The sequence below is a fragment of the Aquarana catesbeiana genome, linkage group LG03, assembly GCF_042186555.1.
Source record: "Aquarana catesbeiana isolate 2022-GZ linkage group LG03, ASM4218655v1, whole genome shotgun sequence".
Taxonomy (NCBI): Eukaryota; Metazoa; Chordata; class Amphibia; order Anura; family Ranidae; genus Aquarana; species Aquarana catesbeiana.
In genome coordinates, this window is record NC_133326.1 from 698,921,434 (window position 1) to 698,993,522 (window position 72,089).

Genomic DNA, 72,089 nt, shown 5'->3' on the forward strand with positions numbered 1-72,089 from the left:
CTATCTAGACGATCCAGCGAAAAAGAGAAAAATACACAAAAGCTCCTATGGTGTTCGAATCTCTGTGTTCGAGCTCGTCGCCCCAGAGTCATGTAATCTCAGCACTATACGCTTCCATGTTTTGGGAGCCATACTCCTCTATGCATTCGGATCATGCATTCTGTGAATCAGAATTGGACATGGCAATAGAGGACACTAGCAGGGATCGCATTTACTTGTTTATCCACAAAGGATTCTTAATGTAAAGGAAAATGGGTATAAGCTTAAAACTAGATGGTATAAGACTCCAGAGCTGCTTCATAGGATCTTTCCGATGGTGCCGGACCATTACTGGCATTGTGAAAAGGAAATAGGCACTTTTCTCCACATTTGGTGGTCATGCCCACTGATCCAGCCATATTGGCGTAATGTACATGAGGTGACGACGGCCATTTCTGCTCTCTCATTGGAGTTCTCACCAGCACAATACCTCCATCATTTTTCCAAAATCCCCCCAAAAAATTATAAATCGTTAGCTATGCATTTGATAAACACTGCTAGGCTTTTTATACCGGTGCATTGGAGGTCCACATTGCCTCCTTCACTCAAAGAATGGACACTAAGTATTGACCGCATAGCGACGAAGGAGGAGCTGATATACACTTCGCAAGATAGAATCTCTAGCTTTTTAGCTACCTGGGAGGCGTGGATCACTTATAGATACTCCCAGATGTATCAAAAATTGTTGCGACACAACATATGATCTATTTTCAAGATGCATTGTTCTCTTTGATGGTCCATCCGGTGAACACGGGGGACCCTGTTGATGTATTCTGCTAACAGTAGATGGATGGAGTAGCTGATGGGATCCCACCCCTCTCCGTCTGCCCCCCTTTTGTGTGCCTTCCCTCTCCCCCACCTCCCCTTCTTCTCTTTTTCTTTCTTATTCATTCTTCTCCCTCCTTACCTGAGCCCTACTACATGGTAGCTGTGGAGCTGGGGGCTGATTGGAGTAGTCAGCTCTGACCTCCTGGCTGCCATTGAATGACTGAACAATTATGAAATGAAGAGCCCTTAAGAACAAGCTTTTTCAGGTGGTTCTGATAGATTGCTAGACTGGTAGAAGGACAGTTTGGACTTGGTCACAAAATTAATAGGGAGGCCACTACACCCTTCAACTTTAGACATTGATTATTATCAAATGTGGTCCTACACATTGCTTAGTTTTCCTTTTTCTTTCTGTGTTTGTAATCTGTAGATTAATGTCTGAGGTGCTACAAATGGAACCTGTATCCTAATTTGCTACGTTTCTTGAAAATCTATAATAAAATCTTTATATTTAAAAAAAAAGAAAGTAATTTTATGAAAGAGCATTAAAAGCTTGGAACACACTTTTAGCAGAAGCAGTGAGTTAACCAGTTGCCGACCGCCGCACGCCGATGTACGTCGGCACAATGGCACGGGCAGGTATAAGGGCTTACCTGTACGTCCCTGCCTGCCCGCGGGCGGGGGGGTCCGATCCTCCCCCCCCCGGTGCCTGCGGCGGTCAGATTAGCGTCAGGAGCGATCCAAGCTGAGGGGGAGGCCACTGATTCATGGCCACCCCCTCACGATCACTCCTGGCGAATGACAATCTTCCTGTGCTGCTGTAATGTAAACAGCGGGAGAGGAAGGGATGTCATCGCTCCTCGTAAAGGCTTTTTGTTCCGACTTCCGAGGACAGAAGACATCAAGTAAGTCTGCACAACACTACACATACAGTAGAACACTCTAGGCACACTTTTCACCAACCAATCACCCCCTGATCACCCCCCTGTCACAGTGACACCAATAGCAGTTTTTTTTTTGATTATTGCATTGGTGTCATTTGTGACAGTTATAAGTGGTAGGGCAGTTAGTGTTAGGCCCCTTTAGGTCTAGGGTACCCCCCTAACCCCCTAATAAAGTTTTAACCCCTTGATCACCCCCCGTCGCCAGTGTCACTAAGCGATTGTTTATCTGATCGCTGTATTAGTGTCACAGGTGAAGCTAGTTAGGCAGGTAAGTATTTAGGTTTGCTGTCAGGTTTTTATAGCGTCAGGTACCCCCATATACTACCTAGTAAAGGTTTTAACCCCCTGATTGCTCCCTAGTTAACCCTTTCACCAGTGATCACCGTATAACTGTTACAGGTGACGCTGGTTAGTTAGTTTTTTATAGTGTCAGGGCACCCGCCGTTTATTACCTAATAATGGTTTAACCCCCTGATCACCCGGCGGGTGATATAAGTTAGGTTTTAGGATCAGATAGGGTTTGCGTCACCCCAGGCAGCATCAGGTTAGTGCCAGTACCGCTAACACCCACGCATGCAGCATACACCTCCCTTAGTGGTATAGTATCTGAACGGATCAATATCTGATCTGATCAGATCTATACTAGCGTCCCCAGCAGTTTAGGGTTCCCAAAAACGCAGTGTTAGCGGCATCAGCCCAGATACCTGCTAGCACCTGCGTTTTGCCCCTCCGCCCAGCCCAGCCCAACCAAGTGCAGTATCGATCGATCACTGTCACTTACAAAACACTAAACACATAACTGATCCCTGCGATCACTAAGAGTTTTTTTGGTAGCGTTTTGATACAGTCGCTAACAGTCAGGAGCTTTTTTACCTGTGAGTCTCACTACTGTACCTCTAAATTTAGAGCCCAAAATGGCAAATCGAAGGTACAGTAGTGAAGAGGCCTACACGTTTCTGAGCATGACAGATAGTGAAGAGGAAGTCACTCATCTGTCAGATTCAGGCTCAGAATACGATCCTGTAGACAACAGCGGCTCCATGACAGATAGCTCTGACGACGGAGTTGTGGTCCCTGCCAAGGTCAGGCGTACCAGACCCCAATCTTCTTCTGCTGTTGAGGTGCAAGAACCGCAGGGCTCTCATATGGAGCAGAGAAGTACTAGCGCCGCTCTTCCTTCTGGTGAACTGGCAAGCACCAGGGGCCTAGTACACCCTGGTCGTATATCCAGCACTGCAGTATCACATGGTGACGTGGCGAGTCCCGTAAGTGCAGTTCAAGCTGGTGAGGTGGCAAGCACAAGTAGTGTCCCGCTGCCACCAAGAAGATGAACACAGGCCCGTCATGCCCATAGTTCCCTTCGTGCTGCATGCGCCAATCCTAATTGGGAACCCACCACTTCTGCAGCACCCGTACTTTCCCCATTCACTGGCCAACCGGGCATTAGGGTGGAAACAGTGGATTTTACGTCACTTGATTTTTATTCGCTGTTTTTCACCAAAGATCTCTATAGATCTATTGTGCACCAAAGCAATTTATATGCTGGTCAACACATCACTATTCTCCAGTCCTCCCTTGCCAGAGTTTGGAAACCAATTACAGTTTCCGAATTTAAGATCTTTCTAGGCCTATCCCTCCTCATGGGTATAACCAAAAAGAGTGAGTTGCGGTCATATTGGTCCACTGACCCAATTTACCATTCGCCCTTGTTCTCTACTTCCATGGCCAGGGCACAATATTAGCAGATTTTGCAGTTCATGCACTTCGACAACAATGAACTCTGTCGTCCTCATGGAGACCCTGGATACGATCGGCTCTACAAAATTTGGCCCCTCGTAAACCACTTCAACCAACGTTTTGCAGACTTGTTTACTCCCCATCAAGTTGTCCGTGTTGATGAGTCCCTGATTAAGTTTTCTGGCCGCTTGTCATTCAAACAGTACCTTCCCAGCAAGCGTGCCAGATACGGGGTCAAGATGTATAAGCTCTGTGACAGGGCCACAGGCTATACATGTAGTTTTATTGTTTACGAGGGAAGAGCTAGTCACGTAGAGCCGACAAACTGCCCTGACAACATAGGAAGCGCTGGCAAGATTGTGTGAGACTTGGTGTCACCCTTATTCGGAAAGGGGTACCACTTGTACGTGGACAATTATTACACGAGCGTGCCACTTTTTAGTCACTTGTTCGATCATCAGATTGGAGCATGTGGCACCGTGTGATCTAATTGCTGGGGCTTTCCCCAGAGGCTTGTAGATTCCTGTCTTAGACTGGGGGAGAGAGCCTGCTTGAAGTGTAATAACTTGCTCGCTATGAAGTGGAGGGACAATAAGAATGTTTTCGTTCTTACCTCCCTTCATGCAGACACAACTGTCCAAATTACTACGGCGACTGGTGTTGTGGAGAAACCCCTCTGTGTCCGTGAATATAACCAAAATATGGGAGGGATGGACCTCAACGACCAGTTGTTGGCGCCGTACCTAGTTGCCCGTAAGGCCAGATGCTGGTATAAAAAAGTGTCTGTTTATTTATTTCAATTGGCTTTGCCAAATGCTCATGTGCTATACAGAGCTTCAGGACGGACTGGATCCTTCCTTAAATTCCAGGAAGAGATCATCAGAGCCCTTCTGTTTCCAGACGGTGCTCCACCTCACCTTTCCCAACCAAATGCAGTATGCCGGCTGCATGAGAGGCATTTTCCTTATGTCCTCCTGAGTACTCCTACCCAACAAGCCTCCCAAAGAAAATGTTGTGTCTGCAGAAAGCGCGGATATAGGCGTGACACCCAGTATTATTGTCCCTCCTGTCCTGGCAATCCTGGTCTTTGCATTGGTGAATGTTTTGAGCGCTACCATTCACTAGTTGAGTTTTAGCGTAGGGTACAGCATTGCACAGACTAGGCACACTTTCACAGGGTCTCCCAAGATGCCATCGCATTTTGAGAGACCCGAACCTGGAACCAGTTACAAAAGTTACAGTAACAAAAAAAAGTGTAAAAAAAAAAAGGAAAAAAAAATACACAAAAAAATATAAAATAAAAAAAACAAAAATAGTTGTCGTTTTTTTGTTCTCTCTCTCTATTATCTCTCCATTGTTCTGCTCTTTGTTACTGTATTCTTTTCTGCAGTGTTTTATTGTTATTGTGTTTGCTTTTCAGGTACGGTATGTAATTTTTTTATACTTTACTGTTTACTGTGTTTTATTGTTAACCATTTTTTTTTTCAGGTACGCCACTCAGCTTCAGCGCGGATTTATTTATCTTGACAGCAACAGTGTTTGCTCCAACGATACATAAAGCCTTGACTCCAGCGCTGTCGGAAGTGATTTTACCACCACAGTTAAAAAAAAGAGCATACTGTATATGCCGAAGCATGGGGGCAGCAGGGGCGGAGGAGCGATTTACTCCTACCTTTTGCAGGTGGATGCCCCTATGCTTCAGCATATATATATTTTAGGCACAGGTTGCGTTAAAAAATGTTTTATTTTTTTACTATGTTTTTTTTGTATTTGCTTTGCAGGTATGGTATGTCTTACTGTTATACTGTAATGTTACTTTGTTTTACTGTTAACCATCATTTGCTTAGCAGGTACGCCATTCAGTTGCAGCGCGGATTTATTTATCTTGACAGCAACAGCGTTTGCTCCCACGATACATAAAGCGGCGACCCCAGCGCTGTAGGGGGTGATTTCACCACCACAGTTAAAAAATATATGCCGAAGCATTGGGGCAGCAGGGGCGGAGGAGCGATTTGCTCCTAACTTTTGGTGCATGTATGCCCATCATTAGAAGTGGGTGGATGAAGGGAGGTATTCTAATGGTGGGCATACCCACCGATCAATCTCTTTTTTCATTCAGCCCCCAATCATTTCTATGGCCTAAGAAAGCAGAAGCTACGAGCATTTCATGACTTAGATTTCGGATGTAAACCCAGATGTAAGCTCCGGAGCGACACGCTGACGTCACCTCGTGTTGCTGTTGACGGTTCCAGAAGTACGGGTTGGTCTGTGTGCTACCGGCCGGCGCACCAGACATCAAGGCGTTTCATCTGCTTGCTTATTGTAAGTGCAATACTGTTTTTAATACTTAATAAACTTGAAGGTTTTACACTATGGAGCGCTTTTATCTTTCCATGCCATGCACATCCACTCATGAGTTTGATATGAAATGAGGAGTTTTGGAGTGTTATGAGGGTCGTTGGGCGTTTCTAGAGATTGTACTATCACCCCCAACACATCGAGGATAATTGATTTACCTGATATGCTCTGGAGGGCTTTTTTATATACAGGCTTCCCTTGATCCTCTGTAATGGGGGATCATGGTCTTCCGGTAAGCAGTAACCCCTTATTACTTATTACTATATTCTGGTGGTGGATTTCTGCACTAGTCCTTCATTCAACTGTGAAGATTGCACCATTTATGGATGGACACCAATTATTATTTTAGTTCACGGGTGTAATTGCTGTGTGGCCCCTTTGGACACTACCTTATCTGGCCCATTAATTTTGATATGTCATAATTGTTTGGATAATTTTACACACCTTTAATACTCAAACTTTTTAGGTGTTTGTTAATTTACAATTTATATATTTTTGTTGCTCACTATATGGTCTTACAGATTTGGTTATATGACCTCTTTTGTTATCTGATTGGTGCATGATAGCACTTTCACTTTATGTATTTTTCATATGTCTAGCGCAATTCTATGTTTTCCAATTTGATTACTGTATTTATGTTGTGCAGGAGAATTGCTGCTGGTATTGCTTACATGGTATTTCACTGTAACTATTGGGATTGGGTATATGTGTTTTACAATTTTTAACCTTAGCGCAGTTTGTTTTTTTTCTTTAATTGTCATTGGTAGACTGACTGGCCCTAATTGCTAACCACCTAACTGTAAATATACGTCATTACTTTGACATTAAATACCAGGGGTTATTGCTTCAGCTAGCTGCCATAACCAAAGTATCTTTATTTACAGTAGGCGGACAGCTTTCTGATAAAAGTGGTCCCAGCAGGGCATTCACTGCTGGTACACTTTTATAGGTGGTAGGAGAGGTGCCCCCCTCCCACTGCTTTCTGGTGTCTTCCAAGTTTACCGAAGCTGTCGGTAAACCAGTTCCAGTTCCCGCAGGAAGTCAAGTAAGGGCAAGATGGCAACCACTCATCTCTATGCCCTTGGAGGACTGGAGCGACGTCTGATGTCACTTCCAACTATGGAAGAATGGACAAACATTCCCATAGACACACTCCTAAACCTTGTGGACAGCCTTCCCAGAAGAGTTGAAGCTGTTATAGCTGGAAAGGGTGGGCCAACTCAATATTGAACCCTGCGGACTAACACTGGGGTTCCAATAAAGTTCATGCGCATGTAAAGGCAGATGTCCCAATACGTTTGGTAATATATCAGATATCCTAGAATCTTCCAGATATCCTAGGAGGCCCCTGGTCTATACAAAAAGGTTAAAAAAATCATAGATGGACAACTTGGTTTTTTTTTTGGCACTTGTCTTCTATATCTCTATGTTGCGGGTTCTTTTTGCAAACTTTAAAGTACAGCAGTACACTTTAATGATAATTTTAAAATAAAACACAACCTACAGAATGAATTCCTTACTGACTCATTAAATGAATCCTTAAGAAACCAGTTAGGAGCAAGCTTGTTTCAAAATGAAAATCATTAATGATATGCTCTGGGATGGATGAGAATTGCTACAGCAATATATTATAAAAAGTGTTTCAGATTTCCATGAACTAAACTCTAACATCAGACGGGTGTGAATTCAGGAGAGTTGAGGAAATGGCACAACAAAAGGTAACCAGACATACTTTATTTCTTGTTCTGTGAAACAAAATGAAGACAATTTCCATCCCAATACACCATTTTTTTTTAGCTGTCACACTATTTTCTAAAATTTTCTTGATAGGAAGGTGCAGTGTATTTTTAGTGAGCACATATTGTATTTTGTTTTATATCTGCAGTATTTGCCTGAAAGTATTTTTTAAATGACCCCTTGTGGTGTCAGCTTGTGGTTGTTGTATGAAAGAGATGATGATGACCCATATCTGGTGGGAATGTCCTCCTATTAAAAAATTTGGGGCAAGGATTGTTAGCTTGAGCACAAATTAACGGGGACCCAATTTGATAATACGCCCAAAGTAGTATTAATCACTATCATTCCGGACCCCATTAAATCAGCTAAAAAAGATATCTTCAAACATTTTCTTTCGTCAGGAAGAACTGTAATTCCTCAACATTTTAAGTCTACTGTGATACCATCAATGGCGGAATGGGAATCAGATGCCATTTGTGATCTTGAATGTCTGTTGTTACAAGAAAATGATAAAACAGAACAGTTTTTAAACACATGGATCCCATGGCTCTCTTTTTGCCGCTCTCCAGAGCTCAGGACCTGGGTTACTGAATAATAAAAATAATAGTATGGCTCCATAATGGATGCATTTGTCCCCCCTTTTTTTCTACTTGTCCTTTTTTGTATAAGTGTTTTGTTTATTCCTCTTTTCTTTTTTTTTTTCTATTTATAGAGTTTATTTTGATAAATATAATTTTTGCCTAGAATTCTAGAATATTTCATTTTTTTTTCATTTTTTTGGGACGACCTGGTTCTAATCAAAATCTTGAGGGTAAATGAGATTAGGTGTAAGGAATGTAATTTTTAAATTTAGTTTAAATTATAATTTTAATGAAAACAGCATAGTAAGTGAATATCAGGTATTCTATACATTTATTATACTCACAATTCCTTTGTTCCTGAACAATATATAATGTACCGTATATACTCGAGTATAAGGCATTCTGAGTATAAGTCGAGGCCCTAATTTACCACAAAAAAATGGGAAAAACTTATTGACCCGAGTATAAGACGAGGGTGAGAAATGCACAGCTACTGTAAGTGGAAAAGAGGGTCAACAATGCCCATTTGCAGCCTTACTGTGCCCATTTGCAGCCATAGGTCCCCTGAACTTCAAACTCGGTAGTTAAGTGTTCCTAGATGCCCCCTAGCTGCAGCCAAAATTTGGGGTCTCTGAACCCAAATGGTCCCGAAATGACATTGCTGCAGATGGACACAGTTGACCGAATTTGGGGCCCCGTATCTCGGGGCCACTTAGTGCTAGGAACTCCAAATTTGGTGTGCAAACTCAGTGGAACTAGCACCATAAAATAGCTGAGGTTTCTAGCACCAAGTGTCCCCGAGATACGGGGCCCCAAAAATCGGTTCAGAAAATGTCAAGCACTTTTCTGCAGCAGAGAATGACATTTTCCGAACCGAATTTGGGGTCCCGTATCTCAGGGCCACTTAGTGCTAGGAACCCCTTTGGATATGTTGTGGTACCTTTCCCACTGGGGTTGCACACCAAATTTGGGGTTCCTAGCACAAAGTGGCCCTGAGATACGGGGCCCCAAAGTCGGTTCGGAAAATGAATTTTTTTGCTGCAGAAAAGGGCTTGACTCGAGTATAAGTCGAGGGGGGCACTTTCAGCACAAAAAAAGTGCTGAAAAACTCGACTTATACTCGAGTATATACGGTATCTATTTGTTTTTGAATATTTCTGAATTGCTTTCTTTTTTCTTTTTTTTATAGTATTTAAAAATGTAATAAAATAAAATGTAATACAAACCTAGAGATTTGCATATCAAGGTTTGAAAAGACCCATCTCCCCCAGCCTATGGCATAATGACCCTGGGGGCCAACCTCTCGACCCTCCGGATGGATGTCATATGATGTACTCTCGGTACTCCCGGATTACACCTCGCATGCACCCGTGGGGCCAAGCTGCGGGGCGATCTGTCACCGGCAGTGTCCAGGGAACACAGTTTATGACTAATCACTATACCGTCCCTCTGCTAGTACCATGTCATTGCTGTACTCAATCACAGCAGGTCCTATGACAGTTCTAAAAACAATGGATGGCTTCCTTTTAAGCCATTCATTGTGTACAATTGTGTTGCTAGCTGTGATTGATTACAATGATCACATGGTACAGACTGGGCCAATCACAGCCCATCTGTACCATGTGATCAGCTTTTGGCCAAAACCAGCTCATCACAACAAAACACACTGAATGAATCAATTTCATTCAGAAAAATGCTTGCATTTAGGAATGAAATGCATTGATATAAGCAAACATAATGTGTAAAAAAAATGCTGATCACCTTCCCAGAGTAGTATACAGTTTACATTATATTGCTCTGGTCAAAGTATGTAAAAAAAAATTGAAAAAAAAAAAGAAAACTATATAATTGTACTGTCACCAGACAGTGTCCCTTGTCATCACCACACCAGTTGTATGATGCAGCTGTACTGCACTGGTGACAGCATGTAAAAAATAAAACAACAATTAATTCCTTAATTTTCCAAAAAAATTATGACAAAAAATTATGACTTCAATAAATTTGCCATGTCTCTTACTAAATACCTTGGACTGTCTACTTTCCAAAAAGGAGTCATTTAGGGGGAAATTTGTACTGTCCTAAAATTTTTGGACCTCAAGAAATGAAATAGGCTGTCAGTACATCAGGAATGATCAATTTTTTTATATTAATATATATGTAACTGGAGTGTAACTTAAAAAACTGACAGTGCTCAATTATTTTTGTTGACAAAAAGTTGAAAAAAGATACATAAAAAAAAAGAACTTAGGTGACCGAACATAATAAAAGAACATGAAATGACATAAAAATAAACTACCCCCAATGACACCTTCTAACTTAAAAACAAAAAAAAATTCAAATACATTTTTTCTAAGCAATGCAATGAGTGAAATTTGGGGCAAATTTATAAAGTATAAATGAATGCCTCATGAGCCCCCTCCCTAGGGAAAGAGAGCCTTGACTGATGGGGGCATGGCCAGGTGCCGGACAAGGGAAACGAATGGTTGAAACATGGGGGATGGGATGGGCCTGAGCTGAGGGAACGTGTGCCCCAGGGAATTCTGGGTCTTTTGGAAGAGTCAGATGGAAGAGCTGCCCACCCTCCCGCCCCTTTTTTTCTCTGTTATGGTATGTCACAGCTTTCTGAGGTTTCTTGACCTTGCCAGCATTTAAAGTTGCAGTAATGGGCTATGCCCTTGATGAAAAATTGGAAGTAGGCTGTCTGTCCAGCACTTATGGTAAGGACAGGCCCCACTTCCACCTTTTGTAAATGAGCGCTCACAGTACGACTGGCACTGGTTAAATTTGTTCACGTTATTTGTTGGAATTTATTAAAGCTGTGGCCTTGCCCTTTCCAACCTAATGGGGGATGTGATCCTATTGTGTTATGTTAATTGGGACCTAGGCCCATTGCACCTCAGCAGTCACGTGGCATTTACCAAGCATTCACTGCATGGGAATGAAGCAACGGAATATAAAACAAATACAGCGGGAAGATACATCTGCAGTGAATGCTTGGTGAATGTCACATTCACTGCTTTATTAATATACCCAGAATTGTTTTGTTGTGAAATCCTAACTATGCTAAAATCACTCCACATCTCTCTAGCTGGAAATACGATTGTAAATATTGGGAAACAGTAATGCAACCATTTTTTTTCTGAAGGAAAATTGCTGCACTGCTGGAAATATACAGGAAGAAAACCATTACAGAGATAAATAAGATGGCTATCGTTGTTCTCCTTTTCTTTTGAACCAATCCTGGCTGTCATGAGGATCCAATGCATTCAATATGTCCAGACGTGGAACAAGTATACTGACCAAAGATGTTTCCTTAATTTTACTGACTGAGAAGGTAATGAAGCTAGAGTCAGTCAGATGATTATTCTATTATATTCTAATGAGATTAACTATGGCAGCCTACGTATTTCTCTTGGCATAGGTTTCCTGAAAAAAAAAAAATATTCATATTATCCAACATTTAAGTACATTTTTTATCTGTAAAGTAAGAGCTCAATGGCTATGGAAAACAACACACAGGTGACTGTGTTTGTGTTTTCTGGACTAACCGATAATGATAAACTAATCCCGTTCCTCTTCACTTTTTTCTTGATGGTGTACCTCGTGACCATACTTGGAAACATTGGCTTAATTATTCTTGTCCTTGTTGCTTCCAATCTCCACACTCCAATGTATTACTTTTTGAGTTTCCTCTCAGCTGTTGACCTCTTCTACTCTACATCTATCACTCCTAAAATGTTGTCTGACCTTACATCTCTTAGGAAGACCATCTCCTTAAATGGTTGTGCCACCCAATTTTTCTTTTTTGCTGGCCTAGCAGGAACTGAGGTTCTCCTACTCTCCAGTATGTCGTATGACCGCTACGCTGCTATCTGCCACCCTCTTCACTATGTTTCCATCATGACCAAAAGCAAATATTTGTCTATTGTCAGTCTCTCATTCTTCATGGGCTTCTTTCAGTCAGCTGTACAGACCAGCTGCTTGTTCAGTCTCCAGTTCTGTGGCTCCAATCTTATAGACCACTTCTACTGTGACGTCCCTCCCATACTTCGGTTGTCTTGCTCCAAAACAATTCTTTGCAACATATTAACTATTCTCTCCGTTGGTTGTTATTGTTTTTATTCACTTTCAACAATCCTGGTCTCTTATATTTTTATCTTTACCACCATATTTCATATAAAATCTTCTGAGGGACGACAGAAAGCTTTCAGCACCTGCTCTTCCCATCTCATGTGTGCCAGCGTCTTCTATGTGTCAGTTTGTATTACTTATTTGCGCTCACCTTCCAGTGCCCTGAACAAAAAAGACAAAGTGGCCTCTGTCTTTTATTCGGTAATGACCCCGATGTTGAACCCTCTTATCTACAGCTTGAGGAACCAAGAGGTGAAAAGGGCCATCATGCAAGCAATACATAATATTTTACATGTATTTAGAATTTTATAAATGTTTGGGGTTACATTTTTGTTTTTTTATTTTATCTGGCATGAGAAAAGGTTGGAACCCATGCCTGATTTTCATTGCTGCCTGTGTCCCATGGGGAGAATATCCCTATGTGTCCAGGAAACCAATGTCACTATGACAGAAATTGATAGGGAATCCAAAATGTTATGGTTGTCACTGAAACTGATTTTTAGGGGAAGTCTTCCAGTAGGGACACCTGTTTAAATGACAATTGACCATCTAAGAGGTGATTTTCCCTCACTTTCTCCTGTCTCTGGGACCAGAATTAAAGAAATCTTCCCAACGAGACCGGTAAAATTTAAAACTAAAAAGTAAAAAATAAAATAAGCTTTAGATAGACTTTAAAATTAGTATTTTCTTTCTTTCTTATGTAATAACAAATTTCAGTGACAATTACAAGCTGCAAAGATAGATTAAGGTTTACCATTGTTTTATTTTGCTCTTTTTTTTTTTTTTTTTACAGTAGTTTGTTACATTTTGAAAGAAATCTCCCAACAAGACTACTAAAAAATTATAACTAAACAATAAAATGTAATTAAATAAAATAAGCTTTAGATAAACTTTAAGATTGTTATTCTTTCTTTCATATTATATAACACAACTCAGTGACAATTAAAAGCTGCAACGAGGGAATGAGGATAAGATTGCAATTATTTTATTTTGCTCTTTTTTGTTTTTTAGTTTGTTAAATTTTGGAAGAGAGATGTTGAACTATAGCTATGCAATCCTTTAATCCCTTCTCCTGCACCAGCCAATTTATTCTTCTCTCCCTAATGTAGACCTAACCTCTTGTTTCCATACACACTTTATCTGCTTCACAATCTAATTCCGAATGTCAAGAATGCGGTGACGTACAACACGTACGACGAGCCAAGAAAAAGGAAGTTCAATAGCCAGTGTGGCTCTTCTGCTTGATTCCGAGCATGCGTGGAATTTTGTGCATCAGAATTGTGTACACACGATCGGAATTTCTGACAACGGATTTTGTTGTCGAAAAATTTGAGATCCAGATCTCCAATTTTGTTTGTTGGAAATTCCGAAATTCTGAAAACAAATGTCCGATGGAGCATAGACACGGTCGGAATTTCCGACAACACGCTCACATCGAACATTTCCCGTCGGAAAATCTGATTGTGTGTACGGCCCATTATTGTGCCAAAAGAAGCTAGCAACAAGAGCCTAGAGACAAAATGTACTATATATCACTAGAGATGAGTGAACTTCTGAAAAGTTTGGTCATTTAGAGTTCTGCTGAATTTTTTTACAAATTCAATGAACTTTGAAATTTGAAACTTCCAAACCCAATGTCCCATTAAAGGCAATGGTACCCCAACACAAGCTCAAAAGAGTGTGAAAAAAGGTATAAAATTGTGCAGTATGGTTTGGAAAAGTCAGGGTTGTCTGGCCTGATAGGTTGATGGGGCCAAAAAAAACAACCTGGGATACTTCTTTTAAATATTGTACCAGGTATATTAGGATAGAAGGGTGGGACCTTGTGGCACTGGCAGTCAAGTTAAATGTACAGTAAGGGACCATCATCCTTTGGAGTATCCATTGGTCCCTTTCTCCCAGTAGCCTTTTTCAAATCTGAACTGACAAAAATAATAATGAAAGTTGAGCTAGGATCTAGCTTTTTAAATCTATGAAATGTATTATGAATTGAGCTTTGTCAAAACTTAGGATCACTTAGGATCACTTCTTGTATCTATAAGGAGTGGCCACCCACTGGAATAATATTTGTGGAACAAGAATTGATATGGTCTTACCTAAATAAATACTTTAGAAAATACCCTGTCAGCTTAAAAAATACAGAAGGGGTCAAAAGCTAAACAGCTAACAAAGTTTTTTTCTGACCAACACAAAAAGGTAGTCCTAGAAAGGACTGTTGACCCTACACACTGTGAACAAAGGGGGTTACACACTAATATGTAGCCCACCACACTGCACACACAATTAACAGTAACCTAGCACAAAAAAAGGACTACGTATAACATTGTAGGGTACTTAATATAGCGCAGTATAGATCAACTATCCATAGTTAATAAAACTCTGTCAGCAGTTATAGCACAACACACTGAGAAATGCCTTTTATAGTGATGAGGCTGGCACATACTACAGCCCCCGTTATTACCTATTCTAAGTCAACTGACCTAAGTTCAGAGGCGAAGAAGAACATTACTGGTCATTTTCTGCTATGGTAGTGAAAGGCCATGTGCCATTTTTCTTTTTTGGCTTTGCTTTGAACCTATGTTTGACTGAACCCGAAGCTCATCTCTACCCACCAACTTATCAGATTCCACAGGCTACAAGTGATCAGATTCCTCTACAACCTGCCACTAACAGAACAAAACCTTCTGTCCATGACAGTGGATGTCAGCCTCTAGGCTGCTTCTCTTATACTGCACTTTTGAGAGTTAATTATAGATTTAGGGAAGTGAAGAAGACTAAAAAGAGTGTTCCACAAAAAGGGGAAAATAAGGATTTGTCTTGTTGGCAGAGGTATGGTGGAATTGGAGAAAATGGAAGAAGAAGTGGAAGTGATGGAGGAGGAGAAGCAGGAGATGAAGGAGGAGGTAAAGGAGTAGATGGTGGAGGAAGAGGAAGAAGATGTTAAGATGGATTAGAAGACTGCACATTAGCTATGCATACAACCTACTATGTCTGCATGCAGCGCTCCTACCTTTCCTATAACACCTTTCTATGACCGTAAGATTTTACACTAAATTTTTTGATGGTACCTATGGCCATAGGTTTTCTCCATGCAGGTATGTCTTCAGTGTCCTGATTATAATGGGAAAAAAAATCATATATACAGTATATATAGCAGAGACATTTCAGAAGTGCCTGTCCTCTGCAGTGTGCATCCCAACAACCTCATCAAAAAACATTTTCATTTTTTTTTGCATTAACATCCACATTTTCAGGACATCTTCAAGGTCCAAGCAGTACTTTGAAGAAGCTGAAACTTGAAGAAGAGGGTACACGCCAAAAGCTTGTCCTGAAAATTTGGATGTTAGTCCAAATAAAAAAAATGATTACAAGTACCCAATTATTTTTGCTGCAAGCGCACTAATAGGACTACAATCACTTCAAGCAAACTACCACATCAATATAAAAAAAATAACAGAAAAAAAAAAATACACATTATAATAGTCTGGTACTCTATAGAGATGCAGGTTAAGCTTGGTCTTGCATGAACCAGGTGTGAGATTAATTGGCAGGTGTGTGTTGGACCACCAAAAACAAACCTCTGTCAGGTCTAAGCTCTTCCCTCACTAGGTGATTTATTCTGCAGGAAGTAGCAGTGTCAGCAGCGGACCATCCATACGGGGTGCTGGGGTGCCGCCCCCCTAATCCATGCGTCCAGCCCCCTAATCTACATGCGGAGAGCCCGATGCATGGATTCCAATGGGATTTTTCTTTTTTTGAAGCACATGTTTGAGCCTGAGGCTCTAAGTGACTTCAAAAAAGGGTGTGCCACCCACTTGTGTGACCAATAGTTCAGGAGACAGGCTGAGAGCTATTGAGTCAACACGGCTTCCATCAGGACAGAATATTCAACGTTCCCCTTACAATGCAGTAAATATTTGGCTTGACCTGAATCACAGACGCATCTACACACTGAAACGGAGCAGACAAGAAAACACAGTGGGGCAGTTTGTGTTACATGGTCTGAAGGCGTGGAGGACATGAATTACACATTTGAAGGTGAAGATACCCTTATAATATGTATATGCGTCCTGCTATAAAATAAATGAAGAGGAGTGGTGGAAATAATCCAGCATATATCCATACACAAAGTTCTTTTTTCTTCTGGGCAATTTACTGAGTATGTGGATGCTGGGTCCTAGTGAGTGATCTTCACCATCCGAACACTGTTCCTATTGTGATCATCAGCAAGCTTAGAGGCCTTGGCTAGGCTATAGCCACCTGCCTTTTAAGCTTGCCGTCCGGTAAGCTCAATCTACAGCTACGGTGATTGGGCACTTTACTTGTGTGTGCACACTGCGGTGTTATTATGACCCTTCATGTTTTCAATGGACATTTTTTTTCTTCATGTCAATCGTTATGGACTTAATTTTTAGCGCAGCTTTCCCTATTCTATTAATCTATTTTACTGCTTTTCTTGTCTTCATTAACACATTTCATACAAATTACGTAGCACCACAAAATAATACTTATTTCTGTAGTCGCTCAAAATGGCGGAACTGGGAGGTGGGTGGAACCAAGGGGGAGTGCTCGGAGGTGGATAGGGGTGGAGGCAACAGGTGTCTCAGAATGGGGAGTACCTGCACCTATTCTTTGAGAAAAAAAATACCTGATTGTAACAATTTTTGTCACTTTCTATTTGCATACTGACCTGATCCTAGCCAATTTCTTCCAAACACACACCTGGAATCTAAAAGCTTTTGAAATATTCTGGGAATAATTAGGCATACAGAGATAGGAGGAGGTCCAAAAATGTGTGATTAGGGTTTAAATTATTTTTGTGCACTCTGAATTGACATTTTACTAAACTATGCAGTGTGGAACTGTCAAAAATGTTCATACACTATACTAGAATAAATTTTCCTATAGCGTTTACATCTATTGTGGCTGAACTTCCACAGTTCAATTCAGGCCTATTCATTTCAGGCTTGATGAAAAATCAGGTATCAGGTATCACATCCTGGGATACTGAATTTAAAGGGGTTTTAAAGGATCAATTTTTTTCTTTTATAAAAATAACAAACCTGTTATACTTACCTGCTCTGTGCAAGGGTTTTCCACAGAACAGCCCCAATCCTCCTCTTCTGGTGTGCTCCACCGGTGCTCCTGGCTCCTCCCCTTCTTGGGTGCCCCCACAGAGAGTCACTTTCCATGGGGGGCTCCCAAGTCCCGCTTCTGCATTCATTGACACAGACAGCGGGACTCGGCCCTGCTCCCCGCTCCCGTGTCAATGAATTTGATTGACAGCAGCGGGAGCCAATGGCTCCTGCTGCTATCAATCTACCCAATGAGGACAGAGACAGCGACTGGAGCCGCTGGGTTTTTGCACATCGCTGGAACGGATTGGCTCAGGTAAGAAAAAGGGAGGGCTCTGGGGGGGTGGCAGCAAAGACGGTTTTTCACCTTAATGCATAGAATGCATTAAGGTGAAAAACCACGAGACTTTACATTCCCTTTAAACCTTTGGTTCTCAACCTGGGGGTCGGGACCCCCTCGGGGGTCGAATGATTATTTGCCAGGGGTCACTGAATCCTGGGCTGTTCCTGAAGCCCGCAACGCTCTCCCAGCCTTTTTTGCAGCCGCCCAGCAGGGCTGTCCCTGGAGCCTTTGGCTGCCCAGCTGGGTTGTACCTGGAGCCCGCGGCCGCCCACTCAGCCTCTTCGCAGTCACCCATTCAGTTCACGGCATGGCTGGGGAGGCAGAGACTAGAGGTCAGCTGACTGGTGAGGAATGTGAAGTGGGAGGGACTGGAGGAGACCCTATCTCCTAATTTCAGCATAGGTGTCACTGCTACAAGACACGGAGACACAGTGAAACCAGGGACACAGTGAGTAACACTACCTGTGATTATAGTTCACATTAAAAGTCCCAACTACAGTTCTCAGATCAGCAGATGACCTTGACCAAGAGCACCTAAGTTGGCGGATCAGAACACCCCCTAGCACTGCCACTCATCCCATTCCCCCCACCAAGGAGTAAGAGAAGGAATAAAAATAAAGAATACATGGAAGGGAGAGGAAAAGAGAGGGAGGAACAAAGAAAAAGGGAGAGAAAGAATAAGAGAAAGAACAAGAAAGACAGCTAGAGAGAGGGATGGTAAAAAAAAAAACCAAGAAATTAGGATAGAGAGGGATAAAAGGGAAAGAAAAAGAGAAACAGTGAAACAGTGGTACCTCCTAAAATGTACCATAAGGGGTTTTAATACTGTACGAGTGTAAAGGACTCAGGGAGCGCTAAATGTCCGTGGATTAGGGGCGCAAAATACTTGCCTTGCCTTGGGTGCCGACAACCCACACTACGAAAATAATTTTACTGTTAGGGGTCCCCACAACTTGGGAAATTTTATCAAGGGGTCATGGCACTAGCAAGGTTGAGAACCACTGTTTTAAACCAAGCTACATTGAAAAGGTAAAAGTTCAATTACACATGCAAAATATGAGATGGGGGGATATGGCGCTGCTGGTGCTGTCTGTGAAAATTGTACTGTCCCATAACATAACACAGCCAAAAGGCATTTAATAAGCATTTAACTTAATAGACTGCTGTGTTTTCCCACTGTTGACGTTGCATCAAAAGGACCCTCCCCTTCCTGTGTGGGATTGAAGCACTTGCCATCTGACCAATATACATAAACTGCTGGATGGCTCGCTGCTAAGGGTGGGAGGGAGTATTAAAACATCCTATCACTCATGCCGCATTTGTGTGCCCTCTAGTCCATGCAGCTCACAGAGCGGGGTACAGTGCCAATCACAGCTATCACACATGTACACAAAGGCTGTATATTGCAGGCAGGTTCCTGTTTCCTCTTAACATGGTGAAAGAAGCCCAAGCGGTGCTGGAGGCAGCAGAGATGGAGAGTGTCTGCGGGGAGCTGGCATGGAACACACCACTAGCCAGAGACTGGGACCTGATCGGAGGAGCAGAGGGGACCAGCAGGATTATGTGTTGGGCATGGGGGGCGTGGAGTAATATGGACCACCCCTTTGTCAAAGCCTCCTTGTTTTTAGCTGGAAATTTGACATTTGCACTTATTGATGTCATCATATGTGGCTGATAATAATTGGGGGGTTTTAGGGTATATACTGTATTTTGCATTGCTTCACTTGTTTGCTGTCCTGAGGAAGATGGAATGGGGCGTTGAAATAAAATCTTCACTCTGCTTTTACCTCCCAAGACCTATGAGCAATAGGGGGGGCAGAGGGGGCCCTGACCCCCCCAACATTATGCTGTGCCCCACCATGTGCCCCCCAATAAAATTTTTTTTGTTTTACAAAAAGGCAATGTCTAAGAGGGAGAGCGTCCCCAGTCAGCTCCTGCGGGTGATTCCTCCCCCCTCCCTCTGCTCGCTGACACTGCATAATGCGAGCGCTCACACAACCACGGCCGCCCGATCTGCTCCTTCCCCTGCATCCTCATTGGCAGGGAGTAGAGCTAGTTGCAGGAAGGACTCCACCAGGACTCTCAGTTACTGAAAAAAAAGACTGATTTCTCCCGTCCTTAGGACAGGAGAACCAGCCTGTAAATTCCAAGAGATGCCAGACCAGCGCTGTCAATAGCAGGGGCAGGACAGCAAGAGGAGGCTGGGGAACCCTACAGTGGCAGAACACCAGGGCCCAGTGGCAAGACAACCTTTGCAACCCTGATAGTTCTCCCACTGCTTTGGACCCTTATATTTTCTTGGTATGCTGGTGACATATATCTCTTGTTTTCTGCCACCCTGGGGGGGCTCCAATACAGTAGGAAGAGAGCTCACTGCAGAACATGTGAAAGGGCCGTTGTGGGATCGTAGTAAAGGGCCCCAGGATATATATATATATATATATATATATATATAATTGCATTTTATAGTTGCTCCCCTACTTTTGTCCCTGTCCCCCCATGTGCCCCCCCTAAATATGAAAGCTGGAGACGCCACTGCCCGTGAGTGCCGCTCTCTCTTTTGGATTATATGTACTATAGTCTTTGCTGTGCACCTGTGCCCATTTTTTTTATCTCTGATGTGTGCAGTGGCAACCACTGGATTATATAGTGACAATGTTAATTTATATCTCTTGTGACAGTGCAGTTAACTGGCATGGGGTATGTCGCCCAGGACTTTCAACCAGGCAGGTTCAGGGGCTCCAGGATGATTGTTTAATGTGGAGGAATCTGTTTTGTCAGTTTCCTCTGTGGTTTGTAAAATCCAGTTGGGGACTTGGAGCCTGGCGATTTCGCAGCGATCTGGGTGGGAGGAGATCTCCAATCCTGGGACCAGGTTTTGGGAACAGCCAGGAGATTGATTGTGCAGGTAGATCCTGGGCTAATAGTAGATTCGGAACCAAGGTTCTGGGCTCCACCTTCCCGAGGAATCCAGGTGTGCAAGGGAGAAGCATGCATGTCTGCACAGTGCAGTCTGACAGAGCAGACAGAAGGCCCAAGCCTGTGGGTTAGAGCAGCAAGGAAGCAGTGAAAGAGAGTGCCAGCAGAGGTACAGAGTGTGTAACAAACAGGGACACTGGTACAGGGTCAAGAGGACAGAGGCCCAAAGCCTGAGCAGAAGTGCTGACCAGAGAGCCAGGGGGCTCGGTATTTTTCATTTGCATTGTATAAAGCTGAAACCCCTGCATGGGAATCCTTGATGGACTGTGTGTTTTTGTTTAATAAAAGTAGGCCAACAAGCCCTTAAATGGCAGAACTGGCATAGACTTTTCTCACGCTTCTCTACACTTAAGCTAAATAACCCCCAAACATCACACTCTCTATCTAGCACCTGAACAATGGTTACAGTATAAGCACTGTGTCAGGAGGTCTTGATTTTTCACAGCACCGGGTTCTACAGCTTCTATATTTCCATGACAACTTCTGGCTGTCATTTTGACAGCAGGGAATTGACTGCAAGTTTGGGGGAAATAGTATCACAGAGCCATCATTTTCTGAAGGAGTGTAGCATGCTCAGTGTCCACAACTGCCTAAACATGCTTGGGGTAAAGCTACAGTTAACTGATAAAACATTACAAACTGTCAAGGAAGTGCTGGCCATAGTGCACCTGAATCTTCTAGGCAGATACGCATGTGCAGACATGCATCTGCAGGTGCCCATCTTGCCGGGCATAGGCTAACGCATGTGCACATGCACGGAAACTTTAGCACACAGGCGAACGAACACGCGCTAATATGCGCACGCATGTTGGCCATTAATATTAGGGCAGCAGCTGCACTAGTGCATTGCTGTCTGATCTGCAGCTTTACCCCGTATACCTGTTCCTGTGATCTCCTGTGCTTGATTGCAGTGTTTAACCTGGCTTATCCTGACCACGCTTGCCCTCCTCCTATCCTGACCTTGGCTTGCCTTAAGAATTTGCTATATCTTTCATCTGCCTGATAACCTTTTGCCAACCTCTTCCTGAGCCTTGACCATTCTCTGCCTGCTGTTTATGCTGATACCTGATCCTCTGTTGCTAACCTGGCTTGTCTGACTCTGCATCCACTTATCCTTCTGTCCTGCTCTGCATAGTTCCTGGTGACACTGGTCCTACATCTGCTTTGTGCCTGCATTTGCTGTTCCTGTTGCCATCTGCTGCTTCAGCCATCCATCCCAGCTCTGGTGACACACCTACCACACACTTCTGCAACCAATGGAAGATCCTGCAAGCACTCTTACCTCACCATGCTCTTGTGGCCACTGTCGCAACTCCAGTGGCCCTTGAGCCGTTCTGTACAAGAGGTCTCCCTCTACACGTCAGGCTCTGCTACGAGGTACGTGACACAAACTAAAGATTAGCATCAAGTACCAGATACCATATATATACTGTATCTGCCACAGCAGATGTAAATCTGTGCATTTCACAGAAGGTTCAATATCTTGACAGTTATATATGGATAACACATGTACAAATTTTGACATGTAAAGATTGGTTCACTTTTCACATGTAAATCAGTAAAGAACTCTAAATATCAGCTACTTCTTTGTGCATTGTATCTCTCAAATTTATATTTACAAGGGTACATATGTCATTTTGAAGTTATAGAACATTTTTCCACTTATTGTTCCTGTGCAATGGTATGCTGGGTCTCCAACTAGAGTGTCCTTGGTTAGAAGTCAAAGTGTTGAGAGGGCATCCCTTGCCCTCGTGGCTCTAAACCAAACATTCCTGGGTATGGATATAGGCTATGCAAGGTACAAATTGGCATGGGTGCCGAAGGTCCAGGGTGCTGATGTCTGCTGCTGGGGGTAGTCCTCAGGGCCGATCTTTAGCCAGCAGATGGGAATCTTTGAAGAGTTATGGAGAGGCACTGCAGCTGGCAGACTGTTAATACCTACTGTAGGATGATGCAGGATAGGACCAGTAGCATAGGTCTGGAAGGTAGCGGTGTCAAAATCAAAGGCCAGGCCAAGCCAAGGTCATACACAGGTGAGCAATAGGATGTGGATAAGAGAGACATTGTCTGGAACTGCGGTCATACACAGGAGAGTACTATAGTAGTGCCAGAAGTGCAAGGAGTAATCTGAGAACACCAGCTAGAGTCAGGGACCTCCCCCCCACCCACACACACACAATTTCAGGTGTACTGACCCCTCTCCAGGAGAAGGAGGCCCTTTAACAGGAGGAATACAAAAGGGTGATTAGAAGGAACCCCATCCTGCCCATCGAGGAATACAGACAAATACAGGGAAACCCCCATCAAGGAGTACAGGAACCCCCTTTCATTTAAAGAAACCCCTGACCAGGAGGACTGCAGGGTGAGGATGAGATGGGTCCCCCATCCGGGAATACAGGAATCCCCCCTCTCCAGTTAAAGGATACCCCTGGATAAAAGGACTGCAGGGGGGGTGATCAGAAGGGAACCCCCTCCTAGGAATATAGCAACTCCCATCCCTCCCCCCTCTAGATAAGGAAGACCTACAGCTAGGAGGACTGCGGGGGAGTGATCAAATGGGCCCTACATCAAGGAATACAGAAATTCCCCTCCCTCCCCACTTCAGATAAAGAATACCCCCAGCTTGGAGGACTGCAGGGGGTGATAAGAGGAGACCCCCATCCAGATATACAGGAATTTTCCTCCCTCCCTCCTCCAGTTAAAGACGACCCCCAGCTAGGAGGACTGCAGGGGGGGGCTGATAAGATGGGACCCCCATCCAAGAACATAGGAACTCCCCTTCCTTCCCCTCCAGTTACAAAAGACCTCCAGCTGGGCGGACAGCAGAGGGATGATAACAGGGGACCTTGCCCACCCCCATCTAGTAGAAAGAGACCACTGACCAGGAAGACTACATGCAGCTGCCCCCTCCTCCCGCAGGAGAAGGTGAATGGTGTGTAGAGAGCGAACACATAGCCGCCCCAGTCACAGTGTGGGGGAGGGGGGTGACTAACAGTAGCGGAGGAGGAAGAAGAAACTCCATACAGTACAGATGGCTGTGATGGAGCTCTGGGTGGGTCTGTCAATACTTCCACTGCTTGCTTTCCCTTCCCTCACTGTACCAGGACAGCAGATCCGATCCTGGGCTCTGCAAAAGGGGGAGGCTGGAGGATACAGAGTGGAGTCGGGGATGTTGCTAAGCATGTGCAGTGAGTCAAAGCGCCCCCTCTACTAATATTAAAAGCACTGGAAGCCAACAGGAGGGGAGAGGGGGAGAGGAGGACTGGCGCTGCGGGGCTGCCACTGATGTGTCAGAGTTTCAGGTGGATTGAAACCTGGACAGATGTTTCATAACCTGGACTGTCCAGGTGAATCCCAGATAGGTGGAAACCCTAGTCCTGACACAGGAAATCCTTAACTTATCAAATCTTTATAGGGGGGCAAAAAATGGCCTCAGTTTTTATTTGTACTTTGGCAGGACCTAGTTAATGAGTCTCGGCTAGTAACTTATGGAGGGAGGATCAGAGGATTTCCACAGAATTGCTTTACTTTTCTTCACATAAAAAGTCAGCATTACAGATGGAAGAATCCTCAATGCTAGAGGTCCACGTAGTGGACTCCTCCCTTGTGGAACAAAAACGAGCAGTCACCGCATGGAGCCAGAACATCACGTACAGCCTTGCTGCCCACTTCAAGTCGGGGGAAACCAAACTGGAAAAAAATCAAAAAGAAGTAGGCCTGGTGCATTACCAAAATACCCTTTACTGATAAAACATGAAACATAAAACTGCTATCCTCATATTGATTAGTGGTTCCAAATTATAAATAACTGCTGCAGTAGGGAACAGACACAAAAGATACACTCCACATCTTTCCAAATAACTGTTCTGCTTTATTATGACGCAATTGAAGGTTTTCATACACATGCTTACATAGGTATCACATTAATATTACGTACGTTTATGGTAACAAGGGGCGTAACATAGGCAGGCTAATTCTAATCAGGACTCGAAAGAATGCAAACATGTAATGAAAACATTAGTGCTGTGTGCACAGTGAGGGCAGTGTGCAATACATACAAAATAGAATACAATTATATACAGAACTTACAAATTTCCTTTACACAATGTACTCACAAAAACACCTCAGCCTGGGCTCGGATGAAGAGGGCACAGCCTTTGAAACGCGTTAGCGTCCTATTCCGGATGGATGGGATTATTTTACATGTGTTTCACTCCTTATTTTTGTGAGTACATTGAAATCTTATTTTATCAATTAAAGGTATTTTGGTGATGCACCAGGCCAGTGCGCTTTCTTTTTGCTTTTGCTATAGCTGGTCTATACTTGATGGACAGTTTGGTCTTTTTCTGTCACTTCTTCTTGTCGTCTTCTGTGTTTCTATGAAAAGGTCAGGGTAGGGGGGTTCTTTTAGCTAATCTTTAAAGTACACTTTAATGATAAATTCATAATTAAACCCAAAATGAAGGCTGTATTCCTTAATGGCGTATTAAATTATTTCTCAAGAAACCAATTAGTAATGGACTTGTTTCTTGTTTTCTTGTTGCAAATAATTAATGATATGCTCTGGGATGGATGGGAATTGCTCCCAAGCTAAACCGATATATTATAAAAAGGATTTCAGATTCCACAGAAGCCCTAACATCAGACAAGTGTGCATTTAGGAAATTACATATCAAATGGTAACCAGACAAAATCTATTTATTGTTCAGTTTTGAAACAAAACTAAGACAATTTCCATCACGATACACTTTTTTTTTTAGCTGCTGCACTATTTACTGAATTTTTTTTATTAAAGGGGAAGTGCAGTGTAATCTTAGGGAGCACATTTTTTCTGTTGTATCTGCAGTATTTATCTTAACGCTATTTTTTTATATGGCACTCTTTTTACAAGCTTGTGCTTTTTTGTATCAAATGTAGATATGTGTAATTTTGTGTATGCCATCCAGTTCTGGTCACCTGTCCTCAGTAAAGATGTGCTGGAACTGGAGAGAGTCCAAAGAAGGTCAGCAAAGCTAATAAGGGGGCTGGACTACCAGAGTCGTCAGGAACGACTGCAATCATTAAACGTATTCTCCCTGGAGAAGAGACACTAAAGAGGAGGTATGATTGCAATATCACTATATTGCCAATAGTATTGGGACGCCTGCCTTTACACGCACATGAACTTTAATGGCATTCCAGTCTTAGTCCGCAGGGTTCAATATTGAGTTTGGCCCACCCTTTGCAGCTATAAAAGCTTTAACTCTTCTGTGAAGGCTGTCCACAAGGTTTAAGTGTGTGTCTATGGGATAGTTTGACCATTCTTCCAGAAGCACATTTTTGAGGTCAGGCACTGATGTTGGACAAGAAGGCCTGGCTCACAGTCTCCTCTCTAGTTCATCCCAAAGGTGTTCTATCGGGTCAAGTTCCTCCACCCCAAACTCAGTTTATGGACCTTGCTTTGTGCACTGGTGTGCAGTCATGTTGGAACAGGAAGAGGCCATCCCCAAACTGTTCCCACAAAGTTGGGAGCATGAAATGGTCCAAGATGTCTTGGTATGCTATTGCCTTAAGAGTTCCCTTCACTGAAACTAAGCGACCAAGCCCAACCTCTGAAAAACAGCCCCACACCATAATCCCCCCTCCACCAAATGATTTGGACCAGTGCACAAAGAAAGGTCCATAAAGACATGGATGAGCAAGTTTGGGGTGGAGGAACTTGACTGGCCAGTCTTTACCTCAACCTGATAGAACACCTTTGGGATGAAATAGAGCACAGACTGTGAGCCAGACTTTCTCGTCCAACATCAGTGCCTGGCCTCACAAATGCGCTTCTGGAAGAATGGTCTAACATTCCCATAGACACACTCCTAAACCTTGTGGACAGCCTTCCCAGAAGAGTTGAAGCTGTTATAGCTGCAAAGGGTGGGCCAACTCAATATAGAACCCTACGGGCCAAGACTGGGATGCCATTAAAGTTCATGTGCGTCTAAAGGCAAGGGTCCCAAAACTTTTGGCAATGTAGTGTACATCTAAATGGTGATTCTAGCATTGGAAAAAAAAATCCAGTCTCGAATCACTTAAGAAGACACGCGGCCACTCAGTGAAGTTGACGAGAAGACGTTTGACCTTAAACTACGCAGGGGGTTCATTACTGTTAGAGCTTTAAGGATATGAAACTCCTTCCACAATTGGTGGTGTCAGCAGGAAGTGTTGATCATTTTAACAAAACTCTTACATGGACATCTTAGGGAATGCAATATTCAGGGGCATGGAAAATGGTAGAGACATACAGTAACTACAGTACATACACACTCATAAACACACACCTACACAGGTTGAACTGGATGGACTGGTGTCTTTATTCAACCTTACCAATGATGTATCTATGTAAATACTGTATGTAAATCAATGGTTGTTAAAATAAGTCATATAAATTAAATTTTAAATGGCACCACAACACACCACCCCAACGCATAAATGGGAACTGGCTTACTTTTCAGAATTTCAGAGGTTTGAAATGTTTTGGAAGGTTAGGATCTCCAAACCCTGACTATGGGGACTCTGGTCCTGAATGATGTTAAGCCACATGCGTGTGAGGCTTAAAAAGCAGCAGGAAGGAAGCAGAGGTCTGTGAGGTAGTGTGGAGTAGATCCTAGCGGTGAACAAGGGTGGACTCTCCGGAGAACTGAGATTCTGGTTTACTGAACTCCTTCGGCATGTCTTGTACCCCCAAAACAAGTAGGACTGGGAACCCTAAACCCAGTGTGGGACCAAGAAATTGGCAGTGAGCCATGTTATATGGTTTTCCTTATACCAGGAGTGTAACTTGTTTACTTTACTTTTGCTGATGAAATACATTTGTGCTTGCTTATTTTGAAGAGACCAATAAAGACTATTTACTTTTACAAGCAGCTTGCTGGTGATCTCCAGTCCTTTATATGACTGTAGTGCTACCCCTGGAGGGGCCGCTGTAGATTAGCAGAAGAGGTAGCCAGGCACAAAGCAACATTTCACTCATTCCGGCTCAATAATCACTCTACGGTTGGTATATTTTGGATTTTTATTTTTGAAGAATTTGAGATAGGGAAGGGGTGGTGTGGGATACTCCAACTTTCCTATTTGTTTGTGTTGGGACATTTCGCCTTGCCATGTCTTTGTGAATAGTCTGTATGCAGGCTCAAATACAGAAAGCATTACTAAATCCTCTCTTTGGAAGCTAACCCAGGCCGGGGTTCTGTATACTCATGGGGAATACAGCACACAGTCACTAAAAACCCTGGGCTTAGGTCAGTATGCACAAGGATTCTGGATCACCGGATGCCTCCTTCCAGTATTCACCAGACACCCTTTAGTGAGCTTTCCGGCTAGGTCCCCAGGTCCAGAAGGGATCCCAAGAGATAGGCCCCCAGCCCTACCACAGCTGGGACCTCAGTGAATGGCTGCAGGAACCAGGATAGCAGCTGCAGGTGATGGTAGCCACCCCCTATCCAGATGGGTGTATTCCCTAAAACAAAGAGAAGAAGAAGGAACCTTGCTGCTTTAAATCTCAGACTATTTAAATGCCAGGGATTGGCTGGAGCACAATGAATAGTCAGGCTGAGATTTGCCTTGCCCAACTCTCTATGTTCCAGAAACCTCTGGAAGACAGGGAAGAGCAATCAAACCCACACTCTGAGACCCAGAGCAGACAAAAGCAATCAACAACTGCCCCACTGACTAAAAAGGAGCCTAAAAAAACTACATTTGCCTAGCTTCCTAGCAACCTGACTAGGAGGGTGCTATATGACAAAGGATACTTGGGGGTGATTGCTGATTGCTTTTGTCTGCTCTGGGTCTCAGACTGTGGGTTTGATTCCCTGTCGTCCAGAGGTTTCTGGAACATAGAGCGTTGGGCAAGGCAAATCTCAGCCTGACTATACATTTTGCTGAAAACTTGTGTATCAGCACTGCTTTAAACGTAAAGGAAAAAGTACACCCCAAAACCTTGTCCTGAAAATGTATTTGAATTTTAGTATGATTTTTAAAAAAAAGTATCATTGACAGTACTTATTTTTGTTTACAAAAAGAAAAAAAGCTGTCAGTTACAAAAGAGGAAATACAAAAAATACATTAAAGCGGACCTTCACCCTCTATATGAACCCCTCTCTACCCCTCCTCTCATCCTCTTCACGAATTGGACATTCTTTTTTTTTTTTTAATTTACCTTCTTTTGGGAAAAAAATGTGGTGCACATCATTTGCCTAGACAAATTATGTGCATGGTGCTCCCTAGGCCTCCTGGGATATGCAGGTCACATATCCCAGGAAGCCTTTACTAAGTGACAGAACATAAATACAAAGAACATGAAATTAAATAAAATAAACTACCCAAAATTGCACCTTCTAACTTACAAAAGAAAAATTCAAGGACATTTTTCCTAAGTAACGAGTGAAATGAATGTGCAAATTTATAACGCATAAAATGGGGCATTTTGTGCCCTTTATAAAGTGTGCATGCGCCGATGACATTGGCGCATGCGCCGTAGTCATCAGCGCTTGGCTTTTTCGTAAATATCTCCTAAACCGTGGAGGTTTAGGAGATATTTCCAGCACCTACAGGTAAGCCTTAATATAGGCTTACCTATAGGTAAAAGTGGCTGTACAGGGTGTACAATCACCTTAAAGTGGAATTTTAGTCAGAAAATTAAGTCCTGCTAGATCACTTCAGGCTAGCCCCTTTTGCATGTGTAGCTATGTAAAACATTAAAAAAAAGTCCATATACTGTTTAAAATCCAATAAAACCCTGTCTCACCCCGTTCTGCACATGCTCAGTTGCTCTTCATTTTTAAGCACTGCCGAGTTTGTAGAGGCTGATCTGCTGACAGCCTAAAACTGGAATTATACCCTCCTATCCTTTACAGCCAAGAAAGTTGCTTCTGTTTGAACTGCAACTGCCATGGAGCTGCACATGTGATCAGTTATGATACCAGCCATTTGGTGGTTTGACAGTTTGGTTGAGGACACAATCGAATCAATCAATTGAAACTGGCAAATCAATGGGTTTAGTTCCGCTTTCTGATTTACAGCTGGGGCTTTGGGCTTCAGCAAAATGGCAGCCTCCAGCAAGAAGAAACAGGAACACTACTGGAGGCAATTTACAGCACACAACTACTTTTGGTAGCATAATTATTATTATAGAATCTATGTTCCTTGCTAAAGAACATTATTTTTTTATCAAGTTGTTATGTTCCACGTTAAATATTAAGAAACACCAATGCAACCATTTTTTTTTTTTTTTAAAACAAAGCTGCACTGCTGGAAATATTCAGAAAGAAAACCCTTACAAAGAGAAATAAGATGGATATCATTGTTCTCCTAAAAATTACAGTTGCCTGGTTATCATGAGGATCCAATGTCTTCAATACATCCTGACGTGGGACAAGTATACTGACCATAGAAGTTTACTTCTTTCTACTGACTGAGAAGGTAATGATTATACAATAAGTAAAAACTGCCCTATTCTGAATATAAAAAATAATATATATATACTGTATATATGTGCATATACAGCAGCAACTCTTCTGTGACACACACAGCACTAACTATATAGTCCAATATATTGAGAAGGAAAAAGAAAAAAGTCCAAAAAGTGATAAACCAAAATCCATTCAATTGTCAAGTGCACTATCCATCACCTGAAAAGTGCACGATCCTGAGTGAAAGCCTCCACCTTACAGAATGTTTGCTTACCAGCTAGTGTTGACCTCCTATTACAGAAGGTGGCTCACGCTTGTGGCTCTAAAACCCAGCCAAGGCCTCTGTTTATTCAAGGGGACTTGGATTGGAGGGAGCGATATCCACCAGTCTTGGGAAGACTCAGTCGCACGAAAACCCCAGAAAGATAAAAACTTGCCATAGCAAAAAACATTTTATACACGTATTCATATAAAATAGATTGCACTTACAGGAAACACTTTAAAATACCCATAAACCAAATTTTGAGGCTTCCTAAGAGTGGTGGATACCGTTCCCTCTAATCCAAGTCCCCTTGAATAAACAGAGGCCTTGGCTGGGTTTTAGAGCCAAAAGCGTGAGCAACCTTCTGTAATAGGAGGTCAACACTAGTTGGTAAGCAAACATTCTGTAAGGTAGAGGCTTTCACTCAGGATTGCGCACTTTTCGGGTGATGGATAGTGCACTCACTGATTGAATGGATTTTGGTTTATCACTTTTTGGACTTTTTCTTATTCTTTCTTAATATATTTACAAGCGCAAATCTATTGGATTATATATGAGAAGGTAATTTATGTATTAATACGTATTTCTCTTGGCATAGGCTTCCTGAAAAAAAAAACATCCATATTATCTAACATTTAGGTTAATTTTTATCTCTAAAGGAAGAGCTCAATTGCTATGGAAAATAACACACAGGTGACAGTGTTTGTGTTTTCTGGACTAACCGATAATGATAAACTAATCCCGTTCCTCTTCACTTTTTTCTTGATGGTGTACCTTGTGACCATACTCGGAAACATTGGCTTAGTTATTCTCGTCCTTGTTGCCTCCAACCTTCACACTCCAATGTATTACTTTTTGAGTTGCCTCTCAGCAGTTGACGTCTTCTACTCTACATCTATCACTCCTAAATTGTTGTCTGACCTTCCTTCCCTCAGGAAGACCATATCATTTAATGGTTGTGCCATCCAATTTTTCTTTTTTGCTGGCCTAGCAGGAACGGAGGTTTTCCTACTCTCCACTATGTCATATGACCGCTTCATTGCTATCTGCCACCCTCTTCACTATGTTTCCATCATGACTAAAAGCAAATGTTTCTCTCTTGTCAGTCTTTCATTCTCCATGGGCTTCTTTCAGTCAGTTGTGCACACTAGCTGCTTGTTCAATCTCCAGTTCTGTGGCTCAAATCTTATAGAACATTTCTACTGTGACGTCACTCCCATACTCCGGTTGTCTTGCTCCAAAACACTTCTTTGCAACATGTTAGCTATTCTCTCTGTTGGTTGTTTTTGTTTTTATTCACTTTCAACTATCCTGGTCTCTTATGTTTTTATCTTTACCACCATATTACGTATAAAATCTTCTGAAGGACAACAGAAAGCTTTCAGCACTTGCTCTTCTCATCTAATGTGCACCGGCGTCTTATTTGTTTCAGTTTTTATTACTTATTTACGTTCACCCTCCAGTGCCTTGGACAAAAAAGACAAAGTGGCCTCTGTCTTTTATTCTGTAATTACCCCAATGTTGAACCCTCTTATTTACAGCTTGAGGAACCAAGAGGTGAAAAAAGCCATCATGCAAGCAAGGCATAATATTTTACATGTATTTAGAATTTTATAAATTTTTAGGGGTACAATATTAATAGGAAAGTTTTCTGGCATTGGAAAAGGTTGGAACCCATGCCAGGTTTTCATTGCTGTCTGTTTACCCAGGGGAGAATAACCCCATGTGTTCTGGAAACCAATGCCACTGCGACAGAAATTGACAGGGAATCCAAAATTTGATGGTTGTCACTCCTAGACTGACCATCTAGGAGAGGATTTGCCCTCACTTTCTCCTGTATCTGGGACAAGAAATAAAGAAATCTCCTCAACAAGACTGCTAAAAAATTAAAACTAAAAAGTAAAAAATAAAATATGTTTTAGATAAACTTTAGGTTTATTATTCTTTTTTTACATATTTAATATTTTAACATTTCCGTGGCAATTACAAGCTGCAAAGAGGGAATGAGGAAATATGGAATAATATTTTAATGTACTTTATAAAATATCCTGTCAGTCTCAAAAATACAAGAGGGGGTAGCAGCTAAGCAGCAATTAAAACTTTCTGACCAACACAAAAAGGTAGTCCTAGAAAGGACTGTTGAGTCTATACACTCAAAGGGGATTACACAATAATATGTAACCCACCACACTGCACACACAATTAAAAGTAACCTAGCACAACAAAGCACTATGTATAGCACTGTCAGGCACTTTATATAGTACATTATAGATAAATCTAAATTCAAAAAATGTCCATAATCATTAAATTCTTCATTTTACAAGTGCTCCAAAAAGTGCTCATCGCTCCAAACTAATAAAAGGTGCTCCAGTGCGTATAAAGTGCTCTTCCAAACTGTGTAAATATTAACCAATTACCAAACGGTGGAAATCTCAAATTATGGGGTTCAAACCAGCATTTGATATGTCTCCCGGATATCCCATGCTCTCACCATCAGGTGCCTCATTTTACCAAATGATCCGGTCAATGGGAAACAGTTGCAGTGTCCCCACTGCTGGAATGTAGGTCTAATATGCACTCCATGTCCCCACAATGGTTAGCCAGGCAAATTGAACATAAAAAGAAGAAGCTGCATAGTTTGATGTAGTTAACAGAAATCGCCTTTAATTAACAAAAAATATGCGCTTACATGTATCCAGAATTGAGCTTGAATTAGTATGAAGCATGACCACGGGACCATCCATTAGACTCATGCGGAATGACGTCCCGTACTAGCTCCGCCCATTATAACAGTTTGGTACTGTGTAGAGATGCAGGTAAAGCCCGGTCTTGCATGAACCAGGTGTGAGATTGATTGGCAGTTATGTGTTGGCCAACTAAAAACAGTAACTTTGCCTGGTCCAAGCTCCTCCCTCACTAGAAGACTCATGCTGCAGGAAGTAGCAGAGCGTGTACAGACTCACTAGCCATGTTTTGCCTGTGTTCTGGTCCATATGGCCTTAATGTCAGGCAACCTGACCAGGCCATCACATGAAAGTTTTGAAAGCCTGTGTGGAGATAAACTGGAATACTTAACCCCTGTGTGGGAAACCTCATGCAAAAAATGTTTTGTTTTTTTTGTTTGTTTTTTTTAAAGTGGATGGAAAAGCCTTTAAACAAATGTTTGGTGCTGACAGAGTCTTTGAAGCTCTACTCTTGACACTAAATCTCTACACTATAAAAATAAAAAAAAAAAAAACATATGTAGCACTACCCCTATAAGGACTGCTGGTGAATGTGGTAATATCCCACCCTGCACAGCCAGGCACACAAATTTCCAGTCAATCAGAGACAAAAAGCAGTCCTTGGAGCTTTGTTTTTTTTGTTTTTTTATATAAGGGAATTGAACTTGGATGGGGAAGGGTGCATATGGGATGCCCATTTGATCAATGAAACTCTATAGGGACTTGAACTATATACATTCCTGCAGTGGCGTCACTAGGGGGTGGCTATTGAGGCTGGAGCCCCGAATCTGGGGCCCATAGCCCTGAGTTCAGGGCCAGCCTTACCGTGTACATTCCTGCAGTGGCGTCACTAGGGGGTGGCTATTGAGGCTGGAGCCCCGAATCTGGGGCCCATAGCCCTGAGTTCAGGGCCAGCCTTACCGTGAGAGTGTCGCCGGCTGCCTGACACTGCCCTGTCCCACATAGCCACGGCACTCTCACTGAGTCTGCACTCCAGACTGCTTCAGAGCCAGGAGATCAGTGTGTGTGAGAGTGAGTCTCCTCCTTGCTCCGCCCATATCATAGAGTCGGGAGGAACTTTCTCACGCAATCTCCTAAGCAGGTAAGTGCAGACCACGGGGGAGGAGGGAACTGTACTAGACAGCCTCTCTGTATACACCTGCCTCTCTGTATAGCCAGTCTCTCTGTATATACAACAGCCTCTCTGTATATACAACAGCCTCTCTGTATACACCAGCCTCTCTTCTATATACTCTAGCCTCTCTGTATGCAACAATCCGCATCTGGTGGCATGTGACGTGGCAAGCTCTCTGGGGACCCTGATGTAATGATACTATATAATGTGTTTATATATATATATATATATATATATATATACACACACACACGTATATTATATACATGTGTATGCCCCCCCAAGCATATGACTTTCATTACTTCGCTGCTATGGGCTCTAGCCCCAGATCTTTTGTAGACCTAGCAACGCCCCTGCATTCCTGTATATACATTCTCTCCTCTTCTACCTCTAGCACACAGTTGCTTGCAGACTGTCACTCCCAGGACCAGCTAGCACCTATTTTAGATCCAACACAGACTCAGCTGGATCTTAGCAGAATGCCCTTTGCAGGCAGGGACCGCGGGCCCCTATGGTGTAACAAAAATAGCAAAAATATATGTCTTTGGTGCTAGCTGTCCTATCTGTGGCTACTGCTCCCAGTACCACCTCTTCGGGCACTGCCAGCCCTCCTGGCTGCAGCTGCCTCTTTCCACTGCCTGTGTCACCACAGTCCTCCTGACTGGCTCTGCTCTCATCCCAGACTGCTCCATCCCAGTCCTCTCAAGCTTGCCTCCCAGTCCTCCCAACTGTGTGTCACTCACCAGCTCACCATTCCTGATCACTGACATACCTATCCCAGTGTCTACAGACCAATACAACCAGCAACAGTGTTCCTAATTGCTGCCTTATGAGTCCCAGTGTCACTAGATCAGTGTAAGCCAGGAACAGTGTTCCTGATCACCACCACACCAGCAGACAGCAACAGTGTTCCTGATTTATGCCACACCAGTGCCATTGACCCAAATTAGTGAAGCCAGCAACAGGGTTCCTGGTCACTTCCACACTTTTCTCAGTGTCACCAGACTAGAGCAGCCATCAACAGTGTTCCTGACCACTTCCACACTGGTAAAAGTGTCACCGGGCCAGTGTAAGACAGCAACAGTATTCTCGATCACTACCACATGAGTCCTACTGTCACCAGACCAGAGTAAGTCAGCAACAGTGTTCCTGGTCACTGCTGCATGAGTCCCAGCTTCACCAGACCAGTGTAAGCCAGAAACAGTATTCCTGATCACTGACATACCTATCCCAGTGTCTACAGACCAATACAACCAGCAACAGTGTTCCTAATTTCTGCCACATGAGTCCCAGCTTCACCAGACCAGTGTAAGCCAGAAACAGTATTCCTGATCACTGACATACCTATCCCAGTGTCTACAGACCAATACAACCAGCAACAGTGTTCCTAATTTCTGCCACATGAGTCCCAGCTTCACCAGACCAGTGTAAGCCAGAAACAGTATTCCTGATCACTGACATACCTATCCCAGTGTCTACAGACCAATACAACCAGCAACAGTGTTCCTAATTTCTGCCACATGAGTCCCAGTGTCACCAGACCAGTGTAAGCCAGCAACAGTATTCCTGGTCACCGTCACACCAGCAGACAGCAACAGTGTTCCTGATCACCGCCACACCAGCAGACAGCAACAGTGTTCCTGATCACCGCCACACCAGCAGACAGCAACAGTGTTCCTGATTTATGCCATTGACCCGAATTAATGAAGTCACCAACAGTGTTCCTGGTCACTGCCATACCTTTCCCAGTGTCACCAGACTAGTGCAGCCATCAATAGTGTTCCTGACCACTGCCACACCAGTAAAAGTGTCACCAGGCCTGTGTAAGCCAGCAACAGTGTTCCTGATCACTGTCACACCAGTCTCAGTGTCACCAGAGCAGTGTATGCCAGCAACAGTGTTCCTGGTCACTGCTGTACCAGAGCCAGTGCAGCCAGCAACAGTGTCCCTTATTCCCATCACACCAATTCAGTGTCACCAGAACCAGTGCAGCCAGCAACAGTGTTGCCACACCACAGCAGTGCAGTGTTGCCTCTGACTTCCGTCTGTGCTGAATCTGACCATTTTCTGCCTGCTGCCTAGGTCCAATACAAGAGGTCACTCAGCCACAAGCACCTTCCAGAGAACACTTTGCATCCTCTCAATGAATGCAAAGCGTTCTTTGATTGGATGAGGTAGAAATTGTGATGTCATTAATCCACATGTTCACCTTATCCAGTAAGAGAATGCTTTGCATTCACTGGGAAAATGCAAAGAGTTCTTTAAATGGTGTTCATGCCTAGCAAGTGACCTCCTGTGTTCAGTAAGCAGCAGGACAGCCGCATGGCATTGGGACCCAGAAGCTAGCAGCAATCACTGTAGTAGCGGTGCCTACTACAGCGATATCCAGCTTCCACAGGAATTCTCCAGGTATGACACATACATACTTACATTGGTTCAAGCTAGATAAATGCAACCATGCAAAAATATACATACCTGGAGTTCAGTGTTAGGGGAAAAAGGGGAAGAAGGAGTTAATTTGAATGGTTGGGGTAAAAAAAGGGTCAAATTGTTTACATTAGATAAAATGTACATTTAAAAAAATCAGATTGCTTCAGTGAAATCATATGTTGATAGATGCTCATCCCTTTGATTTGGTCAATGAAACTAAGTCATTGTCTTTGTCTGCATCTGGACAATGTTTATAAACACTGGGTCAGCCTGTCTGTACTTTGACAGTAGCAGCTTCAAAAGTTACTATATTTACACAACAACAGCTGGCTGTCATTTTGACAGCTGGGAGTTGCTTGCAAGTGCAAGAGGAGCAGAAGTCTTGGCAGCCTACAATTGCCCTGTGCATTTTGATGACTTATTTTTTTATAATGAATGCCAAATGTCCACAACTGCTTAACCAGTTCCTATGGGGCCTATAGACAAATGATCACAAACAACAAAATGCTGGCACTCAGGATATGGGTATAGATGTCAATGTGATCTAAAATGTTCAGGGATAAGGGTAGACAGAGTCCAAGTAAGGGGAGGTGACGTTTCCTTAATGATGATGATGTTGGGTCTTGAGGGTGAGACAGGCACTAAGGGCTCAGCTTCTCTCAGGAGTGAAGCCAACTCTGGATTGCAACATAAAGAGAAACAGAAAAGTGCCTCTGAGTGCAATGTTTATCAAACAATAACATAGATATTCCAACACATACATGGAGGTAAGGAGTGACGAAACAAAGGAAAAGAAACACAGCACCTCTAAGTGCAGTATTGGTAAACCATTTAATGATAAGTCAAAAGTGAAACTATAAATAGAAATTATACACTTTTATTTTATTTTTATTTTTTTTATTACTTATTTATTTTATTTTTTTGTATTGTAGGTTGTTTGACACATGCTGTAAAGCCCGCTTCTTAATTATACTTTGAATAATGTTTTGCGCAAATTGAGTTTTGGTTATGGGTGGGTAAGTGGGTGGGCTTTTTCCTTTTTTTGCTTTTTCTCCTTTCTGAAGAGGATGTGATCAAGGATCCGGTGTGTTTTCTCGGGGTGGGGGGGTTAGTGTGGTGTAAGTTAATGAAACGATTTATATAGATATATTGTGCAATGTGTATTTTATATGTTGTATGTTGAAATGTGTCTTAATAAAGAAAAAGTGATTATAAAAAAAAAAGTAAAGAGTGAAACTACTCACAAAGGGAGCATAAACACAAGCATGGTAGTAATCCTGCAGCAAAATCTTGGGGTGGTTTTCTCCTAAACGTCCGTGTCTCTAAAGTGCAGCTGACAGCTCGTGTGGGTGGATTCCAGAATTCACAGCCTATGTGAAATGGTTTACCAATTCTGCACTTAGAGGCGCTGTGTTTCTTTTCCTTTGTTGCATTGCAGAGACTACTTCTAGCTCTTTACACTGGCTGCTGGTACATGGATTCCTCTCCCTCTTCATCTTAGGGACTGTTGCTATGGACTTTGTCCCTCTTTTTGAGAGACTTTTTTAATCACATTTATTTTATCTGTGTACACCTCCAGGGTCTCTCCTCAAATGAGCGCTGAGTTTATTTTTTGTCTGTAAGGAGTGATGAACAATAAGGAGGGAATTCGCCTCCTGTGTGAGCTGTGAACCCGCCACGAGAACCACGGTAAACCAAGAAGAGAAGCCGGCTGATCCTGTGTGATAACTGGGTGGCCAGATATGAGCAGCTTGGAGCTCGCCGCCTCTCGGCATGTGACGTCACCGGGATATGGGGAAACTACAATGCATTTCAGAGAATGCACGAATCTCATACAGAGCACGAGCGCTCATTTCTCAAGTGATAAGGGGAAAGAAGAGGAATGAGTTTAAATGCTTCGGTACTACATCATCACTTTGGTAACACTGCACTGCTCTGGTCATAGTGTGTTAAAAAAAAAAAGTTAAACAAGAAAAAAAATGTAAAAAAAGAAAAAAAGTGTATTTACATACTGTCACCGGTCCCTGATCACTGCCACTCATAGTTACATAGTTAATCTTGTTGAAAAAGACACTAGTCCATCCAGGTCAACCAAAATAAAATAATAAATGCAAGAAAGGACTTTGCTCCCTTGAAAACCACAGCTTGCCATTGCATGCTATTATTAAGCTTATGATCTACCAGAACACCCAGATCCTTCTCCACTATGGATCCCCCCCAGTTGTACTCCCCCTAGTATGTATGATACATGCATATTCTTAGCCCCCAAGGGCATAACTTTACATTTATCAACATTAAACCTCATTTGCCACACAGTTGCCCAATTAAACAGAGCATTGAGGTCAGCTTGTAAGTTGGAGACATCCTGTAAGGAGGATATTCAACTGCATAGCTTGGTGTCATCTGCAAAGACTGAAATTGTACTTTTAATCGCAGACCCAATATCATTTATAAAGCTTTTAAAAAGTAAGGGTCCCAACACTGAATCTTGGGGTACACCACTGATAACCTTAGACTATTCAGAGTAAGAATCATTAACCACTACTCTAAATTCGGTCTTTTAGAAAGTTTTCTATCCATTTACAAACTAATCTTTCCAAGCCTGTAGACTTTACCTTACACATGAGCCGTGTGCAGGGAATTGTGTCAAATGCTTTGGCGAAATCCAAGTATACCAATACTTGGATATGTCTGACAACTTCTGTTTTTCATGAACCCATGCTGACTTTTCCTTAAAATATTTTTTTCCAGCAAGAACTTATCTATGTGGTCTTTTATTAAACTCTCTGGTATCTTCACAACTATAGAAGTTAAGCTAACAGGTCTATAGTTAGTTGGTAAAGACTTTGTTCCCTTTTTAAATATGGGCACCACATTGGCCCTACACCAATCCAGTGGTACCATTCCAGTCATTAACGAGTCCCTAAAAATTAGATACAATGGCTTTGAAATTACAGAGCTCAATTCTTTTAGGATCTGTGGGCAGGTGCCATCTAGTCCAGGTGCTTTATCCACCCTTATTCTGTCTAAATATTCCTGGACCATATTAGTTTTGAACGATTGTGGTTCATTTGGGGCTGTGTCAATACCACCCCCATTATGGACATGAGCCCCCTATGTTCCTTTCTATACACAGAGCTGAAGAAGGTATTTAATAAATTTGTCTTCTCTTTGTCCTCAGTCATCCACTCTAGATTAGTTTGTAAGGGCCTACATGCTCAGACCTGACTATTACTATTTACTATTAACATATCTGAAGATTTTTTTGAGGTTTGTCCTAATATATTTTGCAATCTGTCATTAGTTTTGAATTTTTGCGACCTTGATTTTCTTTGTACATATTCTGTTTTATCCTTTGTAACATTTAAACAATGATAGTGTTCCTTCATATTTATATTTTTAAAAGCTTGTATTATTATTTATAGCTTTTTTATAGCACATTTTTAGCCTTTTAAACTTATTGCCGGGGAATATATTTTGCAGTGAGTTCACATACAGTCTTTTTGTAGAAATACCATTTCTGTTGTGTTCTTCAAAGCTGATATTCCCTCCCAGTCTAAGTCTTGGAGAGCAGCCCTCATCCTTGGCAAATTTGCTCTCAAAGTTTTTTTTATGTTTCCAGTATGAGCTTGCTGTTTACAGCAAACATTAAATGAAAACATATTATGGTCACTGCTACCCAGATATTCTTTTATATAAACATTGGTAATAAGCTCTGCATGGCTTGAGATTACCAGGTCCAGCAAAGCATCATTCCTAGTTGGAACGTCTATGAATGTATCTTAACCACTTGCCGCCCGTCCTATTGCGGATTGACGTCCGCAATTTGGCTCCATTATCCTGACTGGGCATCATATGACATCCAGCAGGATAAGCCTCTCGTTCACACACCGCATCTCCAATCATGGTAAAGAGCCTTTGATGTAGGCTCTTAACCACATGATCAGCTGTGACCAATCACCAGGATAACCAGGAAGTGCCGGTAAATAGCTTTAGGAGAGTCAATCGGCGGTTCTCCTGACAGAGGGGGGGTCTGCACTAATAATGAGCACATTGATTATCAGCGCAGCCCCCATCAGAGGTGCCCACCAAAATGCCAATCACTGGCCTCCAAAATGCCAATTAGTGCCCACCAAAATGCAAATCAGTGACCATCAAAGTGCCAATCTGTGCACATCAGTAATGCCTGTCAGTGCCCTTCACAGATGCCAATCAGTGCCCATCAGTAATGACTGTCAGTGCCTCCTCATCAGTGCTGCCTATCAGTGCCATCTATCAGTGCCCATCAGTGCTGCCTATTAGTGCCCATCAGTGATACCTATCAGTGCCCATCAGTGCTGCATATCAGTGCCGCCTATCAGTGCCCATCAGTGCTGCATATCAGTGCTGCATATAAGTGCCACCTCATCAGTGCCCGTCAGTGAAGGAGAAAATAAAGTTTTATAACAGAAACAAAGAAAAAAATTTTTTCCCAAAAATGTCGGTCTTTTTTAGTTTGTTTAGTAAATAATAAAAAACCCAGTGGTGATCAAATACCACCAAAAGAAATCTCTATTTGTGGGAATAAAATGACAAAAATTTAGTTTGGGTACAGTGTTGTATGACCGCACAATTGTCATTCAAAGTGTGACAGCGCTGAAAGCTGAAAATTGGCCTGGGCAGAAGGGGGGTGTAAGTGCCCTGTATTGAAGTGGTTAAAACTGTCTTGTAATAAGACACTCCAGTCACATGGTGAATCTGTACTGCACTGGTGACAGTATGTAAAAAAAAAATAAAAAATGATTTAATTTCTTCATTATTTCATTTCTTTTTTTCAAAAAAATTGTGACAAAAAATTACAACGTAACAAAACTTGCCATGCCTCTTATTAAATACCTTGCACTGTCTACTTCCCAAGAAGGGACCATTAGGGCATTAGGGGGGTGTAAAATAAAATAATATGAAGCGTTAACTAACCTGAGAAGCAATATAATAATCCGAATATATAAATATCAAGAACCGATCAATGGATAGTAATAATCAATAAACAGCTGAATTAATATCGATCAATTAATAAATAAAGCAGCTCAATAATAAAGTGCAATGGTAGATAAATCCAAATAATCAATCTTCAAAAGTGCAGTAATCAATAATCCTGCTAAGTAAATGAATCTTCAAAAGTGCTATATTAAGTGCAATATAAAGTGCAATAATACGTGACACAGCTAAATACATCCAGTGAATGTCCAAAAGAAAAGAAAAATCCAATACTGTGCAATAAATAAGCGAGACAAAAATCCAGTGAACCATGTACTAGAACTCCCAGCAACAGGGGTCAAATCTTCTTATGACAGTTCATATAAAAAAGTGCAAGTGCAATAAACGATCGATGAGTAAGCACTCAATCTCGAGTGTGAAACGCGTCAGCTGAACCTGTACATCCTGCCTGATTGTCTTGTACTTTTGATGGTCCCACTTTTATAATAAAGACAAGTTTTTAACTTCATCCGGTGTGCGGCATCCAGATTTTCCTGCTCCAAGTTTTGCTCCACTTAGCATTTAGCCAGCACCTGGGACTCTTCACCTCTGAAGGCTTTACATCAACTCTACACCTGGGTCTAGGTCCACCTGAGCGGTGAAACACTTTCTTTTGCAAAAATAAATGATGTCTGTTCCATCCAAACACAATCCGGAGTGCGCCACCTGTTTCCCCCAGGCCTCTCAGGGGCCCCAAACAGGCCAAGTCGAACTTGGATCAGCAATGGATGCAAATTTCCTCAGTCGATCGACCTCCAGTAGTCACCACAATGGGACACACGATATCCGGCAGGCAGGCTTCGATCTCCAGAGCTCAGCAGATGCAGTGAGGTTATATGGTAAAAGAGAAGGATAGATCCATTGTGTAGTATTAAAAAAATGTATTTAATCCAGCACAAGTAGTAACTTACATAAAAAAACAAAAAACAAATGACAGCGATCTGAACGGGTACTTCCGGTCTCGGCCGTGACCGGAAGTGACAACACCTGGCTCCTCTCTGACGCGTTGCGTCACTGTTCACGGGACTTTATCAAAGGGTCAAGGAGTCAGGTGTCGGTATGCCAGTTTAAATAGTCTCTTCCGCTGTCATAGCAGCAGCGATACACAAAGCGACCTATCTTTGATTCTAATCCAATAAGCAATAAAAACATCCTCAAGATTAGTAGAATGTTAAATAAAAACTAAAATATAAGTATACATAAAAAAACTAATCAGAGTTGCAGCAATAGTTTTCTAATCAGTCACATACTAAATTTATACAACATGTGGCAAACGCCATCTAGTGGTGGGAAACAATATACGAATATCAGAAAATCCTACAAGACTGACTGATGACATCTAATGGAAATGTGATAGTTGACACTTCTAAAAATAGTTCCTGAAAATAAGGAAATAGAGATTTCCAAAGCTCGCTGGTAACATCTAATAGACATGCAATAACTCACATTTCTAGAATAATCCTAGAATCCTTTATGTGCCATCTTACTGACAATAATAGGACGAACATCCCAACACTATGGACTAATCTAACTGATGACAACTACTAAACATAGAGTCAATCAGCTCAATAGCTACAAAATCTCTCCAGCGCCATCTAGTGGTAGACAAAATTCTAACGAATGGACAAAAAATAACACTATATTAATACTTAAAAGATTAAAAACTAAATATAAAAATATATTTATATTTTTAAATATTTTTGTTTTTATTTAACATTCTACTAATCTTGAGGATGTTTTTTTGCTTATCGGATTAGAATCAAAGATAGGTCGCTTTGTGTATCGCTGTTGCTTTTATCAGCGGAAGAGACAATTTAAACTGGCATACCGACACCTGACTCCTCGACCCTTTGATAAAGTCACGTGAACAGTGACGCAACGCGTCAGGGAGGAGCCAGGTGTCTTCACCAGGTGTCGAGACCGCAAGTACCCGTTCAGATCGCTGTCATTCGTTTTTTTTTTAAATGTAAGTTACTACTTGTGCTTGATTAAATCATTTTTTTAAATACTACACAATGGAGCCATCCTTCTCTTTTACCATATACCCTCACTGCATCTGCCGAGCTCTGGAGATCGAAGCCTGCCTGCCAGATATCGTGTGTCCCATTGTGGTGACTACTGGAGGTCGATCGACTGAGGAAATTTGCATCCATTGCTGATCCAAGTTCGACTTGGCCCGTTGGGGGCCGCCGCTAGAGGTGAGAGGCCTGGGGGAAACAGGTGGCGCACTCCGGATTGTGTTTGGATGGAACAGACATTGTTTATTTTTGCACATCGATCGTTTATTGCACTTGCACTTTTTTTATATGAACTGTCGTAAGAAGATCTGACCCCTGTTGCTGGGAGTACATGGTTCACTGGACTTTTGTCTCACTTATTTATTGCACAGTATTGGATTTTTCCTTTCTTTTGGACATTCACTGGATGTATTTACTTAGCTGTGTCACGTATTATTGCACTTTATATTGCACTTAATATTGCACTTTTGAAGATTCATTCATTTAGCAGGATTATTGATTATTGCATTTTTGATGATTGATTATTTGGATTTGTCCACCATTACACTTTATTATTGAGCTGCTTTATTTATTAATTGATCACTATTAATTTAGCTGTCTATTGATTATTACTATCCATTGATCGGTTCTTGATATTTATGTATTCGGATTATTACGTTGCTTCACAGGTTAGTTAGCGCTACATATAATTTTATTTTTACATTCATCTCGAGTTGTGTGGGATCACTTTTATATGTTTGGCAGCTTCTCTCCTATTTTCATTCATATTGTGGCTTTGCGCACGAGTTCTCCCCATTTCTAACCATTAGTATTTGTACTGTCCTGGCATTTTAGGGCCTCAAGAAATTAGATAGGCCATTAATACATCAGGACTGATCAATTTCAAATTATAAATACCATAGTTTGTAGACGATATAACTTTCACACAGACTAAATAATATACAATATATATATATATATATATATATATATATATATATATATACAAATTTTTGTTTTTTAGTTTTACCAAAGAAATGGTCTAAATGTATGAAGAATGATTATTTATTTGAAAATTTATAACATAAATGAATAAACAAAGTGTTTTTATAAAAAAAAAAACTATGGTGATTAAGAACCACCATAAGAAAGCTCCATCTGTCTCAAAAAAATGCTAACAATTTCATTGGCATACAGTGTTGCAGGATTGAGTAATTGTCATTCAAAGTGTGGGCGGGCGGGTGGGGTGAAAGCATCTGGTACTGAAGTAGTTAAACATGCCTAGACAAAAAGGTTTAAAAAAAATTGATATGTCGATAGGCCCATGTCGTTTTTTCTTTTCTTTTCCCTCTTTTCTTCTTCTTCTTCTTTTTTCCTTACTTTTTTTTGCTTTTCCCCATATTAGTCATGGTTTTTAATGCTTAATTACCTAAAATATGTTCGCAATTCTTTCCCGAAATTTCTTATGGCAATTTATGTCAAGATCTATGAGCAGGGCCGGCCCTATCATGGCGGCACTTTGAGAGGGGCGGCAAATTGAACCGTGGACACCTCTCTTTCTCTTCTATTTACCCAGCAAGTTGATACTCAAGTTTTTCTGCCAGCAGTTTTGTGCGTCATGATGACATCTGCCCTTGTGGCCGCTCCGCCTGCCCTATACTACCCTAGCCGGCCCCTATATGATCTTATCCCACCCCTACACTGCCCTAGCCTGTCTATATTCTACCCTAGCCTGTCTATATCTCCTTCCTATATCTCCTTCCCTATGTGGCCTCGGCTTTAGGGGTTATACCGCGACGATGCATGTAGTTGCATGCATCATTCCAGTACCGTTTTTTAGAGCGGGCGGTCAGCTCTTCAGGGATAACAACTGATATGGCTAAAAGCTGTCCCCCCTCCCTCTGCCTTCCGCCGCTCTTCCCAGGCCTCCCGTCCCACCGGGAGATCCAAGACATGATCCGGCACTTCCACCGGCTAGAGTAATGCCGCGTACACACGGCCGAACTTTCCGTCACAGTAGACTCTGACGGTCTTTCTGGCGGAGTTCCGCTGAAACGGACTTGCCTACACACGATCACACCAAAGTCCGTTCATTTAGAACGCGATGACGTACGACGGGACTAGAAAAAGGAAGTTCAATAGCCAGTAGCCAATAGCTGCCCTTGTGTCGTTTTTGGTCCATCGGACTAGCATACAGACAAACGGTTTTCCCGATAGGAATTGAGTCCGTCGGAAAGATTTGAAACATGTTCTGTTTCTAGATCCGGCAGAATTTTAGAAAGAAAAAGTCCGATGAAGCCCACACACGATCGGAAAGTCCGGTCGTGTGTACGTGGCATTAGACTGGAACGAAGCTGTAAATGGCTTTGTTCCAGTCTTCTTTCTGTAAACATGGAAGTGACGTCACAACGTCACTTCCGGTTTACTCAGCTGCCAATGGCGCCGTTTAAAAAAAAAAAACCGACAGTATTCAGAATCGTCGTTTTTGGCGATCTGAATACTTTGAAGTGCAAAGGAGGGATTTGGGGTCTTTTAGACCCCGATCCCTTCATAAAGAGTACCTGTCACCCCTTATTACTGTCACAAGGGATGTTTACATCCCTTGTGACAGCAATAAAAGTGATCACATTTTTTTTTTTCAAAGTGACAATGTAAAAAAGTACAAAACAAGTAGAAGTAAACAGGGTCACTTATTCAGCGCTTAGATATAAACTATACATAAAACTGAGCAGCTGCTATAATCATACATAACATTTAAAAGAAAGCAAAAAAGTTCCAAAGTAATAGGTTCTTTGCAGATAAGCAGGGCTAAAAAATTAACATACAAAAAATGAAAAACCAATAATAAAAATAAAATAAAATAGATGAGAAGACACTTTAAAGAGTATAAAAAACTGTGTAAGTCCAGGTGGGTAATTTCGCATATTATTATGACAGGAAAGGAATCCTCATAGTGTGAAACTGTAAACTTTTATTTTCCCAAAACACCCGACCCTTAAGCTATTGCACTTACAGATATAGTATTTAAAAAAATACAGTAGTGATATCAGTTCCAATATTCTCATCACCTCAACGGAGATCGAATCATTCGTGGTGGGTCCCAGGAAAGACTCTGATCACCAATGCAGCAAGCCGTGTGATCACGCCTAGAGGCGTTTCAACATTCTGTCTTTGTCAATAGGCGTCTATTTGTCAAAAGCTGAATACATTACACTAAGGCGATTGTTTATTAGGAATCCGGTGAGTGCAATTCCTATAGAGAGTGGAATCACACGGTGTGGTGATGGTTGAACATCTCTTCAGCTGATATGAACTAGCACAATAATATGTGAAATTACCTATTACTTTGAATGTAAAAAAATAATAAAAAAATAAAATAAAAAAGAAAAAATACATTTTTTAAAGCGCCCCCGTCCCCGCGAGCTCACGCAGCAAAGAAAATGCGCACGTAAGTCGCACCCGCATATGTAAACGGTGTTCAAATCATACATGTGAGGTATCACCGCGATCGTCAGAGCGAGAGCAATAATTCTAGCACTAGACCTCCTCTGTAACTCTATCCTGGTAACCGTTATTTTTTTAAAAAGCGCTGCCTAGGGAGATTTTTAGGTACCGTAGTTTGACACCATTCCATGAGTGTGCGCAGTTTCAAAGCATGACATGTTGAGTATCTATTTACTCGGTGTAACATCATCTTTCACATTATACAAAAAAATTGGGCTAACTTTACTGTTTCTTTTTTTTTTAATTCATGAAAGTGTCCTTTTTTCTAAAAAATTGCATTTGTGACATAAAATATTGCAATGATCGGCATTTTATTCTCTAGGGTCTCTGCTAAAATATATATATATAATGTTTGGGGGTTCTAAGTAATTTTCTAGCAAAAAATATGGATTTTACCTTGCAAGTAAAAAATGTCAGAAATAGGTTTAGTCATGAAAGGTTTAAACTGCCCTAGCCTGTCCATATACTACCCTAGCCTGTTTATATACTACCCTAGCCTGTCCATATACTACCCTAGCCTGTCCATATACTACCTTAGCCTGTCTATATACTACCCTAGCCTATCCATATACTACCCTAGTCTGCCCCTATGCTACCTTAGCCTACCTATATACTACCCTAGCCTGCCTATATACTACTCTAGCCTGTCTATATACTACCCTAGCCTGTCCATATACTACCCTAGTCTGCCCCTATGCTACCTTAGCCTACCTATATACTACCCTAGCCTGCCTATATACTACCCTAGCCTGTCTATATACTACCCTAGCCTGTCCATATACTACCCTAGCCTACCCCTATGCTACCTTAGCCTGCCTATATACTACCCTAGCCTGTTTATATACTACCCTAGCCTGTCTATATACTACCCTAGCCTGCCCCTATACTACCCTAGCCTGTCTATATACTACCCTAGCCTGTCTATATACTACCCTAGCCTGGCCATATACTACCCTAGCCTGTCCATATACTACCCTAGCCTGTCTATATACTACCCTAGCCTGCCCCTATACTACCCTAGCCTGCCTATATACTACCCTAGCCTGTCCATATACTACCCTAGCCTGTCTATATACTACCCTAGCCTGTCCATATACTACCCTAGCCTGTCTATATACTACCTTAGCCTGTCTACATTCTACCCTAGCCTGCCTGTATACTACCCTAGCCTGTCTATATACTAACCTAGCCTGTCGCTATACTACCCTAGCCTGTCTATATACTACCCTAGCCTGGCCATATACGACCCTAGCCTGTCCATATACTACCCTAGCCTGTCTATATACTACCCTAGCCTGTCTATATACTACCCTAGCCTGGCCATATACTACCCTAGCCTGTCCATATACTACCCTAGCCTGTCTATATACTACCCTAGCCTGCCCCTATACTACCCTAGCCTGCCTATATACTACCCTAGCCTGTCCATATACTACCCTAGCCTGTCTATATACTACCCTAGCCTGTCCATATACTACCCTAGCCTGTCTATATACTACCTTAGCCTGTCTACATTCTACCCTAGCCTGCCTGTATACTACCCTAGCCTGTCTATATACTAACCTAGCCTGTCGCTATACTACCCTAGCCTGTCTATATACTACCCTAGCCTGGCCATATACGACCCTAGCCTGTCCCTATACTGCCCTAGCCTGTCTATATACTACCCAAGCCTGTCCATATACGACCCTAGGCTGCCCCTATACTGCCCTAGCCCACCCCTTGGAATTGAACATAATGGTATGTCATATCATTTTGCATATAGACAAGGTGTTGTTGCATGTAAATCTGACTTCCTGATCAATTTAATTTTAGTTTTAATTATCATGATATAAAATAATTGATGTGGGGGCCTTTTGGTGGGTGTGATTTTATTTTTTTGGTGGGGTGAGGGGGCAGAATTTAATTCTTGGACCTAGGCAGCACAATGTCTTGGGCCAGCCGTGTCTATGAGTATATCATCAAATATACTGAAGGCTCTACTGAGCCCTAATGCATATCTCTATGCCTTTATGCTGTGAATTGTATTGGGGATTTCTATAATTTTCTGTGATAAAAAATCCAATAAATATTATTAAAAAAATAATAATTGATGAACCACTTAGCCTTTTTCTGTCATCAACCTTCTATGTTTCTATGAAAAGATCAGGGGGTGTATACCTCTAGCAAATCTATTCACTTTAATAATAATTTCTCACACTGCTCATAACTGTGGGGTTAACGCATGAAACGCAAACTAAAGGATGAATTCCTCAATGTCACAATAAATGAATCCACAAGAAACCAGTTATTACCGGCCTTGTTTGTTGATGAAAATTAATGATATGCTCAGGGATGGATGTAAATTGCTCCCAAGCTAAAATGATATATTATAAAAAATATTCCGGATTCCCATGAACAGATCTCTAACATTAGATGAGCGTGAATACAGGAGAGGTGAGGAAATGGTACAGCAAATGGTAAAGAGACATAGTCCATTTATTTTACAGTTATTATTTTACAGTTTATTTTACAGTTTGGAAACAAAATGTCCATCGCTATTCACCAGAATTTCAGCTGCCACCCTATTTTCCAAAATTATGGCAAAAACAGTGTATTTTTAGTAAGTTCATATTTTTTTATTTTAATTGCAGTCATTTTTCATATGGATTTTTTTTTACAATTTATATATATATATATAAATATATATAATTTTTAATATATTAATTCTGTAGGCAGACTTGTTAAAAGAGCTGAGAATTTTCACATTCAAAAAATGTAAAAATATTCAATTAACTTGTCCAATCATGTAAAAACCTAATTTCTATTTTATCTGCACACGACTGGATAATTGAAATGAATATTCACACAATATATTATTTAAAGATTCTCAACTTCTTTTCTCAACCCAGTTGCATCCTTAATGATTAAATCTCAGTCGTGTTTCTGTGGTCTTGAAAACCATCACTATGTATTCACTGTTTTATAGTACATGTTCTTCAACAATAAAAAAAAAGAGCAAAAAGAATGTTTAAAAGTAATTTTTTCAGACGTGTTTGTAAAAAGTAGATCGATCCAGACACCTTGACGTGCTTTGCTTTGTGTACTTTCACTGGTCACTAAGGATTAGAAAAATTGACAAATTTTTCTTCTTTGAAAAATTTAACATTTGACCAAAATTTCATCATTTGGGCAAAATACATTAGAGGTAATGGAGAAAATGAAATTAGATTGTTTTATGATGTTTTTGGCTCCGGAGGGTTATGGAAGCTTCTTCAAACTTGGACCTGTGCTTGTGCCAAAAGCCACCCCTGATTAGTCTCATTGTTTTCATCTTTTGACAAAAAAGAAAAAAACTGACAGTGGAAAAAATGAAAAAAAAAAAAAAAAAAAAGAACATAAAACTTAAAATTAAATGAAACCCAAAATGCTAAAAAAAGTGAAAAAAAACTACCCAGAATCAAGTAAATTTTTCATAAGTAGCTCAATGAGTAAAAGTAAGGAGCACATTTATAGAGCATGGCTAATGACATTTACCTAGCATTGAAATGTAAACCTTTATACAAAAAGAAAAAAAAAAAACTGACAGTAAATCTGTGCTTGTACCAAAAAGTGGCCCCTCAGTAGTCTCATTATTTTTCATCTTTTGGCAAAAGGAAAAAAAACTGACAGTGAAAAAAAATGAAACAAAAAATGTAAAAACATAAAGATAAATAAATAAAAATACCGAAAGTAGCTTAATAAGTGAAATTACAGAGGCAAATTTCTAAAGCATGAAATATGACATTTACTAAGCACTGAAAGGTAAAGTTTTTGACAAAAAGGAAAAAATGACTGTAAAAAATGAAATAATAAAAATGTAAATTATGAAACAAAAAAAATGTAAGAACAGTAAATGAAATAAATGAAACTACCCAAAATTTAAAAAATCCCTCTAAATAAAAAAAAAAGTAAATTTTTCATAAGAAGCTCAATGAGTGACATTAAGGGGCAAATTCATAAAGCATATTATGTGACAGTTACCAAACATTGAAATTGAAAGCTTTTAATACAAGGAATGCATTAAGGTAAAAAATGTTTAGGCTTTAGAACCACTTTCAGGGCTTGCAATTAAAATCTTTCTTATCATGAATTTGCAGACTTTGCCCTGAATTGGTACATTTTTGGGCAAATTCACAGCGGTTGAATTTCGGCACCCACCATTAATGCCCTGTGCACCCATGCCCAGCAGACTTACAACAGCCAATAATTGGGGGAAGATACTGGATAACCCAGTCTTGACACCACCAAAAAGAAAAAACTGATAGTAAAAAATGAAATAAAAAATGTAAGAACAGAAAGTTAAATAAACTAAACTACCCAAAATGCAAAAAAACACTTCTAAATAAAAAAAAAAAAGAGCAAATTTTGCCTTAGTAACTCAATGAGTGACATTAAGGAGCACATTTATAAAACATGGACAGTGACATTTACCAGGCATTGAAATTTAAAGCATTCAAAATGAAAACACATACACTAGGAAAATATAACTGCGGTGAATATTTTGGTGGATTTCAATTTTGCTGCTTTATAGACATACCCCTAATTTTCGATCTGTGCTGAGGGCATCCGACTTGCAGCGGCAATGATGGAAATATACAGAAACAAATCCTTTAGCACTCTTGCACACAGGTGGCCAATAAAAACAGATGGCCGAGCAGAGGTTTTACCACTCCCAGGGCCATCCACCTAAATTCTAACATTATAGCTGGATAGGGCAGTACACATGAGAATAAAAAAAAGTCAGACGTTCAGGAGGTGCCAGGATCACCACCTGCAATACTGCCCCCCTGAAAAGACATCCAGCTCAGCTTTTCAGAAGGCAGTAGACACTGCCCCCGGTGTGCTAACATTGTTCTACTTCTCTTCTGAAAATGATAGCTGCCTGGTTATCATTAGGATTCAATGCCTTCAATACGTGGAACATATATGTTGATCAAAGCTCTTTACTTCATTCTAACTTCACTTGCTGCATCCTTGTTCTTTGTTCATGACTGAAAAGGTAATGATGCTAAGGTCAACAAGATGATTAGGGGGTTTTATTTGTTTTTTTTTGAAGGAGGTCACCTATAACATAGATATCTCTTAGGTTTCCTTAAAAAAAAAATCCATATCTATATTATCCAACATTTAGGTTCTTTTTTTTTTTATGTAGAAAGAGCTCATTGGCTATGGAAAACAACACACAGGTGACAGTGTTTGTATTTTCTGGACTAACCGATAACGATAAACTAATCCCGTTCCTCTTCACTTTTTTCTTGATGGTGTACCTTGTCACCATACTCGGAAACATTGGCTTAGTTATGCTGGTCCTTGTTGCCTCCAACCTCAACACTCCAATGTATTACTTCTTGAGTTGCCTCTCAGTGGTTGACCTCTTCTACTCTACAGCTATTACTCCTAAAACATTGTCTGACCTTACATCCCTCAGGAAGACCATATCGTTTAATGGTTGTGCCACCCAATTTTTTTTTTTTGCTGGCCTAGCAGGAACTGAGGTTCTCTTACTCTCCAGTATGTCGTATGACCGCTATGTTGCTATCTGCCACCCTCTTCACTATGTTTCCATCATGACCAAAAGTATATGTTTCTCTCTTGTCGGTCTCTCATTCTCCATGGGCTTCTTTCAGTCAGCTGTACAGACCAGCTGCTTGTTCAGTCTCCAGTACTGTGACTTGAATCTTATAGAACATTTCTACTGTGATGTTCCTCCCATACTCCAATTGTCTTGTTCCAAAACACTTCTTTGCAATGTGTTAACCATTCTCTCTGTTGGTTGTTATTGTCTTTCTTCATTCTTAACAATTCTGGTCTCTTATGTTTTAATCTTTACCACCATATTACGTATAAAATCTTCTGAAGGACGACAGAAAGCTTTCAGCACCTGCTTTTCCCATTTCATGTGTGCCAGCGTCTTCTTTGTTTCAGTTTTTATTACTTATTTGTGCTCACCTTCCAGTGCCCTGAACAAAAGGGACAAAGTGGCCTCTGTCTTTTATTCTGTAATGACCCCGATGTTGAACCCTCTTATCTACAGCTTAAGGAACCAAGAGGTGAAAAAGGCCATCATGCAAGCAGTGCATAATATCTTACATGTAATTAGAATTTTATAAATGTTTAAAGTTAAAAAATATATATATTTTAGTTTTATGTGGCATGGGAAAAAGTTAGAACCCATGCCAGATTTTCATTGCTGTCTGCATCCCCTGGGGAGAATAACCCTACGTGTTTTGGAAACCAATGTCACTATGACAGAAATTGATAAGGAATTCAAAATGTTATAGTCACTGAAACAGGAGGTTAGGGACAACTGTTCAAATGAAAACTGACTGTCTAGAGCAGTGATTCTCAAACTGTGTGCCGTGGAGTAAAATTGCGTTTTGAAACCTTAAACATATTGAAAAATGTAATGGTAAATGAATGTTGCAAAAGTTAAAAAAGTAACATATATAAAAATGTCAGTCTGTCAGTCATTGGTTCCTTTCGTAACGCAAGACTTGTGGGAGATCTCTCTAATTATATATTTCAGTATTTCAGTTAACATTTCCCAAAAAGAGCCTGGATAAGTTTTGGATCTTACCAGGGGTGGCCCGTCCATTAGGGGAGTCCGGGCGCTGTCCCTTCTCTTCTTGCCACTCCCTATATGAGTAATGGATAGATTCATGCATTGCATGAATCTATCCATGGCCGCCATGGCCACCCCTATTCATGCATTAGGCCCCTTTCAGGTCATTGGGCATATGAATTACAGCGGCCAGAGGTTTTTTTTAAGCACCTGATTAGAGCCATAGGGTCTAGTAGGCTTCAAAATAGGGCGTCCGGAGCCCACCCAGGTGTGTTGCAACAGCGAATGAATATTCGCTGTTGCAACACTGATCCTCCTCCCGGCCAGCGGGACTGATACCCATCACCCGATTGGCTGAAAGGACAGGCGATCCTATTGGATGCCTAGGAGATGGTGAGGAGACACACAGCGGAAGCGAAGAGGGGAAGAACCGCCCGGGCCCCGCCGATACCTGGATTCCCGGGCCCCGATGCTGCTCCATGGATGCCCGATCCCTGCCGCCGCTACATTGATGCCCGATCCCCGCCACCTAGATGGGGTAAGTGCCAGTGGACCGACTAGCAGACAGCGGGGGGGTTTGAGTTGCCGCCCCCCCAAACAAAAAACCACCAGCCGCCACTGGATGTCAATTAAGAAGTCATATCCTGCAATCAGTTCAAAAGCAATTAAAGTAATTCTGCCATTTGTGTCTTCATGGTTTTATGAGTTTGGATTTTCAGCAATCAAATCAAAAAAGAGAGAGAGACTTCTTAAAATCAACGATGAAATGAGCGCTTGTTTTGTTGACTTTGGAGCCCCACTTCAATCTGATTTTCTCTCGAAAGCAAGCGCATCCTTCACATTAAATGTAAAATGAAATATATATGTAAAAATAAATATGTTCTTCACCACAAAAATTGTTAAATCTTTTCAGGTGTGCTGTGAACATTTTTAGATCTTTTTGGTGCGCCACAAGACAAAAAAATTTGAGAAACACTGGTCTAGAAGAGAATTTCCCCTCACTATGTCTCTGAGACGGGAAGTAAAGAAATCTCCCCAACTAGACTGCTAGGAAATTAAAACTAAAATGTAAAAAATTAAATAAGCTTTAGATAAACATTAAGACTGTTATTCTTTCTTTCAATTTTTAATAACAAATTTCAATGACAATTACAAGCTGCAAAGAGGGAATGAGGCTAAGATTGCCATTTTTCTCTGTTTTTGTTTTTTAGTTTGTTAAATTTTGGAAGGGAGATATCTCCTGCTACAGCCAATTCACTCTTTCCTACCTAGTATAAACGTAACCATTTGTTTCCTGTGTGGAAAAAAACCTCATGTAAAAAAATGTATTTTGAATAAAAGTGGATGGAGTTCTTAACCCCTTTGCGCCTAAGGGTAAAACAAATCTAAATGCCTAAGCACAATTTTGCAACTTTGACATGTGTTAATAAAACCGTACATATCATCACAACTACTTTTTGAATCCAGGCGGATTATATGAAATTTTTGTATAGAAATGGTATATTTCTTGCTGCTACCATAACCTACCACTAAAGAACAACCAAAATTAAATGATCCTGCTCCTGACAATTACAGCGATACCACATATGTGTATGTTAGTTGTTGTACCCGTAGTACAGCTCAAAAACATTAGTGCGCATTTTCCTTTTTTTTTTATCCTACCTAAAACACACTACAGAAAACAACAATTCCTCTTTTTGTTAGGACTTTTTTTTACGGCATCCAGACTACTACATTGATTATATCAAAGTATACATTTTATTTTGGTAGACAATTTAAAAAGAAGAAAAGGAAAACCTCCATGAGGCTCCAATATGTTAAGAGCAACGATGGATCATACAACATTATGGCACAACATTATTTTTCAAGGTGGTGATACCCAACACCATATACTGTGAATTGTGATATTGAATATATGGTATTGGGTATAACCTCTTTGAAAAATAATGTTGTGCCATAATGTTGGAGGTTTTCCTTTTCTTCTTTTTAAATTGTCTACCAAAATAAAATGTATGCTTTTATATAATCAATGTAGTAATCTGGTTGCCATAAAAAAAAAGTCCTAACAAAAAGAGGAAAAAAGGAATTATTGTTTTCTGGAGTGTGTTTTAGGTAGGTTAAAAAAAAAAGGAAAATGCGCACTAATGTTTTCTGGATCTACAGCATCCCGTACTTACTTGGACCAGCGAACATGGCATTCCTGGGAACAGCCACGTACCAGTAGGCTAGGCTTGCTTGGCTTATAGGAGTGGGGACTGCTATAGCTGATGCCACACTAAGTTATATTTTCTGACCACTTTTACAGAGGCAAACGTTACAGCACATTTTTTTTTGATACATAGTTGGTTGATCTTTGTGATACACAAGATATAATGTCCAGTATATAGTCTCACACATGTGGTAACCCCATACTTGGGAGGAGTCAAAGAATGTGCTTTGGGGTGAAAATGTGAGGTGTGTGAAAAAGATCTTATTAAATTAGTAACTCGAAAAAAAATCCTTTTTCCACATTTTCCAAAAACTGGGAACAAGTAGGAATGGGCGAACGGTTCGGCCCGAGCATGATTTCGGGCCAAACATTGGCTGTTCGCCCGTTCGACGAACGCTCAAATTATCGGGGCGTTCAGCCCGCCGAATAACCACAATGCACTGCACCGCTGTACAGTGCCTTGGAATCCCTGATTTGCTGAAGCAATGAAAGCTTTGCCCAATCAGGGCACAGAGCCCTGTCAGAGCCATGATTGGACGCTGTCATGGTGACGCTATCCAATCATGGCTCATTACTCTTAGTCCCGTCCCACACTATAAAAGTATTCTTTTAATAGCGGCCATTTTTAGTGTGATATTGGCGTGGAGAGAGATAGAACAGGGCTACTAGCCAGTTAGTGTGCTATTCTGATTCTATTGTCAGTGTAGAATATCAGTTTAGTGTGAAGTGTGTAGTGACCACCATTCATCTTTACATTAGTGTGAATCTAGTTATAGTTCAGTCAGTGTGAGTGTAGTGACTGTTTAATACAGTATATTTCAGTGCGTTACTGCAAGTTTAATGCTGTACATTTCAGTGCGTTACATGCAGTTTAACGCAGTATATTTCTGTGTATTAGTGCACATTTAACGCAGTATAGTTAAGTGCATTACTGCAAGTTTAACACCGTATATTTCAGTGCGTTATGTGCCGTTTAACACAGTATATTTCTGTGTGTTACTGCACGTTAAACGCTGTATATTTCTGTGCGTTAGTGCACATTTAACGCAGTATATTCAGTGCGTTTGTCACGAATGTATGTCCCGTTCCAGAAGGCGTGCGCCTATGCGCATGCGCGAGTCACGGACCGCTAGTACGAACGTGCGCATGTGCGTTCGTTAAGACGCGCTTTGGCGCCCAATAGCCGTTAAAAGATGCTCAGTGGCGTTGCCGCTTGCGGTTTGATCTGCTTCCGTTCCCTGTGTTCCTGATTGTACCAGTACTCTGTTCCTGTATTCTGACCCGGCTTCCTGACCCTGCTTATGTCTCCAATCCTGACCTTGGCTAGTTTGACCCAGCTCTGTTACCTGCCTGATTGCCTGTTGCCAAGACCCAGCCTGGACTCTGACTATTCTCTGCTTGCCGTTTCTGCTGTATTCCCTGATGTGTATGACCCGGCTCGTCTGACTCTGCTTCTGTCTGCAAGCCTGCATCTGCTGATCTGCAAACCTGCATCTGCTAACCTGCATCCGCTGCTCTGCAAACCTGCACCTGCTGACCTGCATCCACTGCTCTGCAAACTCGCATCTGCTGACATGCATCCGCTGCTCTGCAAACCTGCACCTTCTGACCTGCATCCGCTGATCTGCAAACCTGCATCTGCTAACCTGCATCCGCTGCTCTGCAAACCTGCACCTGCTGACCTGCATCCGCTGCTCTGCAAACCTGCACCTGCTGACCTACATCCGCTGCTCTGCAAACCTGCACCTGCTGACCTGCATCCGCGACCACTTCAAGCAGTAGGGACTCAGGCACCTTTACCTCACTGTGCTCTTACCGCCACTGTTCCCACTCCAGTGGTCTCCGAGCCAGGGTGGTACAGGAGGTCTCCCTCCACACGTCAGGCTCACATCCCAGGTACGTTACAGCGTTACTGCAAGTTTAACAACGTATATTTCATTGGGTTATGTGTGTTTAATGTCATATAGTTTGGTGCGTTACTGCAAGTTTAACACCATATATTTTAGTGCGTTAATGCAAGTTTAACGGCATATATTTTAGTGCACGTTTAACGAAGTATATTTCTGTGCATTACTGCACGCTTTACCCAGTATATTGCAGTGCGTTAGTACAGTTTTACTGCAGTATATTATATTGTATCAGTGGAGTGTGTCTGTGTAGTGAGTACTCAAGTTAAAGTACACTAAACACCACTTTCCATTGATTAAAGTGCATCCATATACACATTTCCCAAACTTTATAAAATGTTGTTAATAAGCACTCCCTCATCATGTCTGGGAGGCCAACAAGGAGAGTCAGATGTTCCCACGGCACTGTGAAGAGGCCTGCAGTGTATGTGTTCACAGGCAAAGGTGGACATGGTCAGCCCTCAGGCTGCCATAGCCCCAGTATCAGGCATTGAGGAATCAGTTATTTGAACACAGCGTCAGCCACTTGCTCCTTGAAGATGCACAGCCATTACTTGATTCAGATGTTGGTTCTGAGGTTGAGGAAGGCAGAAACATGAGCCTACAGAGAGGAGAGAACACTGGTACACAAATTGGCATTCATGTTCCTCCAGCCGAAGCATATTGCCAGGTTGTCTCCAGTGGAAATGAGGATTGAGGAGATGATCATGATGAGGTCACTGATGTGACTTGAATGCCGAATAGAGCAGAGGAGGAAAGTGAGAGTGAGGCGCAAACCCAATGAGGCAGCCATCGTAGAAGAGTAGAGTGCAACCACTCTATTCCATCACACTGTGGAGCTGTTATCTTCTGGCCCACTTCCCACAGCTCAGCTATCTGGGCCTTTGTTTGCACATGTGCAGCTGATTGGACTGTTGAAATTTGCAAACTTTGTCTCAAGCACATCAAGCGTGGCAAAACACCAGCCATTTGGGTACCACATGCTTGCCAAGGTATTTAACTTCCCACCATTCAGCCTGTAGGCAAGAGAACCTGAAAGCCAGACAAAAGGGGTTCGTTTCTGTTCCTCCTCCTTACTCACCTCAGTCTGCCCCCACTATACCTCATGACCTCTCAACAGCCTCCACTGGCAGGGATGACGGTATGGCGCAGGGTGTCCCAGGTCCTTGCAGCACATCTACCAGTAGCCCAGTACCAGCTGTAGACTATAGTAGGGATGAGCTGAACATACCCGGTTCGGTTTGTACCAGAAGATGCAAGACAAAAAATTTGTGCGATCATGCGAACACCGTTAAAGTCTATGGGGCACGAACGTGATAAATCAAAAGTGTTCATTTTAAAGGCTTATATGCAAGTTATTGCCATGAAACATCTTTTAAGGAGCCAGGTACTGCCCCAGAGGACATGTATCAATGCAAAAAAAGTTTTTAAAACGGCCGTTTTTTCAGGAGCCGTCATTTTAATAATGCTTAAAGTGAAACAATCAAAATGAAATATTCCGTTAAATATCGTGCCTGGGGGGGTGCCATTAGTCTGCCTGTAAAGTGGCTCATCTGTCTCATGTGTTTTACTGTGCCACAAAATGACATTTCTAAAGGGTCTGGCATGGAATTTAAAGGGGACTCCATGCCAAACTATAAAAAAAATGTGGCTTGGGGTCCCCCCCAAATCCATATCAGACCCTTATCTGAGCAAGAAGCCTGGCAGGTTGGATAGAGGGGGATGAGTGAGTGCCCCCCCTCCTGAACCATACCTGGATGCTTGCCCTCAACATGGGGAGGGTGCTTTGGGGTCCCCCTCAAAGCACCTTGTCCCCATGTTGATGGGGACAAGGGCCTCATCCCCAGAACCCTTGCCCGGAAGTTGTGGGGGTCTGCAGGCGGGGGGCTTATCGGAAACTGGAAACCCCCTTTAACAAGGGGGCCCCCAGATCTCACCCCCCATGTGATTGGGTATGGGGTACATTGTAATCACCAAAAAAAGTGCAAAAAGTAAAAACCACAATACGTTTTTGATAATCCCTTTATTAAAAAAGAAAAAAAGTGTCCCGCGATGTCCATCCATCTTCAATCACATCGCGCAAATGGACCCGAAAAATAGAAAAAAAATGAAAATACTCCGCCTCATGACGTCAGAAGGAGCGAGGTCAATCAGTTACAATCAGTTACGCCGGGTGGCCCTGCCCTTGCCTATATAACAGCTGTCACAGCGAAAAGACAGCAGTCAGCATAACGCCTCCCTTGGAGGCGGAGTATTTTTGTTTTGTTTTTTCTATTTTTTGGGTCTGTCTGCGCCGTGATTGAAGATGGATGGACATTGCGGGACACCTTTTTTTTTTACCCAATAAAGGACTTGTGTATTGTGGTTTTTACTTTTTTACTCTTTTTTTGGTGAATGGGTAGGGGTACAATGCACCCCATACCCATTCACATAGGGGGGGGCAGGATCTGGGGACCCCCTTGTTAAAGGGGCTTCCAGATTCCAATAAGCTCCCCGCCCGCAGACCCCCACAACCACCTTGAAAGGGTTGTGGGGATGAGGCCCTTGTCCCCATTAACATGTTGAGGACATGTGGTCTGGTATGGCTAACTCGCCCCCCCCTATCCAGGCCTGCCAGGCTGCTTGCTCGTATAAGGGTTTGTTATGGATTTTAGGGGGGATCCCACGCCAATTTTTTTTTAATTTTGGCGTGGAGTTTCCCTAAAATCTATGCCAGACCCAAAGGGCCTGGTATGGATTTTGGGGGGACCCCATGCCGTTTTTTTTTTTTTCCATCAAGGTTTATTGTAAAGAATAAAGAGATACATCTGTGGAGACGCAGCTCCACCCATTACTATACTGCCACCAAATGTGTAGCAATGACCCTTTTTCAGAGTTACAGCGCCAACAAGTATCCGAGTGGTCTGGAAACCACGCATGTAGCTTTACTGGTGTGGCATACCATTGAGTGAGTAACTTGTATGCTGTTTCCTGAGTTCTTGTGCTCAGGGAGCATTTATGAGCAAAAATGCATGTTTTCTTCCATTGTGAGGTCGATAACGGAATGTCTAGTGCTCTCAACCAGCTCTCTCTGAGATCCCTCTCATCTTTGTCCTCCCCATTTTGAATCCAGCGGTATGCTAATGAAGTCACTTTGGAAATGGGTTCCTCTGTCTGACAGACTGACTCTAGTTCCGTTAGTGGTCTGTTAACCACTTCAGCCCCGGAAGGTTTTACCCCCTTCCTGACCAGAGCACTTTTTACAATTCGGCACTGCGTCGCTTTAACTGCTAATTGCGCGGTCATGCAATGCTGTACCCAAATGAAATTTGCGTCCTTTTCTTCCCACAAATAGAGCTTTCTTTTGATGGTATTTGATCACCTCTGCCGTTTTTATTTTTTGCGCTATAAACGGAAAAAGACCGAAAATTTTGAAAAAAAATGATATTTTCTACTTTTTGTTATAAAAAAAATCCAATAAACTCAATTTTAGTCATACATTTAGGCCAAAATGTATTCGGCCACATGTCTTTGGTAAAAAAAATGTCAATAAGCGTATATTTATTGGTTTGCGCAAAAGTTATAGCGTCTACAAACTAGGGTACATTTTCTGGAATTTGCACAGCTTTTAGTTTATGACTGCCTATGTCATTTCTTGAGGTGCTAAAATGGCAGGGCAGTACAAAACCCCCCCAAATGACCCCATTTTGGAAAGTAGACACCCCAAGGAAATTGCTGAGAGGCATGTTGAGCCCGTTGAATATTTATTTTTTTTGTCCCAAGTGATTGAATAATGACAAAAAAAAAAAAAAAAATTTACAAAAAGTTGTCACTAAATGATATATTGCTCACACAGGCCATGGGCATATGTGGAATTGCACCCCAAAATACATTCAGCTGCTTCTCCTGAGTACGAGGATACCACATGTGTGGGACTTTTTGGGAGCCTAGCCGCGTACGGGGCCCCAAAAACCAAGCACCGCCTTCAGGATTTCTAAGGGCATAAATTTTTTATTTCACTCCTCGCTGCCTATCACAGTTTTGAAGGCCATAAAATGCCATGATGGCACAACCCCCCCCCCCCCCCAAATGACCCCATTTTGGAAAGTAGACACCCCAAGCTATTTGCTAAGAGGCATGGTGAGTATTTTGCAGCTCTCATTTGTTTTTGAAAATGAAGAAAGACCAGAAATTTTTTTTTTTTTTCTTTTTTCAATTTTCAAAACTTTGTGACAAAAAGTGAGGTCTGCAAAATACTCACTATACCTCTCATCAAATAGCTTGGGGTGTCTACTTTCCAAAATGGGGTCATTTGGGGGGGTTTGTGCCACCTGGGCATTCCATGGCCTCCGAAACTGTGATAGGCAGTGAAGAGTGAATTCAAAAATTTACGCCCTTAGAAAGCCTGAAGGCGGTGCTTGGTTTTCGGGGTCCCGTGCGCGGCTAGGCTCCCAAAAAGTCCCACACGTGTGGTATCCCCATACTCAGGAGAAGCAACAGAATTTATTTTGAGGTGTAATTTCACATATCCCCATGGCATGTTTGAGCAATATATCATTTAGTGACAACTTTGTGCAAAAAAAAAAAAAAAATTTTGTCTCTTTCCTGCAACTTGTGTCACAATATAAAATATTCCATGGACTCGACATGCCTCTCAGCAAATAGCTTGGGGTGTCTACTTTCCAAAATGGGGTCATTTGGGGGGGTTTTGAACTGTCTTGGCATTTTATGCACAACATTTAGAAGCTTATGTCACACATCACCCACTCTTCTAACCACTTGAAGACAAAGCCCTTTCTGACACTTTTTGATTACATGAAAAAATTATTTTTTTTTGCAAGAAAATTACTTTGAACCCCCAAACATTATATATTTTTTTAAAGCAAATGCCCTACAGATTAAAATGGTGGGTGTTTCATTTTTTTTTTCACACAGTATTTGCGCAGCGATTTTTCAAACGCATTTTTTGTGGAAAAAACACACTTTTTAAAATTTTAATGCACTAAAACACACTATATTGCCCAAATGTTTGATGAAATAAAAAAGATGATCTTAGGCCGAGTACATGGACACCAAACATGACATGCTTTAAAATTGCGCACAAACGTGCAGTGGCAACAAAATTAATACATTTTTAAAAGCCTTTAAAAGCCTTTACAGGTTACCACTTTAGATTTACAGAGGAGGTCTACTGCTAAAATTACTGCCCTCGATCTGACGTTCGCGGTGACACCTCACATGCATGGTGCAATTGCTGTTTACATTTGATGCCAGACCGACGCTTGCGTTTGCCTTAGCGTGAGAGCAGGGGGGACAGGGGTGCTTTTTTTTTTTTTTTTTCTTTATTATTTTTTTGCTTTTTTATCTTATTTTTAAACTGTTCCTTTCATTTTTTTTTTTAATCATTTTTATTGTTATCTCAGGGAATGCAAATATCCCCTATGATAGCAATAGGTAGTGACAGGTACTCTTTTTTGAAAAAATTGGGGTCTATTAGACCCTAGATCTCTCCTCTGCCCTCAAAGCATCTGACCACACCAAGATCGGTGTGAAAAAATGCTTCCCCAATTTCCCAATGGCGCTGTTTACATCCGGCAAAATCTAAGTCATAAAATGCTCGTAGCTTCCGGTTTCTTAGGCCATAGAGATGTTTGGAGCCACTCTGGTCTCTGATCAGCTCTATGGTCAGCTGGCTGAATCACCGGCTGCATTCTCAGGTTCCCTGTTGAGACAGGAGAGCCAGAGAAAAACACGGAAGACGGTGGGGGGGGGGCATTCCCTCCCACTGCTTGTAAAAGCAGTCTAGAGGCTAATTAGCCGCTAGGATTGCTTTTACATGAAAGCCGACCGCTGGCTGAAAAGAATGATACCAAGATGATACCTAAACCTGCAGGCATCATTCTGGTATAACCATTCAAAGTCGTGAATGGCGTACCTGAAGACAAAAAAATGGTTAACAATAAAGCACAGTGAACAGTAAAGTATAAAAAAATTGCATACCTGAAAAACAAACATGATAAAACATAATAACAATAAAACATTGCAGAATAGAATACAGTAAAAAAGAGCAGAACAATAGAGAGAGAGAGAACAATAAAACGACAACTATTTTTTTTTTTTTATTTTTGTTTGTGTTTTTTTTTTTTTTTACACTTTTTTTTGTAACTGTAACTTTTATAACGGTAACCGGTTCCAGGTTCGGGTCTCTCAAAATGCGATGGCATCTTGGGAGACCCTGTGAAAGTGTGTCCTAGTCTGTGGAATGCTGTACCCTACGCTAATACTCAGCTAGTGTATGGTAGCGTTCAAAACATTCACCAATGCAAAGACCAGGATTGTCAGGACAGGAGGGACAATAATAGCGGGTGTCACGCCTATATCCGCGCTTGCTGCAGACACAACATCTTTTTTGGGGGGGTTCGTTGGGTAGGGGTACTCGGGAGGACATAAAGAAAATGCCTCTCATGCAGCTGACTGCATTTGGTTGGGGATGTGAATGGGGGAAGTACGGGCGCTGCAGAAGCGGTGGGTTCCCAATTAGGATTGGCGAATGCAGCAGGAAGGGCAGTATGGGCATGACGGGCCTGTGTTTGTCTTTTTGGTGGCAGCGGGCCACTACTTTTGCTTGCCACCTCACCAGCTTGAACTGCACTTATGGGACTCGCCACGTCACCAAGTGTTACTGCAGTGCTGGTTTGACTACGACCGGGGTGTACTAGGCCGCTGCCGCTTGCCAGTTCACCAAAACGCTACCAAAAAAACTGTTAGCGATCGCAGGGATCAGGCCTGACTCTGCGAACGCTGCAGTTATGCGTTTAGTGTTTTGTAAGTGACAGTGATCGATCGATACTGCACTTGGGTGGGCTGGGCTGGGCCGGGCGGAGGGGCAAAACGCAGGTGCTAGCAGGTATCTGGGCTGATTATTATTATTATTATTATTCAGGATTTATATAGCGCCAACAGTTTACGCAGCGCTTTACAATATAAAAGGGAGACAATACAGTTATAATACAATACAATACAATAGGATTAAGAGGGCCCTGCTCAGAAGAGCTTACAATCTAATAGGGTGGGGCAGGTGGTACAAAAGGTTGTAACTGTGGGGAATGAGCTGGTGGAAGTGGTAAAAGAGATTAGTTGGAGACGTGATAGGCTTTCCTGAAGAGATGAGTTTTCAGGGATTGCCTGAAGGTAGTAAGAGTAGGGGATAGCCGGATAGATGGAGGTAGCGAGTTCCAGAGGATGGGAGAGGCTCTGGAGAAATCCTGGAGACGAGCATGGGAGGAGGAGATGAGAGAGCTTGAAAGCAGGAGGTCTTGAGAAGAGCGGAGAGGTCGATTTGGGTGATATTTGGAGACAAGATTAGTGATGTAGCTTGGGGCAGAGTTGTAAATGGCTTTGTATGTTGTGGTTAGAATTTTGAATTTAATTCGCTGGGTGATTGGGAGCCAGTGTAGGGATTGAAGTAGAGGGTTGGCAGACACTGAGCGGTTGGTAAGGTGGATAAGTCTGGCAGCAGCATTCATGATAGACTGAAGAGGGGATAGCCTATGGAGCGGTAGGCCAATGAGAAGGGAGTTGCAATAGTCAAGGCGAGAGATAACAAGGGAGTGAATGAGGAGCTTGGTGGTTTCATTTGTTAAAAAAGGGCAAATTTTAGAGATGTTACGGAGGTGAATTCTACAAACTTTTGACAGCGATTGGATTTGAGGCTGAAATGACAAGTCAGAATCTAGGATTACACCTAGTACCCTGGCGTGAGGGGAGGCACTGATGGTTGCATTGTTGATTTTGATGGAAAAGTCATGGAGGGGGGCACGGGCGGGGGGTAATATTAATAGCTCAGTTTTAGAGAGATTTAGTTTAACCACTTCAGCCCCGGAAGGTTTTACCCCCTTCCTGACCAGAGCACTTTTTACAATTCGGCACTGCGTCGCTTTAACTGCTAATTGCGCGGTCGTGCAATGCTGTACCCAAACGAAATTTGCGTCCTTTTCTTCCCACAAATAGAAATTTCTTTTGATGGTATTTGATCACCTCTGCCGTTTTTATTTTTTGCGCTATACACGGAAAAAGACCGAAAATTTTGAAAAAAAATGATATTTTCTACTTTTTGTTCTAAAAAAAATCCAATAAACTCAATTTTAGTCATACATTTAGGCCAAAATGTATTCAGCCACATGTCTTTGGTAAAAAAAATGTCAATAAGTGTATATTTATTGGTTTGCGCAAAAGTTATAGCGCCTACAAACTAGGGTACATTTTCTGGAATTTACACAGCCTTTAATTTATGACTGCCTATGTCGTTTCTTGAGGTGCTAAAATGGCAGGGCAGTACAAAACCCCCACAAATGACCCCATTTTGGAAAGTAGACACCCCAAGGAAATTGCTGAGAGGCATGTTGAGCCCATTGAATATTCATTTTTTTTGTCCCAAGTGATTGAATAATGACAAAAAAAAAACAAAACAAAAATAATTATAAAAAGTTGTCACTAAATGATATATTGCTCACACAGGCCATGGGCATATGTGGAATTGCACCCCAAAATACATTTAGCTACTTCTCCTGAGTACGGGGATACCACATGTGTGGGACTTTTAGGGAGCCTAGCCGCGTACGGGGCCCCGAAAACCAAGCACCGCCTTCAGGATTTCTAAGGGTGTAAATTTTTGATTTCACTCTTCACTGCCTATCACAGTTTCGGAGGCCATGGAATGCCCAGGTGGCACAAACCCCCCCCAAATGACCCTATTTTGGAAATTAGACACCCCAAGCTATTTGCTGAGAGGCATGGTGAGTATTTTGCAGCTCTCATTTGTTTTTGAAAATAAAGAAAGACGAGAAAAAACATTTTTTTTTTTCTTTTTTCAATTTTCAAAACTTTGTGACAAAAAGTGAGGTCTGCAAAATACTCACTATACCTCTCATCAAATAGCTTGGGGTGTCTACTTTCCAAAATGGGGTCATTTGGGGGGGGGGGTTTTGCCACCTGGGCATTCCATGGCCTCCGAAACTGTGATAGGCAGTGAAGAGTGAAATCAAAAATTTACGGCCTTAGAAATCCTGAAGGCGGTGCTTGGTTTTTGGGGTCCCGTACGCGGCTAGGCTCCCAAAAAGTCTCACACATGTGGTATCCCCATACTCAGGAGAAGCAACAGAATGCATTTTGGGGTGTAATTTCACATATTCCCATGGCATGTTTGAGCAATATATCATTTAGTGACAACTTTGCGCAAAAAAAAAATAAAAAAAATAAAAAATTGTCTCTTTCCCGCAACTTGTGTCACAATATAAAATATTCCATGGACTCGACATGCCTCTCAGCAAATAGCTTGGGGTGTCTACTTTCCAAAATGGGGTCATTTGGGGGGGTTTTGAACTGTCCTGGCATTTTATGCACAACATTTAGAAGCTTATGTCACACATCACCCACTCTTCTAGCCATTTGAAGACAAAGCCCTTTCTGACACTTTTTGATTACATAAAAAAATAATTTTTTTTTGCAAGAAAATTACTTTGAACCCCCAAACATTATATATTTTTTTAAAGCAAATACCCTACAGATTAAAATGGTGGGTGTTTCATTTTTTTTTTCACACAGTATTTGCGCAGCGATTTTTCAAACGCATTTTTTGGGGAAAAAACACACTTTTTTTTTTTTTTTAATGCACTAAAACACACTATATTGCCCAAATGTTTGATGAAATAAAAAAGATGATCTTAGGCCGAGTACATGGATACCAAACATGACATGCTTTAAAATTGCGCACAAACGTGCAGTGGCGACAAACTAAATACATTTTTAAAAGCCTTTAAAAGCCTTTACAGGTTACCACTTTAGATTTACAGAGGAGGTCTACTGCTAAAATTACTGCCCTCGATCTGATGTTCGCGGTGATACCTCACATGCATGGTGCAATTGCTGTTTACATCTGACGCCAGACTGACGCTTGCGTTCGCCTTAGCGCGAGAGCAGGGGGGACAGGGGTGCTTTTTTTTTCTTTTTTTTTTTTTCTTTATTATTATTATTTTTTTTATCTTATTTTAAAACTGTTCCTTTCATTTTTTTTTTTTTAAATCATTTTTATTGTTATCTCAGAGAATGTAAATATCCCCTATCATAGCAATAGGTAGTGACAGGTACTCTTTTTTGAAAAAATTGGGGTCTATTAGACCCTAGATTTCTCCTCTGCCCTCAAAGCATCTGACCACACCAAGATCGGTGTGATAAAATGCTTTCCCAATTTCCCAATGGCGCTGTTTACATCCGGCGAAATCTAAGTCATAAAATGCTCGTAGCTTCCGGTTTCTTAGGCCATAGAGATGTTTGGAGCCACTCTGGTCTCTGATCAGCTCTATGGTCAGCTGGCTGAATCACCGGCTGCATTCTCAGGTTCCCTGTTGAGACAGGAGAGCCAGAGAAAAACACGGAAGACGTTGGGGGGGGGGGGGCATTCCCTGCCACTGCTTGTAAAAGCAGTCTAGAGGCTAATTAGCTGCTAGGATTGCTTTTACATGAAAGCCGACCGCTGGCTGAAAAGAATGATACCAAGATGATACCTAAACCTGCAGGCATCATTCTGGTATAACCACTCAAAGTTGTGAATGGCGTACCTGAAGACAAAAAAATGGTTAACAATAAAGCACAGTAAACGGTAAAGTATAAAAAATTGCATACCTGAAAAGCAAACATGATAAAACATAATAACAATAAAACATTGCAGAATAGAATACAGTAAAAAAGAGCAGAACAATAGAGAGAGAATAGAGAGAGAGAGAACAATAAAACGACAACTATTATTTTTTATTTTATATTTTTGCTTGTGTTTTTTTTTTTTTTTTTTTTACACTTTTTTTTGTAACTAACTTTTATAACTGTAACCGGTTCCAGGTTCGGGTCTCTCAAAATGCGATGGCATCTTGGGAGACCCTGTGAAAGTGTGCCTAGTCTGTGCAATGCTGTACCCTACGCTAATACTCAACTAGTGAATGGTAGCGTTCAAAACATTCACCAATGCAAAGACCAGGATTGTCAGGACAGGAGGGACAATAATAGCGGGTGTCACGCCTATATCCGCGCTTGCTGCAGACACGACATCTTTTTAGGGGGGGTTCGTTGGGTAGGGGTACTCGGGAGGACATAAAGAAAATGCCTCTCATGCAGCCGACTGCATTTGGTTGGGGATGTGAATGGGGGAAGTACGAGCCCTGCAGAAGTGGTGGGTTCCCAATTAGGATTGGCGAATGCAGCAGGAAGGGCATTATGGGCACGACGGGCCTGTGTCTTCTTGGTGGCAGCGGGACACTACTTGTGCTTGCCACCTCACCAGCTTGAACTGCACTTATGGGACTCGCCACGTCACCAAGTGTTACTGCAGTGCGGGTTTGACTACGACCGGGGTGTACTAGGCCGCTGGTGCTTGCCAGTTCACCAAAACGCTACCAAAAAAACTGTTAGCGATCGCAGGGATCAGGCCTGACTCTGCGAACGCTGCAGTTATTTGTTTAGTGTTTTGTAAGTGACAGGGATCGATCGATACTGCACTTGGGTGGGCTGGGCTGGGCCGGGCAGAGGGGAAAAACGCAGGTGCTAGCGGGTATCTGGGCTGATCCCGCTAACACTGCGTTTTTGGGAACCCTAAACTGCTGGGGACGCCAGTATAGATCTGATCGGATCAGATATTGATCCGTTCAGATACTATACCACTAAGGGAGGTGTACGGTGCGTGCGTGGGTGTTAGCAGTACTGGCGCTAACCTGACGCTGCCTGGGGCTGGTGCTTGCCAGTTCACCAAAACGCTACCAAGAAAACTGTTAGCGATCGCAGGGATCAGGCCTGACTCTGCGAACGCTGCAGTTATTTGTTTAGTGTTTTGTAAGTGACAGTGATCGATCGATACTGCACTTGGGTGGGCTGGGCTGGGCCGGGCGGAGGGGAAAAACGCAGGTGCTAGCAGGTATCTGGGCTGATCCCGCTAACACTGCGTTTTTGGGAACCCTAAACTGCTGGGGACGCTAGTATAGATCTGATCGGATCAGATATTGATCCGTACAGATACTATACCACTAAGGGAGGCGTATGCTGCGTGCGTGGGTGTTAGCGGTACTGGCGCTAATCTGACGCTGCCTGGGGCGACGCATATCACCGCCGGGCGATCAGGGGGCTAAACCTTTATTCGGTAATAAACGGCGGGTGCCCTGACACTATAAAAAATAAACGAACTAACCAGCGTCACCCGTAACACTTATACGGTGATCAGTGGTGAAAGGGTTAACTAGGGGGCAATCAAGGGGTTAAAACATTTATTAGATAGTATATGGGGGTCCCTGACGCTATAAAACGCTGACGGCGAACCTAAATATTTACGTCCCTAACTAGCGTCACCAGCGACACTAATACAGCGATCAGAAAAATGATCGCTTAGTGACACTGATGACAGGGGGTGATCAAGGGGTTAAAACTTTATTAGGGGGGGTTAGGGGGGTACCCTAGACCTAAAGGGGGCCTAACACTCACTGCCCTAACACTGTAACTGTCACAAACTGACACCAATCAGTAATCAGAAAAAAAAAAAAAAAAATACTGCTTGGTGTCAGTTTGTGACAGGGGGGGTGGTTGGGGGGGGATCGGGGGGCGATCGGGGGGGGGGGATCGGGGATGTTTAGTGTGCCTGGCATGTTCTACTGTGTTGTGTGTAGTGTTGTGCACTTACATGTCTTCTCTCCTCGGCGCTGGAACGGAAACTGCCGAGCCGAGGAGAGATGACATCACATCCTCTGCCTGTGTGAAACTACACACAGGCAGGGGAGGATTCCGATTGGCTGGGAGCGATCGCGAGGGGGGGGGCCACGATCGGATGGTCTCCCCCTCGCCTCCCAACGCTCCCAGTATCAAGCCGACCGCCGCTGGCACCGGGGGGGGTCCGATCGGACCCCCCCCCCGCGGGAGGCAGATCACGTACAGGTATGTGATTCTGCCTGCCCGTGCCATTCTGCTGACGTATATCTACGTTAGGCGGTCGGCAAGTGGTTAAGGAAGTGGTGCGACATCCATGCTGATATGTCAGTTAGTAAGTTAGTAATGCAAGAGGAGACTGAAGGAGTGAGGTGAGGAGTAGACAGATAGATTTGGGTGTCATCAGCGTATAAGTGGTATTGGAAGCCATGGGCAGTTATTAGGTGACCAAGGGAGGAGGTGTAGATAGAGAAGAGAAGGGGTCCAAGAACCAAGCCTTGGGGGACCCCCACAGAAAGGGGCAATGGAGAGGAGGAGACAGAGTTGTAGGTGACACTGAAGGAGCGCTGTGATAAATAGCCAGAGAACCAGGATAGAGCAGAATCTCGGAGGCCAAGGGAATGTAGTTTATTGAGAAGGAGCGGGTGGTCAACAGTATCAAAGGCCGCAGAGAGGTCAAGTAGTAGGAGTATGGAGTACTGGCTGTTGGTTTTAGCAGTTAGTAAATCGTTAGTGAGTTTTAGTAAGGTAGTTTCCGTGGAGTGCTGCGAGCGAAAGCCAGACTGTAAGGGGTCAAGAAGGTTATTTTCATTGAGGTAGGAGCTAAGACGGTTGTAGACTAAGCGTTCTAGAAGTTTAGAGGTGAATGGGAGTAGTGAGATGGATCTTAAGTTGTTCAGGTCGGTAGGGTCCAGTGAGGGCTTTTTAAGAATGGGAGTGATCTGTGCATGTTTTAGAGGGGAGGGGAAAATGCCACTAGAAAGGGAGAGATTGAAGATGTGGGTGAGGGAGCATAGGATAGAAGAAGAGGGTGACCGTAGTAGTTGTGAGGGAACAGGATCCAAGGAACAATTGGTTAGGTGGGCATCCGAGAAAATTTTTGTAACCTCTTCCGTAGTAGCCAATTCAAAAGAGGAGAGGGTTGAATGTGCTGCTGGGCAAGGTATGATGGGTGGGGAAGACGTACGCACAGTGGAGATGTCCTCACGAATTGCATCGATCTTGTCTTTGAAGTGATTGGCAATCTCTTGGGCAGTGAGTGAGTTAGTGGGTAGAGGGGGTGGTGGACGAAGCAGAGAGTTAAAGGTTGAGAAGAGCCGACGGGGACTGGATGACAAGGAATTAATAAGAGAGACAAAGTAGGCTTGTTTGGCAGCATGGAGGCATGAATTGTATTTTAGAAGGGCAGATTTATATAGGGTGAAGTCTTGCAGGCATTTGGTTTTACGCCACAGTCGGCTGATCCCGCTAACACTGC

General features: G+C 42.1%; 3 protein-coding genes across 3 annotated transcripts; all 3 read left to right on the forward strand.

Annotated features, from left to right (window-relative positions):
• The first annotated feature begins 11,659 nt into the window (after positions 1-11,659).
• On the forward strand, positions 11,660-12,607 carry LOC141134308 (olfactory receptor 5B21-like). Its single transcript, XM_073623882.1, has one exon. The coding sequence runs from the start codon at positions 11,660-11,662 to the stop codon at positions 12,605-12,607; it is 948 nt and encodes a 315-aa protein (XP_073479983.1).
• An 18,459-nt stretch (positions 12,608-31,066) lies between these two features.
• On the forward strand, positions 31,067-32,008 carry LOC141134309 (olfactory receptor 5AP2-like). The gene has a single exon (XM_073623883.1). The coding sequence runs from the start codon at positions 31,067-31,069 to the stop codon at positions 32,006-32,008; it is 942 nt and encodes a 313-aa protein (XP_073479984.1).
• Positions 32,009-52,385: 20,377 nt separating this feature from the next.
• Positions 52,386-53,327, forward strand: LOC141134310 (olfactory receptor 5AP2-like). The gene has a single exon (XM_073623884.1). It carries the CDS (start codon positions 52,386-52,388, stop codon positions 53,325-53,327), a length of 942 nt encoding a protein of 313 aa, XP_073479985.1.
• Positions 53,328-72,089: the final 18,762 nt, after the last annotated feature.

Bases quoted from the DNA above. Each gene is read 5' to 3' on its own strand.
- LOC141134308 (XM_073623882.1), top strand. From the start codon at position 11,660: ATGGCTATGGAAAACAACACACAGGTGACTGTGTTTGTGTTTTCTGGA.
- LOC141134310 (XM_073623884.1), top strand. From the start codon at position 52,386: ATGGAAAACAACACACAGGTGACAGTGTTTGTATTTTCTGGACTAACC.
- LOC141134309 (XM_073623883.1), top strand. From the start codon at position 31,067: ATGGAAAATAACACACAGGTGACAGTGTTTGTGTTTTCTGGACTAACC.